Raw genomic sequence first — 69,199 nt, 5'->3', positions numbered from 1 at the left:
AAGCAATTTATAATTATTTGATGAAAGAGTTACAAAATAGTTACGAGCCTCGTTGAACCTTTGCACTTTGTGTCACAAGGTAATCACTCTTCTCTTTCTTGATAGTAGACCACAATCTTCCCTTGTATCTTCAGGATAATACTCAAACCTCTGCCCTTTCGTTGCGAGTTAAGCACCACAACTGCCAATCTAGCTCTTCTCTTATCTTTTAAAGATGGTATATATCACCTTCTCTCCCTGTTTCTCTATTATGATATCTCTTACAATATAATTCTATTCAATTTTATTGATATCCTTGTGACTATACTCCCTTCTCCTTTTATAGGAATGGGATGGTTTTGCATGTGGGCCATGTGGCGCACATGTAGAGAGGCTCTTGCATGTGTGCTATATGACATTACATGGTACTAAAAGAAGGAATTAGTACTAAAAGAAGTATTAGTACTAAGAGAGGTGAAGAACTCTCGAGAGAAGGAAAGAGTGAGTGAGAGGGAGGGAGAGAGAGATCGAGAGAGAGAGAGAGTGATGATAAGAAAAGATATATATTATGTGAAGAAAATGTACAGTAGCTAGGAGGCTTAAGACTGGCGTTGAACCGATTTGGTTCGAAATAATGCCTTGTGCCTCCTTTTATAGTGTTCTAAGGAATACTCCTGAAGTTTCTAGAATGTTCCAGAGAAATCTGGAATATACATCAATTTTCTATAATAAAACATAAATGAAAATAATATTCTACGTATTACAATGTATAGTCTAATGGTCAAGAGCTCGACCCATGTAGCATAATGACATGGGTTCGAGCCTTGCCATATCATGACACTATCCCCCCTTTAAAACGACGAGTGTAACGAGTCGTTTTGGATTGAGGACCCGGTTTGTCTGGATATTGACGATGGAAGTCTTCAAGAAGAGCACGAGCATTGGTGACATTCTCTATCGGTTCCCAAGTACGCTCGCTGGGACTATATCCTAGCCAATCGACTAGATAGTAGAGCTTGTTGCGAACAAGCTTGGAGTCAAGGATGGCGGCAACCTCGTACTCAGGTCCATCTTCAAGCTCGATCGGGGGTGGAGGCTGTGTAATACGTCCTAGGATGGTGCTCTCTTGATAGGGTTCGAGGAGAGAACTATGAAACACCGGATGTATCCGAAGTTGTGGAGGTAGATCAAGACGAAAAGCGACATCATTAATCTTTCCTATAATACGGAAAGGACCTAATCGCCGATAATCGAACTTCTCGCATGGGCGAGTGGTCTTGATGTGTCGTCGGAGTAGCCATACCCGATCTCCAATGTTAAAACTAGATGGGAGTCGATGACGATCCACATAAACCTTGTGTGTTTGTTGAGCTTGTTGGAGGTGAGTAGATACATCCGCTTGTATCTTGCGTAACCTCTCCAAACGATCTTCTGCGCAAGGATTTGTGGATACCTCTGGGGTTTCAAGTACACACCACCGAGGGTGACATCCCGTATAAGCATAAAATGGCGTAACTTTAGTGGATGCGTGGATAGAGTTGTTATAGGCAAATTCGGCGAAGTGGAGAATATCTGCCCAGTCATCCTGATGATAGCTGAGAAAGCACCGCAGAGACTGCTCCAGCGTTTGATTGGTTCGTTCAGCTTGGCCATCAGTTTGGGGGTGGTAGCCGGAGGAAAGGTTACAAGTGACCTTGAGCATGTTAAAAAGGTGCTTCCAGAATTTTGACACGAACTGGGGTCCACGGTCGCTGATGATACTATCGGGAAGTCCATGATGCCGACATACTTCACGCATGACAATTTTGGCAATGTCTTCACTGGAGATCTCCTTAGTACATGGCAAGAAATGAGCCATCTTCGTATATCGATCAACCACCGTTAGAATCGCATTGAACCCCTTAGAGACTGGAAGATCTGTGATGAAGTCTAGAGCAATAGATTGCCACGGCTTGCTTGGAATTGGTAATGGTTCTAATAAACCATATGGATGATGCCTTGGCATTTTCGCTTTGCAGCATGTATCACAAGTCCGAACAAAATCCTCGACAAATTGTCGCATATAGGGCCACCAGAATGATCGTTGTACTAAATGTAATGTTTTAGTACTACCAAAATGCCCAGCTGTATATGTGTCATGACAGTTTTGTACTACTTGAAGACGGCAAGAACCATTAGGAACATACAAAAGTTCTTTAAAGAAGAGTAATCCATCATGGTATTTGAATTGCCGATAGTCTGTACCTGGTGGTTGCGACTGTGAACACAACGCTCGAGAGGGATCAATTTGTGCTAGTATAGCTTGGGCGAACGCATCTGTCTTCAAGTCTTCGCGTATGGTATCGATAACGCGGGAATCCATGGGCATGTCAAAGATCTGTGTTGCTTGTAGTCGTGCCGGTCCCAAGATGACTTGTTTTTGGTTATCGAAAGCTGGCTCGCCGGGACGGGGTGCTAGATATGAACGCCGTGATAATGCAGCTGCTTTCCCTTGGTGCTTCCCCGGACGATATGTAATTTTGAAGTCGAAACGCGTGAGGAAGTGGGCCCACCGAGCTTGACGTCGATTCAACACACGAGCATCCTGAAAGTAGGCAAGGTTCTTGTGGTCACTAAATACAGTGACTGGATGAGAGGATCCCTCTAGAAAATGCCTCCATTGCATAAAAGAATCCACTATTGCCAATAGCTCCTTATCATGAATTTCGTAGTTGATTTCGGCGGCGTCAAACTTGCGTGAGTGAAAAGCCACAGGATGTAGCTTCTCATCATTCCCCTGTTGTGACAGAATGCTCCCCAATGCAAAATCCGATGTGTCAGCTTCGATAATGAATGGTTTTTCCGGATCGACATGAGCTAGAATTGGAGCCGATGTAAATGCCTTTTTAAGACTCTCGAAAGCCATGTCCGTTTCTTCAGACCAGATGAATGGTTGTCCCTTCCTGGTAAGTTGTGTGAGAGGTAGAACGATCTTTGAGTAATCTTGTATGAACTTTCGGTAAAAATTGGCAAAGCCTAGAAAGCATTGCACATCCCGCACTGAACGCGGAGTCTGCCATTCTACCACCGTTTTGACCTTAGTTGGGTCCATGGAGATGCCTTCTGACGAAACGATGTACCCGAGAAATTCCACTTGGTTGCACCCGAAACTACATTTTTCCAGCTTTGCATACAGACCATGTTCTCGAAGTCATTTTAGTACTAATAGTACATGAGAATCATGTTCTTCTTGGGTCTTTGAATAAACCAGTAGATCATCCAAATAGATGATCAAACAATCATCCAATAGATCTCGGAATATATCATTAGCCATGTGCTGAAAGACTGCTAGCGCATTAGTGAGGCCGAACGGCATGACCGTATACCCGAAGTGCCCATATCTGGTGCGAAACGTGGTCTTCCATTCGTCTCCTGGTCGGATCCGTACGAGGTTATATGCTCCCCGTAAGTCGATCTTCGTGAAGAACTTGGCACCATTGATCCGTTCTAAAAGACTTGAGATAAGGGGAAGAGCATACCTATTCCTGATTGTAACCTTATTCAGGCCACGGTAATCTACAACGAGACGAAGCGATCCATCCTTTTTCTTGACGAAGAAAATGGCCACGCCAACTGGAGATTTCGAATGCCGAATGAAACCATTTTCCAAATTCTCCTCTATATAGGCCCGAAGGACTTCCAGCTCGGTTGGTGACAAATTGTAGATCGGTCCCCATGGCAGTTCTTTTCCCGGTTGTAAATCGATGGGGCAATCGTACGGTCGATGATGAGGAAGTGTGTTGGCTTGTACTTTATCGAACACATCGATGTAATGACGATACTTCTCAGGAAGTTGAACGGTGGATTCTTCTTTAGTGGTGCTGGAGGGGTTTACTGGTATTGCAAAGAGGAACATTTCTTCCTTGCGCCCTTCTTTACGCAACTGACATAGCGAAATGGTTGCCATCTTCTGAGTTGACCCTTGGGTTTGTCGACACCGGATTTCTCTTGTTCTCCAATCTATGTCTGGGTTATGGAACTCGAACCACAGTAATCCTAAAACTATGGGATGTTTTGGGATACTAATAATATTAAATGATACTACACATGCTAAGTTATCTAGGACAATATTAATGGGCTCTGACTCTTCTATGATATATCCGGAAGCAATGGGACGTCCATCAATGACTACTACAGAGGCTGGACACTGGAGTTTTCTTAGAGATATCTTATTAGCTTGAGCAAATTTCTTATCCATAAAGCAAGAGTTAGCTCCGGAATCTAGGAGTGCTAGGACATGTACTGGAGGGGTACTTTTAGTACTAACTATTACTTGGGCTACGAACACATCACTAACTTGCTTAGAGGGAATGGAACCACTAATGGGCTGCACAGATCTAGGGCTGTCCAACCAAACGGCTCCTATTTTGGCTGGACTTAGTCATTTAACTCTTCTTCTAACTGACTAAGGACATCAAATCTGTTCGCTAGATCTGGGCTATTAGTACTATTAGGACTATCAGATATCCCTACTGAAATAGGCTCGGGTTTAGTACAATTAGAACTAGCGACTATTTGGTTTACCTGTCTTCTTGGCCTATGGGGGCAATTTATTGCAATATGTCTTGGTCCACCACAGTAAAGACATAGTCGATTTGTACGGCGTCGCTGCTTTTCTTCTTCGGATAATGGCCCTCGACGACGTGTAGTGTCAATCTCCATCGGAGTCGGAGTATTCGCTGGAGGCGCATTATATGACTCCCTCGGAAAAGGTCTTGATACCACTGAGGCGTAGGTGGGCTCTGATCTTGCCCTCGGCATTTGTAGCTGTCGTTCTGAACGTCGCTCAAAGAGGCAGTTGTCACATCTCACCGCGTGACTGATTGCATCTGTTAAGGACTTTGGCTCTTTGGGGAAGGTCAAGAGTAAATCCTTGATGTCGTTGCGTAAACCATAATGGAATTGCTCCATCAACGCTTGATCATCCCAAGGGATATCAACGGCGAGTAGGCGAAAATTTGCAGCGTATGCGGAGGCTGGACGGTCACCTTGGCGTAATCGCCGAATTTTGTTGATTGCGGTCCTGATGCTGTCAGTATCTCCGAAACATGCTTTAAACTCACCTAGAAACTCTTCAAAATTGTTGAGTAACGGAGATTCCTTTTCTAATAGGGAGATTCCTTTTCTAAAAGTGGAGCGAACCATGCCAACGCTGAGCCACTTAACAAAGTGCCTACTAAACCCACTCATGATGCATCGGTGGGATATCGGGAAGGATGCATTTGAATAACTAATCGTACCTGGTTAAGGAACCCTCTAAACTGCGATCGCGTTCCATCGAACTTCATGGGAAGGCCAATCTTGGGTTCTTTATGAATTCCTTGTGTTCCGGGCCCTTGTTGTTGCATCGCTACGATGGTGGCTTCAAGTTGTTGCACGTGTAACGCAAGTTCCCCATGCTGTTGTTGTGTTTGCTGCTTTTCTAAGGAGATTTGCTGAAGATCCCCCAGCAACCGTTGGTTTTCCTGTTCCAAAGCATGGAACTTCTCTTTCAAGCATTGAAATTCCGAGAAAACAGATTGATATTCTTCAGCGCTAACAGTGGCCATGGGATGAAAGAAAAGAGGAATAAGAGATTAGTAGGAAATGAGAGAGACAGAAGGTAAGAAAATCGGTTCAAACTGTCAGGAACAATACTAAGACAGAGAAGGAATTAGTACTAAAAGAAGTATTAGTACTAAGAGAGGTGAAGAACTCTCGAGAGAAGGAAAGAGTGAGTGAGAGGGAGGGAGAGAGAGATCGAGAGAGAGAGAGAGAGAGAGAGAGAGAGAGTGATGATAAGAAAAGATATATATTATGTGAAGAAAATGTACAGTAGCTAGGAGGCTTAAGACTGGCGTTGAACCGATTTGGTTCGAAATAATGCCTTGTGCCTCCTTTTATAGTGTTCTAAGGAATACTCCTGAAGTTTCTAGAATGTTCCAGAGAAATCTGGAATATACATCAATTTTCTATAATAAAACATAAATGAAAATAATTTACGTATTACAATGTATAGTCTAATGGTCAAGAGCTTGACCCATGTAGCATAAGGTCATGGGTTTGAGTCTTGCCATATCATGACACTTAAAGCCTCCTTCAATCGTTGGGCTACTAATTCTACATCTTTAGGTCGGCACTCTAATTGTTGAATTCACAAAGCAAGCAATTCTTCTCTGCTCACCTCTTCTCTCCATGGAATAGATGTCCATGATATAATTGATTCTTCTATTAGCATATGTTGGCTTAGGGATGCTACAATCCCATTGTCGTAGTGTAATTCGTACACTACGTGAAAAACATATGGAATACCCGATTAAATAAGTATGAAGAAAAAAGAAGAAAATATTACCTCCACTTTAACAATTTCAAACATACCATTGCACTAATACATCATAAATGTTAAAAGAATAGATTTTCGATGTACAAAATGTTATCCTCACGCATATTTTCTAGGAAAAAAAACTACTCGTGCACATCTAGTGTGTATGAAGTTATGAACACTAAAGTTAGAACTTAGAAAAAGCATGGATTGCTATGTGCTAAGTTACACTTAGCCTCTCCCATCACTATATAAGGATGGGAGTAAAATGTAATTGGGTATGAAAATTTGGGGGATTGATAAATTTTGGGGTAAAAATTATTGGGTATTATTAGAGTTTTAAATATGGATTAATCTAATAAACTATACTCGTGGGATTCATGAGTTTTCTATATCTCTCTCTTTCAATCTAAATTCATATTCTTATCTGTCTTAAAATTCTCCTTCTCCTAGTCCAAAACCTTGACGGTTTCCACTCGACTCATACAACGATCCGGCGCCGAAAGGCATGACACCGCACTAACACAAAATGCATAGTATTCTCTCAATTTCATAATATGCTCTCTTTCCTAACACAAAATCTCTCTCTCTCTCTCTCTCTCTCTCTCTCTGTATATACCCCTTCTTAGGAAGGAGACATATATCAAGAACACATGTATACTCTAGTCCCATAGGTCAAATTTGGCCTCTTTATGGACGATAAAAATTCTAATTCGGTGAAAACACATAATTATATTAAAAAAAGTGTGTGAAAAACACTACTTACAATGGGTGCCACAATGGAGTATGGTCACCCACTAACTACACTACATGGGTAGTGGAACATGTTGAATTGTCAATAGGCAAGACGAACACTCCATTGAGGAAAGAATTTCCACTTGCTCTAATAAAGAAAATTGCCACATTAATGCTCCCTTCAACTTTTGCAAATATGCTTTCACTCCATGCCTACCATCAAATACAAAAGCATTGCGCATATCCCAACTATGACACAATCCCCAATATTTAAGAAATAGGAAAACGATTTCCATCTCTGATTTTGGGTCATTCTTTGTAAATTGTGCAAACACCCACTATCTAGGCATCAAAGAACATTGTGATAAAATTTGTCAAATTTGAGAAATGTAACTCCAAATCTGACAAGGGATCAGACATTGTATAAAATGATGAGTATTATCTTCCATTTGAACCATGCAAAAGAAGCAATTACCCGTTCCTAGTCCACAACGCTTCAGAGCTACTCTTAAAGGTAATCCTCCAATCAAAAACTCCCCAAATGAAGACCTTTGCTACATTTGGCAATTTAGAATGCCAACTATGCTTTAAGATTTGCCACCACCCATGATTAGATTTGTGTATTTTCCCTTCTTCTTCAGCCTTAGATGATAGCCATCCAAGCTACTCAATGGAGCAATGATACAAAAGATTAGTTGTCACTTGTAACAATGGTGTCTGACCCTGTAACACCAATCAATTCATGGTTGTTCTCCTGTTTGTAGAGGTAAAGGACCTTGCATCAATGAAATATTTTGTAGTTGTTTCCACATAAACCCATAATTAGGCGGGATGTGTGATAATTGTCGCGCTTCGACAAACTCCAAAATTCTTTGAGATGGAGCGTCAACTATAACTCCCACCTCTTTGACCCCCAAAAGAAACAAACAATTAAACTGAGAACACAATCTCTCCTTTCCTGGCTAACATAATAACCAAGAAGACACAAATAACTTTTTTTGTAAAGAATTACAATGTTCTCTACTATGTGGTGGTTTCCATACACATAACAAGAGGGATTCTTGCCATGAAATAACCAAGTGTTGAACACATGAAGAGCGTGAAATCTTAAGTGAAATACATCCATTCAATAATTGCCACCATGAAGTCTTAATCGTTGTCCTCCCATGTGTTAAACCCTTGTTCTCAATGAAATATTGAACAATAGATATCCATAGTTGTGAGTCTGAACACATGTCTTGTAATAATGAAAATCTACGAGCCATCATATGCATAGGTAAGTCCAATATTCTAGCTCCCCCCAAGCGCTTAGGGGTTGCTAGATGATTGGACACGCAACCCATGTGATTCCCATCTTATTCCTCTTCTTCCACAACAGATATCGAAGAGGTTACAAAACAAAATGCAAAGTTATCTTTGTCCATGGCAACAATGACAAGTAATATAATATCATGGGTTCCATAATACATTGTACAACCTTCAAGTGTACATGAAATGGCCAATATTGTGACTTCCAATACATGAACTTATCCCTTAACTTACTAGATATCCATTCAATCAATTGACCACTTCATTCCCAATGGATACCCCAAGTGTCGAAAGATAGAGCCTTTCTTCACCACGAATCCTTGCCATCCTAAACATTCAAAATCCCTTTTAGTACATGATATGAGATTAGACTTCCTCCAAATTATTAATATGTAATCCGGAAGCCAATGCAAATTGGTTTAGTACAAGCATCCCCTTCTCAAGATTCTCTCGTGAGGCTTGTAGAAACATGAAAGAATCATCTGCCAAAGCTTGTGCTACCAGTTGCCCTCCATACGGAAGGTGTAAACCCACAATGTCACCATTTGCTACAAGCCTGATAACATCACTAACAAGGGATGAGTAACAATAGCAAACAAAAATGGGCTAAGTGGGCATCTTTGACAAACAAATCTTGTGAGGGCAATATCTAATGTAACTCTCCCATTAAGCATTACTCAAGACATCATATCTTGTCCTAATAAAAATATGAGGCGAGATATGTGTGGTCCAAAGCCCATTTTATGCATTAACCTAGAAACAAAGGACCAATTAACATGATCATAAGCTTACTCCAAAACTAATTGCACCATAATCAATTCTTGATGAGTGTTTTGTGCATAATCTATGGCCATTTGAACATTCAACACATTATGCAATATATTCCTACCTACAATAGAACCATATTGGATGGGATGTATCAACTTTGGCAAATCCTTTTGTAATCTATTTGCCAAGTCCTTTGTAAATATCTTATACAACCCCCCTATCAAAGAAATAGGTCTCCATTGATGAAATGACTCGAGAGATGCCACCTTCAGAACTACTTTAATTAGACCAACCTTCCAAGCTTGAGGCATAGAACCAGAATCCCGACAATGTTGAAACATCAAAGTTAAGGGCCCCTTTAAAATGTTTGAATATCGCTTAAAAACTTCATTTGTCAAGCCATCCCAACCAGGGCCCTTACCACTAGGAAGATGCCTTAAAACCGTGACCACCTCATCCTTAGTGAAATCCGTACCCAATTCATGACTAATGAGGTCATGCACAATACATCCAACCACATCATAAAACTCATGGCGTGCTCTACTCACCTCATTTGTCATTAACAGTTGCGGGCCAATCAGCTCTTTAAAGTAATGAACACATATCAATTATTGTAGTAGGATCCACTACAAATTCATCCCTTTGCTTCACATGTGCCACATTAGATCGAGCATAAGGAGGATATTACAATACAATGGAGACAATAGCTCTCTGATCATAGCAACCAACCTTATGAGCTAGGTTACAAAGCCCGTTATATACTAACTGCACTAGGGCAACTGCCCTTTGACATATTTACATAAATGTCCTAAATCTAGTTTTTCTAAGAGAACAATGTGAATACGGCCATTATATGCCCATATTCAACAGTGATGTTGGTAAAAAAGAATCATTGTGCATCACATACATTCTATCCAACCGACTGCATGTTTGTCTATGTTGAATGGATTGGAAGGTAAAACCTGGACGGTTCCCATGCAACCACATCCAAACATCCAACTTTAGAACCTCCATAGTCAATGAAACCCAAGCAACTTGCTCAGGATAATCCATGATTGAATGTTCAAACGTAGATTGAGATGCATCAACACACGTGTTAAAATTACCCATAATAATCTTGGACGGCCCATAGATAGGGTCTGAAGAAGTGAGCCCCATAATGCAAGACATTGAGTGGCTTGGTTAGTGGCATAAATCCCAACCAACCACACAACTTGGCCAAGAAAAGTGATTTCTATAACCAAAAACCGACCATAAGGATCATTATGCACCACCTGAGGATAATATTTATCCCGCACAATTAATACCACACTTGAATAATGATAAATAAGATGTCATGCATAGAATGATTAATATCCACGCAAATGAACTGTAGATCCTACTAACTCATGACACTTATGCTCAACTACACATAATATATCCCATTCTCTACTTAACAAAGTTTCCCATAATATATACTTCTTATGAGGAGAACATATCCCTCTCACATTCCATGTTACCACTTTCATTCAATCAACAATGTTATGGGTGCACTTGCTCCTTTAGAGCAACTAATGTCATAAAACTAGCCAAAGCATGTTCCAATTTTGCATATGGATTTTCATCCACCACATCCTTAGGGCCGTCTATCGAAATCTTTTGTTTAGGTCCTCCCGCTTGAGGAAAACCTCGAGAATTCAATGAATTTACAGCTTGTCCCAATGAACCAAAGGGGTAATCCCTTATCCCTAAATTGTCGTTGCCAGGATCTCAAGTTCCTGAATTACCTTGCCAAATAGTCTCACAAGTAGTGGGCAGACTATTACATTGCATATTCATTGATTTCCCCTTCGACTTGCCCTTTACATGATGCCAAGTACTCTCTCTCTCTCTCTCTCTCTCTCTCTCTCTCTCAATTAGTAAGTTGTTTACACTACTAGCACTACATCTTGGGTTCAACACCCAATTTTCTCACCTCTCTATTACACTATATATATATATATAGCTTATTTCATTAGATGCCACTGTGGAATGTAGGGGTTGAATCGATGACCACCTAGTTTCCATTGGGCAACCTTACCAATTGAGCTACATCCATCTGGGCTCTCTCTCTCTCTCTCTCTCTCTCTCTCATGTACAAACAAATGTGTTTTGACCAATCGCACATCTTGGAAATGCACCAAGAAACTTAGGAAAAAATGGTTTGATAAAGAATGTCGTGAAGCTCGAAAGTGCCTTATGGTTTTGGATGTAGTTAAGGATAAAGAGAATTACCAAAAGCATCTGCATGAGTATAAAAGGCTTATTCAAAGAAAGAGAAAAATATGGGAAGTTAGTCAACAATTTATCCAAACGCAAGAGAAAGCATATGCATGTGATAAATTTTGGGGAAATCTAAAGGGGAAACGTTGTCGTGCCTTTCGGCTCCGGATCGTTGCGTGAGTCGGGTGGGAACCGCCGAGGTTTTGGACTAGGAGAAAGAAGAATATGAGATGAGGCTAGTAATGAATAGATTATTAGAAAGAGAGATAGAAATTTCGTGAATCCCACGAGTGTATTGTATTCGATTAATCAATATTTAGATAAGAATATGTATTTAGATTGAAAGAAATATATAAGAAACTTGTGAATCCCACAAGTATAGATTATATTATTTTCGGTTGGTGTTTTCGGAAATATATCCAATTTCCAAATATTTCACACACCTATTACATTGTGCTCCCCATCCTTATGTAGTGATGGGAGAGACTAAGCATAGCTACATGCTTTTTTTTTCTAATATATTCATGCACACTAAATGTGCATGTGATGCTTTTCTAATCCTTGCTTTTATTTGCTAAATATAGTGCTCATGCACGCTAGATGTGCATGAGTCACTTTTTAGTTGCTTGCGTTTTTCTATAAAATATTCACGCACTCTAAAAATGCACGATTTACCTTTTAATAAAGGTAGGCGCAAATAAAGCACTTATAGTTATTAAATCTATTTATAAAACACTAAAGATAAGGTAGCATAATGGTAAGTTTGGGGTTTGTCAATGTGGAGGTGTAGAGTTCGAATCTTGCCCTATGCACGTGATAAATATCTTGATATATTATTTTATTTATTTATATGTAATTAAATCGGTTATATTATTTTTACTTTTTCACGTAGTGTACGAAATACACTACGACAACGTGTTGAGAGTTATGGTGAGTCGTGACTTAACTCTTCACGACTTGTCTATGCATTGTAAGAATTTATATGAGTTATCTCTTGTCGGAAAGATGATGTGTTATGGTCAAGGTTGTTAGGTACTTTAGGTACGGTACGGATACCATACGTATTTAACGTATTAATACCCGTATAGTACCTCCCAATTTAAAAATACGTTAAATACGTTTTCTTAATATGTTAAATACTTATAAAATACGTAAAATACGTATTTTACGTATAGTACGTTAAATACTTCTAGAATTTGAAAATTATTTACCTTTCTAAAAAATATCTATAATATTGTAAAAAACATCTATGTTTACACAATTTTATGATGTACAATAATAGTTCTACATCCTAAAATGCATATAAGACATTTGAACATTTCACATCCTAAAATACCTGTAGTAATATGGATGTTGACATTCCTTTATTCTATAAATCAGTGTAAGTGTGTATCATCACGATGTTCTACTTCAAATTGTAATTATTTACAATTATGCCTTCATAGATTGAGGAATCGTTTACGATTATCACACTCATGACAGGTTTCTCTTTTCTTCGTTTTCTTCTTCTTCTTCTTCTTCTTCTTCTATCTTCTGCAATTATCACACTCAGGACAAGTTTATGTCTTCTTTTCTCTCTTCTTCTTCATCTTCTTCATCGTCGTCTCTTCTATTCTTCTTCCTTCCTCTGGCTTCTTTTTCACTAAAATATTTTTTTTTCTTTTGCTTTTGGTTAGGGTTTTACTTACATTTTCTTTATAAATACGCATTATACCTGTTTTTTTATAAATACGTAAAATACCGTATTGGACAAATGTACATGATATTTGATTGAACAACATTGAGGTATAGTACGTACTATACCAATGATGAGGTACTATACGTATTTAAACGTTAAATACGGGTACGTAAACAACCATGGTTATGGTTCTCTTTCACATATGTCTCCCTTCTTTACAATTGAAAATATATGCATACGACTTAAGAAATTGGCCTCTCGAAAGGCAAGCGGTCTTCAATGTATAAAGGCTAAAATGCTCAAATGGATGGGAAAGGAAACACATGTATGGATAAAGGATATGTTTAATGATGCATTGCAACATGGTATGCCATATGATTGGACTACAAATTGGATCAAACCTTTACATAAAGGTGGAGATGTAAATAATGTAAACAACTATCGAACCATCATGGTTGCCTCATTAATGGCAAAACTATTTGGATGTATAATGGAATCAAAGATAAGTGTATAGGCTGAAAAAAAATGGCAAGAGAGCTTATGGACAAGCTGGCTTTCAAAAACACCATAGCATCATTGATCACCTTGTCACCCTTCGAGTATTAATGGAGGAAAGTCGGGTTAGAGGTAAAGGCTTATATTGTTGCTTTGTAGACTTCAAGAAACCTTTTGATATGGTACCTCGTGAGTATCTTTGGAGGCGAATGGAAGAACTTGAGGTGCCAAGTGAATATATGCTTGCAATTTCCCTAATTTATGAGAAGGTTATATGTTGTATGCATATGAGAGATAGCACTATTGGTGTTAAGCAATTATGCCCGCTCTCACCAACACTATTTGGTCTATGCATTGATGAATTAGAAGAAATGGTTACCAAGTTTGCAAAGGAAGAATGTGTTGAAGAAGTTGCCATTGGGAATGTTGTGATTATGCTTTTGCTATATGTAGATGATGTAGTGTTTTTTGCAAATACTTTAGGAGATGCACAAAAGCTTACGAAGGCATTGGAAAAAATTTGCATGCATACTAAATTAAGTGTCAATGGCTCTAAAACAAAGATTATGCTTGTGAAGAACCAAAAAAGAGATAAACCATGCATTATGTACAACAATGAGACACTTGAATGTGTGGAAAGCTTCAAATATCTTGGTCTTGAAGTTCCTTCAAATCATAGATGGAATGAATGTGCTACACGCCGCTTAGAGGCGGGTAAACGAGCATATTATGCATTTGAGAACACATGCAATCTTGGAGATATTAAGTGTTGGGTCCTCAAGAAATATCTTTTCGACACTTTGGTGACACCCTTTACGGGGTGGAAGTATGGGGCAGTAGCATCCCTAAATCTACGTGGAAAGAGTTTGAAAATGTCTAAAAACATTTTCTTACAAAGTTTCTACAAGTTAAGAAATAAACGCCCTACACCCTTCTCCTCGTTGAGACGGGATCACTTTCCATTGAGATCATGGCCATCGAAAGGGTTGTTGAATACATGCTTAAGGTTCAAAAAAGTCCCTCACATCAACTTCCTAGAATTGCATGGGAAGCAAGCAAAAAGATCCAAAAGACACATAAAAGCAAAATTTTGTGTTCTGATTGGATGTAAGATATAGAAAAACGGTTTGGTAGATGGGATGCAAGACACTTGCTTCATGATGCACAGCTAGATTCCTCTATAAATGAGGCCTTTTTGCAACGCCAATGTATCATGACATGGGATAAAGGTGGACGCTCATGCTTCACACATTATACTGCACATGTTGCACCTAACTACAAAACCATATTCTTTGTAGAATGGGGAAACCGTACACATCGATACATGTAAAGCCCATTCCGTTATCTACCATTCGAACCATTGCTTCCATGCGACTTAGCTCACATGCATTGTGATGTGAGATAGTGTGTTGGGGCACAAGTGATGAGAGTGGTCGGCTATGCACACTTTGCCCTAAACAAGTTTGAGAGTCTAAGTATCACACTTTGATACAATGCTCTACCTTTGATCATATTCAACCATGCTTTCCACGTCTCTTCGACCGAGCCTATCCTTGCACGAATTTCTGCCACAACCACAATGTGCACTCTCAATTGCAACATTCATTGGTAAAGTTCTTGAACATCGAGAGTCACTACTCACTTTCACACGTATCACGTGAAAATATAATATTTTTGGTCTCATAGGTCATATTTGACCTCCAAAGACGATAATATAATCTCTCTCTCTCTCTCTCTCTCTCTCTCTCTCTCTCTCTCTCGTTAAAAGCACACAATTTATATTAATTGTATGTAAAATCCACTTAGTTACAACACGTCTTAGTCTCATCTACCTATCATATGCCTATGTAGGGAGAGGGGCATCTTATGATGCCATTAAAAAACCTGAATATGCATTTGAGGAAATGATCCCCACATGCTCTAAAATCCAAAAATTCCACATGAGAATACCTTTCAGCTTCTTTTTATAGGCGTTCACCCCATGTCTATTATCAAACATGAAAGCATTATGCATATTCCAATTGTGTTATAGACCCCAATAACGCAAAAAATGGAACAATATATCCATCTCATAATTTGAACCATTTTGAATATATTAAGAAAAAACCCATTGTTGAGGTCTTAAACAACAATGGGTTAAAACTTGCAAAATGTCAAGAGTCGGAAAGATAGTAAAAAATAGGGAAATAACGAACCTTTTATTTATTATATATTTGTTTATTAAAAATAAAACAAATACTTTTAAGTTTTTCATCTATTATAAGATTATTATTAGTGTGAGGTCCCCTTTTTAATGCGAGATAAAAATATGACATTTGATGGGAACCTTTTATTTTTTATTTTCGAATACATTTAAGTTTTATATCTATTATAAAAATATTATAAGTGTGAGGTCCCCTTTTTAATGTGAGGTAAAAATATGAAATTTTATGGGAACCTTTTATTTATTTACATATTTTTATTTATTGTTTGTTTTATTAAAAAATAAAAACAATACATTTAAGTTTTATATCTATTATAAAAATATTATTACTATGAGGTCCCCTTTTTAATGTGAGATAAACATATGAAATTTTATGGGAACCTTTTATTTATTTTATTTTTTTTCATTTTTTTCATTTTTTTTGTTTTATTAAAAAATAAAAATAAAATACATTTAAGTTTTATATCTATTATAAAAATATTATTAGTGTGAGGTCCCCTTTTTAATGTGAAATAAAAATATGAAATTTGATAGGAGCCTTTTATTTATTTACATATTTTTATTTATTTTTTGTTTCATTAAAAAATAAAACAAATAAATTTAAGTTTCATATCTATTATACAATATTATTGGTGTGAGGTTCCCTTTTAATGTGAGATAAAAATGAAATTTTATGGGAATATTTTATTTATTTTTTGTTTTATTAAAAAATAAAACAAATACATTTAAGTTTTATATGTATTATAAAAATATTATTAGTGTAAGGTCCCCTTTTAATGACATAAAAATATCAATTTGTGTGGGAGAGTAAAAAGTGGGGAATTAATGAACCTTTTATTTATTATTTATTAAAAATAAAACAACTACATTTAAGTTTTCCATCTATCATATAAAAATATTATTTAGTGTACGTCTACTTATTAATGTGAAGTTAGATATCCCCTTTTTAATGTGAAAGTCTCTTTGTTATATGATATATCTAAGAAACTAAAAAGTATGAACTCTTTTTCATTTTCTTTTTTTTTAACGGATATTTTTTCATGCATTCGTATGTGTATTTGTATGCATTCGTTTGGTAACCCCCACGAATGTGAATATGTCAATCTATGATTTTGGGGAATACATAACCATCGCATGGCATCTTCAAAATCCGATAACCTTTTAGATTCATTATCAACCACATCTTCCAAATGTACAATCCCCAATCGAAATAAACGATTGAATTGAGATCTCAAGTTTCAACTTCTCTTTCCCATGCGAAAACAAGACTCGAGAAGAAACAAGCAATTCATTTTGTAATGAATTACAATATTCTTGATCACTTGATGGTCCCCATTCAAAAAGAGATAATGTATCTTGCCACGATCTTACCAAATGTTGTCCACATACAAAATGTCGAATCTTTAGATGAATACTTCCATTGAGTAATGACCACCAGGATGATTGAATCTTTGTTTTCCTGTGCACCAATCCTTCATGCTCAATAAAATATTGCATCATAAATATCCATGGTTGATCTTCTTGACATATATCTCGTAATAATGCAAATCTACAAGCCATCAAATGTCTTTCCAAATCCAATATTGCTGCACCACCTAACCTTTTAAGAGTAGCCAAATGGTCCCATGAAATCCATGTAACTCCCATCATTTCTCCCTCTTGCGACAACATGGACCGAATAGGTTGTAACATGTTTTGTAATGCCTTCTTAGTCCAAGGTAAAGACAAAAAATATAATAACATGGGTATCAAGATACATTGCACCACTTTGAGTCGTACATGAAAGGGCCATAATTGAGACTTCCAATATACATAAATTTGTCCTTCAATTTACTACCAATCCAATCAATCAATTGTCACATTTGTAACATCAACACCTAATGGATAACCCAAATGTCAATAAATTGATCCTCGTGTAATCACTAACCCTCATCATCCCAAACATTCCAAATCACTCTCCCTACAAGAAATAAGGTGACACTTCCTCCAATTTATATATAACCTTGAAGCCAAAGCAAATTGATCCCAAACTTGCATACTCGTTTTAAGATTTTCTTTTGAGGCTTGTGAAACATAAAAGAATCATCAGCCAATGCTTGTGCCACCAATTGTCCACCAGAAGGAAGATGCAAACCCACAATATCACCATTGGCCACAAGATTTGACAACATTACTAACAAAGGATGTGTAACAATAGGAAATAACAATGGGCTTAGTGGACATCCTTGTCGCACGGATCTAGTAAGAAACACTTTCGGAGTAACTCCGCATTAAGCATCACACGCGAGGTTGCATTTTACCCTAGCAAAAAGATAAGTCGACACATACGAGGACCAACCCCCATATTATACATCACACCGGAGAGGAAAGACCAATTAACATGATCATATGTTTTTTCCAAACATAATTGCACCATAACCATTTCTTGATGTGTATGTTGAGCATAATCAGTAGCCATTTGAACATTCAAAACATTATGCAATATATTTCTACCTGTAATAAAACCATATTGAGATGGGTGAATAATTTGAGGTAAGAACTTCTGAAGTGTGATGGATAATATCTTTGCAAACACTTTGTACAACCCTCCCATCAATGAAATAGGCCTCCATTGATGAAATGACTCCGAAGATGGTACCTTTGGTATCAATTTGATTAAGCCCAGCTTCCAGCTCTCAGGCATGAAACTAGAATCCCAAGATTGCTGAAACATTTGTGTGAATGGGCTCCTAAGCATGCCAGCATACTTCTTAAAAACTTCATAAGTAACACCATCCCAACGAGGGCTTTTACCATTTGGAAGGTGTAACAATACATTTTCCACCTCAGCTTCTTCAAAATCAGCATCCAATTCTTAACAAATATTTGTATTTACAACACTCCCAATTACATTATAAATCTCTTGTCATGCTTTCAACACATCCTCATTAATAATCAACTCTAGCCTAATCAAATTCTTAAAATGAGTCATACATAACTCAATAACCTTGATTGGGTCTACAACGATGTCATCCCTTATCTTAATTTGTACCACATTTGAACGAGCATATGGTGGTCTTAATCCTTGAAAAAACATATGAGATTGTGATTGATTATCGATAAATCCCTCCTTTAATTGACGCGGTCTTGTCTGTTGATAACTTTGACAAAACAAATTCTTCACAATTTCCTATACTTGAACTTGAACATCCAAAAGCTCTTCATCATGCGAATTATTCATCAATATTACATTGCATCGCGTAAGAATATATGAAAACTTATCAATCAATTTCGTACGACTTTTAGCATTAGTCATACCATACATACGATGAATATCATTGATGTTTTGTAGTGTTGTATCCCATGCATGCCATCCTTTTGAAATAATTTGTTCTGAAAACATGCCAAAAATTTGTTGCATATAGGCATCAAGTAAGGAATGTAATAATAAAGAAGAAGTAAACCTCAAAGGAACTCGATCAAGCAATGTTTTGTACATATCTACCCCATGTTTATTAAACTCAAAACGTATGGGAAAATGATCCGATGTCACAACCTCTTACATAATTGACATATTAAGCATCTCTGGCAAAAAGGACTCATCAAGCATAACATACATTCTATCTAACCTACTGCATGTTTCCTTATCTTGCATAGACTGAAATGTAAACCCAACCTCATCTTGATGCAACCATTTCCATACATCCAACTTCAAAACCTCTAATGCCAATTTGTCCCAAAATGCTTTCTTAGGAGAATCCATCAATGAGAATTGTGAAGTAGATTTTGAAGCATCAACACACATATTAACATCACCCAATAACAAACCAACACGGCCCACTAATAACCATGGATACATTGAAGACCATAACTCAATGCGTTGATTAGCATTATTGGGTGCATAGATTCCTACCGACCATATCAAATCCCCAAAATACTTGACTTCCATCACCAAAAAATGCCCCTCTCACATTCCATGATATCACTTTCATTTAACACCTTTAGGAAGAACTTGATCTTTATGAGCAAGTGTATTCATGAATGTACCAACTACTTGTTCAAGAGCTGCATAAGGATTCATGTGTACTACATCCCCTCCACCAATATTAGGTTTTGTTGTCTCGCTCCACAAGAACGAAGTCCTTGATTTAATTGAGGTCATACCACCCTTCCTGAATAATCGAATTGTAATTGGTTGGACAATCTCTAATTTGCACTTGTTTTTTCCAAGTATTTTTCTTAAACCCCTCATTCAATCTCAAATTATCTTAAATTTGTTAATGCCTTACCGTTAGTATTTTGTGTGTCCCTTTGTATGGCAACACCCTTCCCTTTTATCTTATGCTTCACTTGATGCCACTCTCCATCTTCAACATCTGGGTCGTCATTAATACATACTCCATTCTCCTCCCCAACACCTCTAACATGACCATGAACTTTAGGATCTCACTCTAACCGATGAGATGTTCCCTCATCCATGACCATATCAACCATTGAGACAATATCCTTCTCAACATCTTCCTTATTTTTCCCTTTGACATTATTTTCTGGGGATAGTTCACCATGATATTGGCATTCAACCATAAAATGCCCCAATTTACCACATTAAAAACAATGTCCTGCAAAAGTCTCCCATTGAAGCTTAAAACGAAATCGACCAAATCGAGATGTATCTATACTCAACCATCTTGGAAGTTTATAGCTTGTATCCCATAACATGCAAAATCTACATTTTTTCAACGAATTAATATAAGGAGCAATCAAAACTTTACCAATTTGAGACATCACTCCTAGTAGTAAATCTCAAAAGAATGAATTACTACAATCAACGGTCACCCAAATTGGACATTGTTGTTTTAATAAATCTTTATAATCCACCACTAGAACCCATTCCATCACATGCACTAATCTTCTATCAAAAAAGATTGGTACCTTTTCCATAAAAGCCGTACGGTGTTCTGACGATCCAAAAAACACACCATAGAAACCTCTTGGACCCATATATACATCCTCAACACAATTGTGTGTTATGAATGAATTCAACCACTGCTTAATCCATTATATCAAACAAAATTTGCTAGTGAAATACAAAATAACACCACGATCATAGAACCTGTCAAAAGTTGCTAACATAGACTTGGTCTCCATCACGGCCTCTACAACATCCTCCTCCACACAATCTTTAGCATCTTTCTCATTTTTTTCCACAAAATCAGAAAGCAAAGCCTTAACAAAATCACAACTACTCTCAATATCATAATCATCTACAATAACATCTTTCCCACCAAGAATAGCAGCATATGATGTTTTCTCATGTTTTGTAGAATCGATACACTTTTGCTTCTTGTAATTTTCACAACCATCATTACTACCACATCCATCAACAATCATCAACTCACTTCCTATTGTTGTGTCAGCCATCCTAATAGAGATTGAGAGAACTAACCTGAGATTATGACAATTTTTCTTTTAGCTTCTTGTAACGATAATGAAACTTAATGTCCAAATAATCCTTCAAAAGCTCTCTAAAGAAGCTTTGCAACGAGCCAAAAATCATAAAAAACAGAGTTCTGCATACAAAGTTACATCAGAAACATGTTTCAACACTATTCTTGGAACGTCGTCGCTTTTTTCCCCTCTTATCTCTCTCTCTCTCTCTCTCTCTCTCTCTCTCTCTCCACTGCTCAAATGAGACTTAGCTCACATGCATTGCGATGTGAGATGGGGCGTTGGGGTACAAGTGATGAGAGTGGTCGACTATGCACACTTTGCCCTAAACAAGTTTGAGAGTCTAAGTATCACACTTTGATACAATGCTCTACCTTTGATCATATTTAACCATACTTTCCACATCTTTGACCAAGCCCAATCCTTGCATGAATTTCTCTCATAACCAAAATGTGCACTCTCAATTGCAACATTCATTGGTAAAGTTCTTGAACATCGAGAGTGGCTACTCACTTTCACACATCACGTGAAATGCAATATTTTTTGTCTCATAGGTTATATTTGACCTCCAAAGACGCTAATAGAATTTATCTATCTATGTGCAACTTAACTCACATCCATTGCGATGTAAGACAGGGTGTTAGGGCACAAAAGATGAGAGTGGTCGACCACACACACTTTGCCCTAAACAAGTTCGAGAGTCTAAGTATTACACTTTTGATACAATGCTCTGCCTTTGATCATATTCGACCATGTTTTCCATACATCTTCGACCGAGCTCAATCCTTGCATGAATTTCTCTCACAACCATAATGTGCACTCTCGATTGCAACATTCATTGGTAAAGTTCTTGAACATCAAGAGTTGATACTCACTTTCACATGTATCACGTAAAATGTAACATTTTTTGTCTCATAGGTCATATTTGACCTCCAAAGACGATAATAGAATCTCTCTCTCTCTCTCTCTCTCTCTCTCTCTCTCTCTCTCTCTCTCTCTCTCTCTCTCCACCCCTTCACAACAACAAATCCAACATCTTCAACACAACCTTCAACTTTGCCATGGGGAGAAAAGTCTCATCTTAGACTGTGTGGTTTTGGGCATAAATTTTTTTTGGACTAGTTGGGTTTTCTACGAGGTGACGGGACCATTTGGAGTCAATAATTGATGACCTTATTGTGTGGAAATGCTAGAACAAGGTCCCGTGTCGAATTTTTTAGAGAGCTTGCATCTCGTCATTCATGAACTCCCATATAAGATCTCAAAACGGTTCCACAAATTTTGCTATTCTCAAATTTAAGAAGTGGGAGAAATAAAGAATTCTCTTTTTCAATAGGTTTATCTAACTCCACCTTTCCCCTTCCAAATGTTTGCATCTCCATTTCTTCTTCTTATCATCAAAACTCTTCTTTTAATCTAAATATAATGTCACCACCTCTCAAGAAAGACTTAATTGTAATATCAATTATGTTGATACATATCTCCGCTATTTTATTTTAAACCATTTTCTTTTCCCTCTTTTTTTCATTTGATGTAGATGGTTTATTTGTTTTTATGAATACAGTTACTTGATTTCAGTAAAAAAAAAAATCCTTTCTATTTTGAGTCATTGTTTCTATTTTCCTATTTTGTTTCTTTACATGAATCTGGCTTAAAGTTATTGAGATTTGTTGATTTCTTTCTTCCTATTATGTCCAAGTGTTCCTTCGCTAGAGGGATTTTTCTCAGCATATCGCGGCCCTATGTGTTTGTATGGTGTAGATTATGACCTAAGTAGAACTCTGAGTTTGCATTCAAGATGCAACAAATTGTTTAGGTCCAACAACCCTTATTTCTATCTCCTAAAATGGTTTAGTTCCTATTGCATATGCATTGCATGTCCCTTGTCCCATAACCCAAGGTTTGATGTTAATTCATAGTAGTTATAGATTTTTCAAAATGCCTTGAAAAAAACTACTACTACATAGCTTCTCTTGGTTGCAACTAGGTAGTTTCATCATTGATGCATGCCGGTTCTCCCTTTCCATTGATCAAATGTAGAGACTAACCGATATGTTCTCGAGAACCACACAAGTCCCTAGGTTCTCCTTGTTGAGGTTAAATAGTTTGTCAATTGCCACCATCAAATTGCATATGGTGGTTGGCATGATGGAAGTATAGTAGTAAGTAAAAACCTCAGAAAACTTGCCTAATTCTCGTGAACAAGAGGTTCTATTATTGAATAATTAAATACAAACCAAAGATGAAAAGTGTAGTGCATTTTGTCCCTAAACTATTCTAAATATAAAGAGAGGCTTTTGACACAATGCCACGATAATCAACTTCTCTATATTGAGAATCAATCCCATTCACACTCTCATGCTTAATTTTGCATCTATTGTTATAGCAATCACATGTGAAAATGCAAAGACAATTTGGGGTGCTTAATACAATTAAATATTACATGAATTTATAAATATGAATTATAATTAAGTCAATGTCATAGTAAGTTCTATGCTAAAATGAGAATAATTGAGTACTTCTAATCATGCAATTAGAAAGAACCCTTTAAAGGTAACCTTACTACCTAGTAAATATGTACAAACGTGCACAAGAATCAACTGAAATTCTTTTTATGCATAAGCTTGTGATTTTTTTCAATATATAATTTAGGATTGTTTTTTTCTATTTAAGAAGGTTCAATTCAAGAACTAGAAGAAAAATGGGTTTATATGTTGACATTCTAGGTTGTTTGTGAAAACATCAATGAGAAACAAATGAATTTTTTTATGTATGAGATTATGGCTTTGTTTGTAGAAAAATCAATGAGAAACAAATCAAAATCTTCCTTTCTATGCATGTTTTTGCATAAAGTTTAGGTTTTTGACTGTGTAATAAAGGTTTAAATCAAGATTAATAACAAAAATGAGCAAATAAAAGGGTCTTGAATGGGATCATATGTTCATTCAAAAAAATATGCATGCAAGGATATGCAAATATTGCAATCATGTTTAGTTGGTGGCCCTCAACATATCAAAGCACACTGATTGGGATTAAAAGTGCAAGGTGTTGAAAAATGGATGAATTTATGTGAGAGCCTTAAACAACAAATTAGAAGAGTGGTTTCTTGTTGCAAATACTGATGGAAACTCAAATCAAAAGTTATCGTTGACGGTTTCTTGTTGCAAGTGAAAATCCATTTGAGTGTGTCAATGATATTGTGGATGTAATTGTTTGTATTTGTACGTGGATTTTAGCCAATGACATGTATAATCTATCTAAAAGGTACTTCCAGAAATAGAAAGACAAAGTTGCACTCAAGTGGGACTTTACAAATATCTTGGGAAAAATGCAAAAAAAACCATTTCAAGGTTTTTCTATGCAATAGATATTCCACATGCAAAGGTGGAAAGCCCTTTTTTCCATGATATACTTTGAGTTGTTAGCATTATGGGTCCTTCTTTTAAACCACCATCTACTCACTGATTACGTAAGGACTTAAATGAACAAGTCAAATATGTTGAGTTTGAGCCTTTACGATTCAATGAGTCTTTGAACACATAGGGGTGTACTATTGCAAATGATGGTTGGTTAAACACTATGAATAGACAAATAATTAATGTTTTGGCTTCATTTATCCATATTACAATGTTTTTGAAATCAAGAGATACAAGTGGTCAAATTACGACAAGAGACTACATGTTTACCATTCTAAAAGATGTTATTCAAGTAAGGCAATCAAATGTAGTGCAAGATTATATGGTGCAATACATGATTGAAAATACATTCTAAAAGATGATGCACAAGCCATTGCTCTAAGTTAATATATTGAAAATGTTGCAAATGTACATGGATTGATGTTGTTTTGCGATCAACTTTGAAGATGAGTACTTTCATAACTCAAAAGCGATATGCTTTGGTAATGTTTGACAAATTTAGTAAGAACGATTTGTTCAAACCTTTTAGCATTAGGTTTGCATATAGTTTTATTATTCTTTCTTTCATTGTACGAAGTTTGAACCATACGTACAATTTGTGCATTCGTGCCCAAGAATGATTCAATCATCCGAGAATGGTAAACACCCTCGAAGAATGATAAATACCATACTTTTGGATAAATTATTTACTATAAGATAAATATTTTTTCAAGGTAAAAAATTGCAAAAAAAAAAACACATTACCTTCTTAATACATAATAATATGCTTTTTTCGTAAATTCTAATAACAAAGAAATTACAGAAATGATAGAAATTACAAAGAAATTACAGAAATTACAAAACAATTACAAAAATTACAAAAAAATTACAAAACAATTACAAAAATTACAAAAAAGGTACAAAAATTATTACAAAACAATTACAAAATTTATTGAAAAATTACAGAAATTTTTGTACTACATAGTACATACTATGACCTAAAGTTTAAACAACTTTAAACCCTATTATTAACCCTAAACATACATGAATCTCGTTGGTATGCAGAAATTAATGGCCCGGAGAAGATGTGTAGTCACTGACTCACTAATGACTAGTATGCACGATGCAAGCTCAAGGTTCAAGCAACAGATCGTTCAAGGCTAGATGGGAGAGGAGAGGAGAGGAGAGTGTTGATGTGCAGAGCAAATGGGGGAAAAGGGGGAAAAAGAGGGAAAAAGAGGGAAAAAACAAAAAAAGAAGAAAAAAACACACACGAATATTTGAATATAATTCGTGTTCGTTTTCCAATGTAGGAAAACGAATGATATAGTTGACGAACACGAATTTTACGTACTATGCTTTCAAATATGCAAGATGACAAAGTGCATGGTGGTTAAAGAAGAATTGTAGTTAATGAATAATAGTGCCAAAGAAAGGAATCTAAAATAAAGAAAGTAGATCATCATAAGTCGGAGTAATTCGACCCACGTTGTAGTGTCACTTTTGGCGTTGTTGTGTGACTTGTAGGTTTCGAGAGCTTGCTTGTCGAAGGAGAGGTAGCAGTTGTTGGAGATAGAGCCCCCAAATGGCACCATCCATGTTGGTAGGTTTGGAATGGACGTCAATGGACGGTTCTGGTGGGAGCCGAGGGCCACGCCCATAGAGTGCTCGAAAAGGGTTGATTCGCGTTGACGCTTGAACGGATGTATTGTAGGCGTGGGTGACGAAAGGCAAGATTTGATCCCAGGTTTTGTGGCCTGGATCGATGTAAGCGGCAATCTCCTGCTTGAGGGTCTTGTTGAGGCGTTTCGGTGAGGCCGTTTGTTTGCGGATGGTATGGGGATGTAAACACCTGTTGGACACCTAGTTGAGTTGCAACTGCGTTGAGGACGTCCCCATGGAACTGGCGGCCCTGATCAAATAAGAGTTGGACAGGGCAACCATGTTGAAAAATTACCTTGTGCAAAAGTTGGGATGCGATTGTTGGCGTAGTGACGTCAGGGATGGCAACCGTTTCAACCCATCTGGTGAGGTATTCTGTTATGACCAGGATATACTTGTTGCCACTGGGGGTTTCAGGAAAAGGTCCCATGAAATCCCATCCGACGAGCTCGAAAGGCGATGTGACGGTGATGGGTTGGAGCGTTCCGGCGGGCCTGCTCGCGGGTTTGATGTGTTGACACAAAGCACATTGGTTGATGTAGGTAGAGACAGAGTGTCACATGTTGGGCCAATAATACTTGAGACGTAATTTTTCAAGAACCTTGTGGAAACCCAGATGACCCGACAATGGGTGGTCGTGATAAAATTGGAGATACGTTTGTTGTAGGGCATGAGGGATGTAGAGACGCGGCTCGTGATGTGCCTGAATGAAGAACACCAAGTTATCGCGGAGCATGAACCGTCGTTGTGAGGGAAATGGTTGGAGGGAGCGCAATTGATGGGTTATCTCTCAGATGGCAGGGTCGTGTTGCTGAAGTTTAGCGAGTTGTGGTAGTGGCAGTGGAAGGTCAGATGTCGCGGGTAGAAATTGGACAGCTTGGAAATCGGCGCGAGAGAGACTATCGGCGACCAAATTGGTTACACCTTTTCGATAGGAGAGGGTAAACTGATAATCTTGAAGTGCCAATGTCCATCGCAACAAGCGGCCGAGGGGGTGAGGTCGATGAATCAGAGAAAGTAAGGGCTGGTGGTCAGTCTCAACCGTAACCTACCCGCCATGAAGGTATGGGTGAAGACGCTGGAAAGACCAGACGATCGCAAGTAGTTCCTTCTCAGTGGTTGAGTAGTTCCGTTCAGCCGGCGTGAGAGTTTGGCTAATGAAGGCGACTGCCTTCTCTTGCCAGTGGCAATCGGTTTGCAGGAGGACGGCTCCTAACCCATGGTTAGAGGCATTTGTCTACAACGTAAACGACTGGTCAAAGTTAGGATGGGCGCGTAAACCTAATTCTTGGACTATTGTTTTGAGGCGACGAAAGCTGTCTTCGCAAGCAGGATCCCAAACGAATGACACACCTTTCTTCAAGAGATGACGGAGGGGGAAAGTGACCAAGGCGAGGTTCGGGATGAAGCGAAGGGAAAAGGTGATCATGCCCAAAAAACGTTGCAATGTTTTTATTGAGGTGGGGCGGGGGTAGTCGGTGATGGCAACTACCTTTGTAGGGTTCATACGGATTCCATCGCCAGAGATGATGAAGCCAAGAAAACGGAGGCTAGTGCTTCCCCATGGAATGTGTTGCCGACGTCAGACAGGCCAAACGACATGCGGGTGAACTGGAACAGGCCACGTCGTGTGCGGAATGCGGTCTTGTGGTCGTCAGACGACTTTAAGGGGATCTGCCAATATCCCGAGGCTAAGTCGAGGGAGGTGAAATAACGGGAGCCCTCGAGCTGGTCCAAGAGGTCGTCCACGCGAGGGAGCGGGTAGCGGTCATGGATCGTCACTTAAATGGAATCCAAAACCAGCTCCCTTAGCTTCTTACTTCCTATTCAATTTATAGTCGTACAAAGGTACCCATTTTGGTTGGTTCTACTTAGCTACATGCATCCTAACAAAGGGTATGCTAAAAGGGGCACAAAGGAACACATGCACACCCAACATGAAGGCATGCACTTGCATCCAAGGGACACCACAATATGACTGAAATTGATTTATCAAGCTAGATGAAATTAAAGTATATTGCATGAATAGGTGGGATATGCTACAATCTTCATTACATGCAATAGGATTTGTTTTACATGTAGTATGGGATATAAATGGTCAAGAAAGAAATATTGAGGTATATAGTGGTTGGATAACAACTACTTAGAAGTATGGCCGCATATGGCCGCATCGTGACAATGCGAAAAAGGTCGCCTCATGGAGTAGAAGCACGAAGCAAGTGAAATTGAGCTCAATCCTACTACATAAGAGCATGCAAATCGATGCTTCATTGGCATCAATATTGAATAGGATGATGGCCTGTAATCGTTCACGATGTTGGAACGTCTGACCACCAACAATCGGCAATGAACCAAACCGAATTGGGAAACTACAGCTTAATAGGTAAATAGTTCGGTTCGATTTAAATGGTTTGATGGTTCAAGGTTGTTAGTTGATTATTATATTTAATATTTTTTTAAACAACCTTTTCAATTTAAAGCCTAGTTCTTACATTTGACGAAAAATCATTAAAATTTTGAAATATTAAAAATTGAAATAATGAAAAATTTTAAAAACTTAAAATTGAAAATTGAAAATTTGAGTTTTGACCAAACTTGAAAACCGAAGCTGAGTCATGAAACCGCGGTTTTAATGGTTTAATGATTTGGCTTGATTGTAATGGTTTGGTTTAAACGGTTACGTGGTTCGGCTCGGTTCAAGTTTCAAAATTTTAAAACGGTTCAGTTTAAAACCGGTTTGGTTTTGACACACTTGAAGTGAACTGAACCGAACCGAACCGCTCTCGTATATTTTTGGCTTAGTTAGGCCTGTCTGTGGAGCCATGGATATGGAAGCTTAAGGTTGTTTGGTGGGGCTCACAGGGACTCATGGCTCTGAGCATCGTTGCAGCCTGCTCCATCCCCTCTTCCTTGCGATTTCTGTCTCCCATACATCATCGCACGGAACCTCGGAAAACCTTTCCTTTGTCAGGGATGAAGGCGATTGTTAGACGAAAGAGCAAAGGTTTTGCTCTTTGCTCCATTGAAGAGAGCTCATCTCCACAGCGTGGAAAGGAAGGAGGTTAGTGTTTTCTACTTTCTTCTCTGTTTTCTCAGAATACACTAACAGCTTGCAAAGAAGCCATTGTGACGGAGCTTCCTCTTTGGATTCAGTAATCCCGAATTGTTTTAAAAGCTTCTTGTTCACTCCAGTAACAAGTTAGCAATGTTACTGCAAATCACCTTTAAATTTTGACCCTGAAGGTAACATACATACATTTATACACACATACACACACACATGTGTGTGTGTGTGTCTATGTATGCATATACCAAGTTTTGGTGTCATTCCTGCTTTGTAAACATCTGAAAACCACCTTAAAACTTTCAGAAGCAAAACGAAGATACACATATCAAGTATAGCATAATTTGCACTCAAATTATCCCCTTTAGGTTTGGAGTAGATTGAATGCAAGTAATGAAACAGATACATTTTAACAGATGTAGTAGATGAGGTTTACTATATTTCTTTTTGTGCCTTCAAAGGTATTAGACATTGCTTTTGGGTAAAGGTTTTAGAATCAACCTGTGAAAATTCAAAACTTGGGATGTTTTGCCAAACAAAACCTTAAAATATTGGAATATATCTGTTGTTAAATAATTCCATCATGAATTTTTAGATGAAGTTTCATTACAATTTGGTAGATTTTTATCTCTTGAGCAATGATAAAATCATTATTATTCTTTTGTTTAGGAAATCTGCTCCAAACAGCTGGCTCTATTGGAGCAATGACTGCTTTCAGCAAAGGTCTTGTAAGTTTGTGATTGATGTATAGAGAGGATTAATAAAGGTCTTAATTATCCATGAATGATGTTCTTCATTATTTATTACCACAGGGATTACTTAGAGAAACTTTGCTAGCTGCAGTCTTCGGAGTGGGCCCAATGATTACTGCATTCAAGTACTTCCATTAATTCCTTTATTGACTTTTTGAGAATCGTAATACAAATGGTTATTCTATACACTCTATAGTCATGGCTTTACTCTTTACATATATACAATACACATAGCTCAAGATCTTTAAGATTTGGATTCAAACCTTGTTTTCTAAGTTAGGGAATTGATTCATGCCTTTTTTGACTTAGGACATGTTTGTTTTAGTGCCAGGGGGCTTTGTTGGTGGTGTTATTATTGGCTAAACGCTATTTGATTTTGCTACTGTTTCACCTCAATCAAATATGCAGGTTGAACTTATGATACATGAACTAGACCACACACAAAGTATTTCTTGCCTTCCATTTAATATGTAGCCAGGAAGATTGTAGATATGGACCGTATACAATAGGGTACTAAAAGCAATGCTAATGCTGAGAACAATCAGCAACACTGCTATGGCATACCTGGCTGTTATCTAGAAATATCCCTCACAAATGAAAATGCCCTCAAAGCCAGTAACCACTGAGCAACAATTGTCTGTATCCTGAAGGCAATTAACCAATGAAAGCAGATGGGGAAGTTGAAGAAAGAGATTCTGAGCATGAGTGGAAACGAGAAGGGAAAATATGAAGAATCGACAGGCATGAAGGTGGGTTCGAATCTGTAAAGAACAGCAGCAAGATGACCAATCTTGGTCCTGGCAAAGCCGGTTGGTGATTACGCCATCCTTCAACCAGCTTTTCTTTTTCTCAGTGGCAAAGTTATATTCAAAGGCTTTTTCTTTAATTCCCTTCCGAGTTGCACCTCTTGTTAATGCTAGTTTTTTGCAGTTTTCTGTAGCCCACTGTAGGGTTTGTATATCCTTTGAACTCCAGAATTAGTTCACCCAGCAATTCCGTGTGATTCTTTGCACAGTTAATATAAGCTCCCTTTTAGTGCAGAACACAAATATGACTGATCTTGAAAACCCCAAAATTACAGAAACCATAAAATGAAACAGAAAACTGCTAAATGTAGCAACTTCAGAAACTATGGACTGAAGAGCATCCTGAATACGAAGGTTCTGATACCATCTGTAGAGAATGAAGATCCTTAACATGTTGAGACTGTGATATGGCGTCAAATGTGCATCAAAAGAGATAGACTGGCCAAAATCAGTTTATGCATATCACCACCCTATATAGCAAATGGAGCTATGCATACTGAACGGGGAACTGCAAGAATCCAAAGAAGTATAGGCCTCTTTAAATTCTCTAGAACCATAGCCATAAATGGATACAAAAGGTAGGGCATCAAAACATGGAAGATAGAACTGATAGACCGGCTAGAAACGGTAAAAAATGTCAAACTTCCAAAATGATGTTAGAGGTAGCAAGATTGGCCAACAAAACCAAGGGCCTCTTGTAAGAGACAGTTGGAGGTGCACACTGATGAAAGCGCTTCACTTTTCCAATCTCACGACCTAGCTTCTTTAGTTTATTTTTCTTATTAACTATTGTTTATATGTTTATTAAAACTTGATTAAGGGAAGTAGTTGTAAACAATTATAAACAATTTTGATGCAATCATCTCTTACGTTTTTAAGCTTCTATCAAACTTTATCGATAAAGATATTTTGAGTTCACAAGGTTGTTTGATATAATCATTGATCAACCCCAAGTTGTCGAATTATCCCCATATGTATTCTTAGAGTGCACATTTTGTGATAGCACCCCAAATGAGGAGTAGCTATTGTGCTACTTGACCATATGGGTCGATGAGGTGTCAATTTAGGAAACTGTAGGCGAGTAGGACAAAATGTATTTAGGAAAGAGGGAAGTAGGGTAATAGGATTGAGTAGTCAGGTTGACTAGAAGAACATTCTCTATTGGTAGGTTAAGATGTACTTAGTCTTGAGGTATGTGTTATTTACTTTAAGATAAGTACTATCAAGCACTAGCTTGTATCTAGGGAGTTGGGTCATTTTAAATGACAAGTCAATTGATAGAAAAGGAATATCAACACTACTATCATCTGACTTGCACATTTAATGTGACATTGAGATCAAACAAAGAATATAAATATTCACTCTTTCTCTTACATAGTGGTTGTGACTATTATCTGTGCCCACTAATTTCGTAGTGGGGACAGATAATAGTCTAGATCTCGTCTAACCTCTAAGGTGTGAGTGCATGGGTGGACTACCATTGTGAGCTACTCTCATATGTAATAGAAGGTTTATTTTCAGATATAGATCTCTGTGAGTGTAACTCTATATACCTATCTAGTCAATTCACAATGTTTCTAACAAAGGTCATAAACAAAGAGAGTAGACGTAAGTGCGGCGAATTCCTGATTGCTTATATCCTGTAATTAGCTCCAATTTATAATTTGGGAGGAACCCTAAAAATACTACAAACCACTGTTCTATATGTGGGATAACTTTTGACTCCTAGCATATGGACCCTTATTCCAAAAGCTTCCTATGTAAAGAAAAGAAATAGATCCACCAATCGGCTAAGCCATATTGCTTATTTATAGTTATCTGTTGCGAGCATATATCTTGCTTTAGTAGTCGAGAGAGTGCCACTCATTTCTGCATTTGGGTTATCCAGTAAATTGCTTTACTAATTAGTGGGAAGACATAGCTAGGTGTAGATTTGCTGTAATTGAAATTTCATATTCTAAATTCAAGACACGACAAAATTTCAATATTTAGAATATTGATAAGCCTAAAACATGGCATGCCCATTTTGCCATATTCATTCAAAGGAGCTCCATGTCTTCATGTCCAAACCAATGTTCAAACCCTTGTCAAATAACAATTATAAGAACCCACATACAAGGATTGATTGTACACAATTATAATATTAAAGACACTTACAAAATCTGAAGATCCCAAGCTTTGTACGAACTCCTCCACTAACATTCGAATAGTTTGCATCACATAATATCCATAGTTAGTCCCATTGGCCTGAGTTCCCAAGCTTTGTACGAACTCCGCCACTAACATTCGAATAGTTTGCATCATATAATATCCATAGTCAGTCCCATTGGGCTGAGTTGGGATGTGGAGTTTGTGATGTTAGTTCTGTGGGTATGATGCAATGGTTTTTAGGTGTGGTTGAGACCATCTTTATAGTCATCTCTACCAACCTCTACAATGCATGGGTTGACACATTATTCAATGGATTGCAAAATACCTTGGTTGGTCATCTTCTGTGCAACCAAACTGTTTGGACTATTGTGCGTCTTCATCCAAAGCACCCATTGGCCAACATGCATTGTGGGTATGAATGTAAAATCTCGCTCTTGCACATGTCCTAGGATATTGTTAACCTTGTTGCTTTGAATGTCAAGTTGCACCCAAAGTGGATCAACAATCCAATACTGGCTAGAGACCTCTTGTGGATTCGTATATTCCATCCATGTGTTGAAGATGTTCATGGTTCATGTGGAGACCATCTCCCCCGCTTTGCTCAATCATTGCAAATTAGTGTCGCTGACATAGACCGATAGATCCAATCTCTAACAAGCAAGTTGGAACCTGTTTTCAGGACGAAAATACAAGTAGAACAAACCTTTAACACTTGCCATACTTGATGAACAAAATGAACAAACCCTTAAGTCTTTGGCATACCTAGTGAACTTATTACCACCTATCATGTTCATTGATCTTGAGGCTATCTCATGTGCAATGTGAATGGTTCCAACATCCTTAGGTTCTTCATCTGAATTAGATGGAATCTCCTCACACAAGGCCAGGTCCATCTTTGGTCGTTGGACGTTGTTTTTACCTCTTTTGGGTTGATTTGGTGTGGAATTAGATTGTGGGTTCTGTCCACTCCTAATTGAGATGTCAATGGTTGGACATTTTGGAGTTCACAAAACATTGGAATTAGTTTCTAGAAATTATTGGTGGCCGCATCTTCGTAATTATGTTGAGAATTACATTTGTAGTTGTGATGCATATTGTTGGTCCAAGTGTCCTCGTCATTGACCATATGGGTTTCTCCAACCCTTATTAGTTCTTGATGGTCCGTGGAAGTCGATATCTGTGGATTTCATTATTGATCTTCCATCTTCCAAAGGTTTTGATGTCATCCTTACTGTTATAGCTCGGTTCTCTAAGATGGCACAATTTCTACCATGCACGAAGACTATTAATAGTTTAGAGACAACTGATTTGGTTATGCGTGAAGTGTTTCAGTGTCTGGTATTCTTGATGACACCATTAGTGATCAGGGCCCACAATTCATCTCGAAATTTTTGGAAACATTTGCTTGGGCTCTTCCATATTGATTGTAAACTCTCTTCAAGCTATCACCTAGAGACTGATGATCAAACCGAACGTTGTCGTGAGAAAACCAAGTGGGATGGATAAAATGGGGATGTGCAACATTGCACATGCACTTAGAAGATTTGTAAAAGAAACAAATATTAAAAAAGGAAGGGTAAATGTAAGGCGTTAAAAGTGCACTACGAAAATCCATAAAGTGTAAATGTGATGTGCACATGCACATGTAAACTAAAGGGAGAGTACATGAAGTATGGGTGTAGTGAGTGGTGGGCATAGTGTGTGTGTGAGGAGAGGGAGTTAAGGCTCCATCAATCTCTCCTCCTAAGATAAAGGCCAAATATTCCCCCCTTAAAAGAACAGGGGGTTGACCTCTTCTTTATGTAATGTGCCTCACCCATTACTACTATAAAAGGGAGTGAGGGGCCATTTTTGAGGGGCTTCCACTTTTGGGGTTTCTTTGGGTTGCCATTTGGGTTTCGGAATTTTGGGTTTTAGGATCTCGTTTTAAGGGTTTCATTCGTCTTCTTCTTCTTCTTCTTCTTTTCCCCTATCCGGTTAGGGTTTCATCTACAGGGTTTACATTCGGCCTACATGGCCACGGTTGTAATTGGTGTGGTGCTTTCCATAATGTATCTTGTCTTGTTTAGATCTTATTCTCTTGAATCTTAATCTGTTGAATCTTAATCTTTCTCTTCCTTCTCGGTTGAACTCGCAAGCTTCTCTCCCTCCTCTTACTCCCTAGTCCAAGACCCCCGTGGTCAAGTCCTATCCGACACGCACGCGCGGATTTCCGCGACATTTGGTGAACCCGACGTGAAGGGCACAAATGGAGGACGAGGATGGAAGCTTCATTGGAGGCATATGGGTACAAGAAACTGGAGGGGAGAAGTCAGGATGAGTTCGATCCATGGGTGGCGTCGGTGAAGGCCCATCGAAGCGTGATGGAAGCATTCCAAGAGTTCGAGCGTCGTTTTGCTCAACTCTTGGAGTGGGATCGGAGATCAGTGGGGGCGGACAAAGCCCTCCTATTTTTGAAGACGGTCCATCGGGAGGAAAGGATCGACATTTTATTCGAGCTCGAAGATGATCATGGAGCACACAGCCTCACCGATGATTGGTCCGAAGTGGAGTGGGTATGCCGGCAACACGATGAGAAGCGGTCGGCCACAACACGGCCTACGAGCGGCGGAGAAGAGAGGGTGGTGAGTGACTATGCATTGTCGCTGGAAGAGAGCTCAATGCGTAATGGTTCGGAGGAGTTCGACCAAGAAGCATTGATACGGGAGGCGTACGAGATCGTGAAGTCAAAGATCGAAGCCGAAGAGGGGTTTATTAAGGAGTTGGGTCCGAGAGGATCGGAGGACGCGGAGGAAGATGCCTCCCTACGCACGGAGGATGGGGCCTATGTGGAGGCCGAAAGAGCGTACGACGGCGACATGGGAGAGGGTGCGGAGCGAGCGATCCTCTCGTCTTGCAAAAAAGGGACGGCCATGGAGAAGGCAGGAGACTACGGAGCAGGGAGCACCACTTCGAGAGTGGGCGGAAGTTTTGGGACACGGTTGCTCGAAACATCGAGCGGGGAGGAAGCAAGCGTAATCGAGGCTTGTGCGATCGGGGACGGGGTAGCCACAGACAATGACGTCCGGATGGAGGTGGCTACGGACATGACGAGCGGTGGTGCCGGGACCTTGCCTCACACCGGTTCTTGAGACTTTGGCAGTTGGCCACGAGGGCCCACGTGAGACCGGAGAGACGGACGGTGACGGCGGCAAGGCGGGCGACCAAGATGTTGACAAGGCGAAGGAGGAAGATTGAACTGAACGGAGATGAGGTCCCTCGACACCGGTGCCGGAGGCTATGACGGTTGCGCCCGAGTGCCAACATAAGACGGGTGGCGGCGAGGAGTTGGAGATCGAAGCGGATGACGATGCCGAAGCATGCATCCTGTGCGGAATGACGACAATGAAGGGGGGAGAGTTCGATGCGGAGGTCGGGACTACGACGAGTGAAGGGCGAAAAATGAAGCATGCACTACGGCCGCTCGAGGGCCAAGAAACAAGCATGCACCCGGAGGAGCCGCAACGAGTGACCGATGATAGCGGTCAGGTCGAGCCTTTGAGAGGCAAGTACGGGAAGAAAGCACCCTACTGTGAGAGAGCACCACGGTCAAGGGTGAAATGAGGAACGCGTAATGTGGTCACATGAGGACCTAAGAAGGAGCGCATATTCGGAGGTCAACATCGATGCGTGGGTAAAGCCTATGGAAGGCAAGCACGGAACGGAGGGAGACGGCATGCTTAGGTGCTTGGGATGACGATCGGGCCGAAGGAGGAACATACGAGGTGTGTGAGGGATGGTATCCGACATGCGGTCGGAGTGGTCGGGAGTCTAATCGGAGAATACACGCGGCGGACAAAGGAAGAGCGATCGGATCGGCGACATCGTTCGGGAGGTCTGCTACGACCGGCCGGGGAGGAAGATGTGAGCATCATATATGGTGGATCGGATGGAGCCGATGGTTCGGGAACATGTGGCGGACACGATGGATCGGGAGGCTATGTTGGTTCGTATGGGAAGGATGGGCATGCTCGAAATGGAAGACGAAGTCGGGCAAGGCTAACGAGGAAGCGACGGAACTTGGTTAATCACCATTGCCGAAAATCTCACCTCTTTCCCTTTCTTGGCTCATACCGGTGGATGTGCGGTTTGGTGGGGCTGGATGTCATAAGGATTTTCGACCATGGTGAGAAAACCTAGTGGGATGGATAAAATGGAGATGTGCAACATTGCACATGCACTTGGAAGATTTGTAAAAGAAACAAATGTAAAAAAGGAAGGGTAAATGTAAGGTGTTAAAAGTGCACTACGAAGATTCATAAAGTGTAAATGTGATGTGCACTTATGTGCACATGCACATGTAGACTAAAGGGAGAGTACATGAAGTACGAGTGTAGTGAGTAGTGGGCATAGTGTGTGTGTGAGGAGAGGGAGTTAAGGCTCTATCAATCTCTCCTCCTAAGATAAAGGCCAAATATTCCCCCATTGAAGGAAGGGGGGGTTGACCTCTTCTTTATGTAATGTGCCTCACCCCTTACTACTATAAAAGGGAGTGAGGGGCCATTTTTGAGGGGCACATTACATAAAGAAGAGGTCAACCCCCCGTTCTTTCAATGGGGGAATATTTGGCCTTTATCTTAGGAGGAGAGATTGATGGAGCTTTAACTCCCTCTCCTCACACACACTATGCCCACTAGTCACTACACCTGTACTTCAGGTACTCTCCCTTTAGTCTACATGTGCATGTGCACATAAGTGCACATCACATTTACACTTTATGAATCTTCGTAGTGCACTTTTAACACCTTACATGTACCCTTCCTGTTTTACATTTGTTTCTTTTACAAATCTTCCAAGTGCATGTGCAATGTTGCACATCCCCATTTTATCCATCCCACTTGGTTTTCTCACTATAGCCGAAAATCCTCACGACAACATACCAAGCAAACCTTTCAACAGTATCCTCATCTTTTTATCAACTATCAACAGGATGATTAGGTTGACTATTTGCATTTTGTGGAGTTTGCTTACAATAATTCAATTCATTCTTCTACCAAATTTACTCCAAGAAGGCTCAAGATGGCAGTTCCATCATTTGCTTCCTATAATGTGGATGGTATGTTGATAGCTAGTCCTAAGAAAGGTGAAATTGAAGCTTTAAGGGCTAAGTTAAGTGTTGCTAGTCACAGCAAGGGAATTATTTAACATCTTTCTTTTTCAATTTTTTTTTACTTAAATGTTTAATATCCATGAATATCTGTTTATAGGATCTCAATTAAAATAAATATGAATTCATTTCCTTCTCATATCATCGTTTCAAATGTCTTTTTTGCAGCTATTCATCAGTTCTACCTGGATTTTTCATGGCGATATTTGGTGGTATTAACCAAAGAAAAGAGTCTCAGCTAAATTATCAAGTGCACATGCCAATATTCTGACTTAAATCGCCTGGTTCACTTTTATTGCAGGTATAAATGGTCCATTGCAAATTACAACTATGTCTTTTTTGAGGTAAAGCTAGAGCTGAGTTAGCTGTGCAGAAAATGGCAGTTTACTGCCTAGAAATGAGCTAATTTTTTCTTGAAGAATTTCTCAAAGTTCTAGGGAATGGTCAGATCTTGTCTAGGAAATTAGCCTCTCTATTCCATTTTTCTCTATTTTTTATGGGTTTAGACTTTGTCCTCAGCCCACTACCTTAAAGACATAGAGCTACTTGTCTTATCTTGCATACCTTTCATATATTGTATGTCCTTTTACATACAGCTATTTGTCTTATCTCCTTTTGCATATTCTATCTTGCATTTAGTACAATTGGAATCCATTTTGGACTAGCTGAATCTTAATTCACACCTAACTTGCTTTGGAAAAGAAATGTATTTGTTTCCTAGTTTTGGAACTGATGAAACATGTCCTTTTTGTTTCTTGTTTCACATCTCTTGCTACCTATCATACTTGCAACTATGAATGTGAGAAATGCAATGTAGTCGAGAGTCAACTGATGATTAGAATTTCCCTTTAGAAAATAGAAAGAAAGATATATTAATGTCTTTTAAGAGGCAAAAATGGCTTGTAAGGCCAAACTACATCTTAAAATATTGTCTTTTCTTTGATAACAACAAACCAAAATAAACGTAACTAAAACTAAAGGTATATAAAAATAAATGTGACTAAAGGATCCTATTATCTATACATATAACATTATCAACTCATATAGATTAATATTGATCCTCATAAGATCTTTAGCATAGGTCGATCCAGAATGTAGAGATCTCCAAAACGAGGGAAGCACCTACAACAACAATAAATGATGGCGTTTATCTGTTGATGACAAAGGTGGTGAGATTGTACTCCACGAGGCCGGGGACTACTTTCATGAAAAATTTCTATTGTCCAATTTGTCATGGTCGGGAGTCAACTTGTGTAGCCCTTCATTAACTTGTGGCATGAGGAGTGATTGGACTAAAGAAAGTTGTGATTGTATTATTGTCCTTCAACAATGTCTCTTATGTCTCTTGAGTTCTAGGAAGAACAACACCCACAAACCAATCACCATGAGACCTGCTGAAACATGCATGGGATTAGGCAAAGGATCTCCAGAGTATTGGGTATCCGTAGTCAAGCCAGGCCGAATAATCTATGAATTGGGTGGAGTGTTAGAAGAGATAGCAAGAGCTGCTATGGAAATTTCTGCTCACAAGATGCCTATATCGACCCGAATAGTGACTACGGTTGGATTTTGATACTAAGTCGATTAATTTAAGAAGAATACCCTAATCTGATAACTACTATCGATATTCGCTATTAAAGTAAAAAAAAATGCTAGAACAAGGAGAATTCGACAACTAAATAATGAAAGTAACGGTTGTTTTTGCGACCGACACTGCCTGTGATCGGTGTTAGATCAACAATCGATCTCATTGTCACTATAAAAAAAAAAGCAAATTTTTTAGATGTACATGACAGCATCAAAAAGTTTTGACCATTCGATTTGACCTTTGGAAGGTCAGATTCGAAAGCACCCTTTGCTTAAAAGGATGTGCAGAAGCATTGGAGGAAAATAAATCAGAATCAGTTAGTATGGATGATGCTACTTAGAAACTACTCGATCATAAGGCTGTTGTCCATACTTACATGGCAGTATGAGATGAAGTTTTAGGAAATATTAAGGGGCTGACTTGTGGTTACGAGATATAAAGCAAACTGAAGTCAATGTACAAGTCAACCATTGTAGTGAATCAAGTTCACTTGATTAGAAGGCTCATGGTTGAACAACTTGAAGATGCCTAGTCTACAATTGAATACATTTCAACATTCAATTGTCTACTCAATCAGCTTCAAGATTTGGGACTGCAAATCTTTGATGACAAAATGAAGGTAATATTCTTACTAATGACGTTTCTTAAAACATGGGAGGCTCTTGTAGCCACACTCTTAAGTAGTGCAAGTCTTTCATTTGATGGAGTTACTGAAGAAATTTGGCAAAAAGCAAGTGGGGAGTCTTCTGGTTCTACCAACATAACAAGAGGCAAAGTTGCAACAAAGAATGCATCAATGCAAAGGTCCAGAAGCAATAGCATGTAGTTTGATGTTGTATTCCTTGATCTGAGAGGTATGCCCTAAATGTCATGTTAACTGTTCCATTATCAGACCTCAACACTTTTACTACTGCACCATATTGAGTTTGAACTGCTCTATGAAAATCTTTAAAACAAGCAAATACTTCATTCTTTTTCCTCATCAAATATAACCAAGTCAGACGAGAGAAGTAGTCAATGAAAGAGACAAAACTTGTGGAACATGGTCCCCAAACATCGGAGTGTATTACATCAAATGCATGGGAACTCCTATGACCTGAACTAGCATATGAGCTTTTAGTAAGCTTACCAAATTCACATGCATCACAAACAAGTTTTGTTTTATCAGCCTTTTCAAAAAGGTGTGGATACACCCGACTCAAAACGCCATAAGAGGTATGTCCCATACGTTGGTGGTAAAGTATCAACAACTCCTCATAACTCATTTTAGATCCCCTTACATCTGTTCCTTCTACCATAGATGCTAATGCTGAATCCAGCCCTTCACGATCCAAATACCATAGTCCACTATGCCATGTGCTAGTCCCAAGTCTCCGACCTGTCCCTTTCTCCTGGAATATCACTTTGGGAATATCAAAAGAAACAACACAATTTAGTTGGTGTATGATAGAACTTATGGATAATAAGATTACTGGGAAAGAAGGAACATGCAACACATTAGACAATGTCACAGAGTCGGTACATTTTACTATACCTATACCCACTACAGGTTGTGTTGTACCGTCAGCAATTTGAATGCTTTCTGGCATTGATAAGTCAGTATATGAGGAGAATTCACTAGTATTACTTGTCACATACCTAGATGCACCAGAATGAATTATCCATTCTGGTGTAGAGGCAAGAGTATTTGTGTTGCTAGTACTTGTGGCTGAATAAGCATAGGTGGCAATGTTACCTCTTGACATGAATGAAGTATCATCTGTGGCTCTTTGCTTCCTCCTAAGTATTTCTAAGAGAGCTTGATCCTCTTCGGTGAACACCACCTTAGTTCCTTCCTCTTCTTTTGTTACCATCAAGTTTGCTTGGTGACCTCCTCTTGCACGTCTTCGGCCCCCTCGACCACGACCTCTAGTTTGTCCACATCCTCCATATTCTCTCTCCTTCGATGGTTTAGGGCAAGCATTCTTTAAATGACCAGCTTCACCACAATTGTAGCATTTTCGATTTTCACTTCCGCTTGAATTTGACACCATTAGTGCTGATCGTACCCTTGGAAGTCCGGTAGTGTCAGAGAGCAGCTTCATTCTACTCTCCTCTTGTATCATAGTCGCAATTGCCTCATCAAGTGTGGGAATTTCAGCCTTGGCTAGAAGAACTGCCCTTCTTTGATCAAACGACGGGTTGAGATGTTTCAAAAATTGCACGGTTCTTCTTTGAGCAGAAATTTCCTTGCTCTTACGTTGAGGATTATTGCACACTGTCACAGACGAGAAATGATCGTATTCTGCCCATAGACGCTCCAGCTCTATGGCATATTCCTGAATCATCCTATCTCCCTGCCAAACAACATCTATCTCTTGCTTGATTTGAAATACTCTCATGTTGTTTCCCCTCCCAGCATACGTCTTTTGCAATTTCTCCCATATCTCCTTCACACTTAAAATTCCATCAACTGTTGTGGCGATTGATGGAATCATGGAGTTGAGAAGCCACGTGTACAAAGACATGTGGGTAGCTCTCCATGCTTTCCATTCATTGCTCGTAATGACAAGAGGTTCTTTCTCTTCTCCTGTTAGGTAGACGTCAAGGCTTCTCCTTGCCAAGGCACCTATAATCCGACGCGACCAGCTCAAGTATGTGGCAGGTCCATCGAGTTTGAACTCAACTGGGAGGAATTCAAGTTGGGGAGGTGGTTGTGTTCATGTCACACCTCCAGATGCCACAATCTCAGCCTGCTTCATGGTTGTGTTTTCACCTCATCCTCGTTCAATTTTAAGAACACCTCATCCATCTTCTCAACTTGGCCTATCTCTGCACTCCTCTTTTGACTTCTTTTCTCAAGTCACCTCTCAATCACATAGCAATGTCATCCCAAATGGAAAAAAAATCCCCCTTTCCTCTCTTGGATGCTAGGACAGTGCCATTCCAATCGCTGTCATACCAGCAGAAGGGTTGATCTAGGGTTTTACAGAGGGGCGGATCTATGCTCTGATACCATAAAGAAAAATGAGAAGGCACATCTATTCAGTAATATACATTGGTATGTCACAACTGGAGGGAGAAAATACAGAGATCGCTTATTTTTACATGAGGAGAAAGTTCCTCTTTATAAAGGCCAAGATATGGCCGTTGGGCTAGCCGTTATAACTTTTAAACATTCTCAACAGATACGGTGCAAAAGATGAGATGGGTTATAGAATTTGGTTATTGCAACTCCGAAAGCTAATTAGAAGTTTTGATGTTATATTCAATGAAGCAAAGCTGCCTAAATGCAATTGTACCTCAACAAAATAAAAAAGGGTGAAAATTCAGCAACAGCCAACCATTGACTCAAAAATAACCTCTTTGGGTGATTAACAAGTAGAGATTTTCAAAGCAGTTTTATTGCCAGAAAAAAATAGACAACAAAGCAGAAAGAAAGAAAGAAAGAAGAAAGATATATTAACGTCTTTTAAGAGTCCAAAATGGCCTATAAAACCAAACAAGAGATTACATCTGAAGTGTTGTCTCGTCTTTGAGAACAAATCAAAATAAAATAAATATTACACAGTAAATATAAAAGTAAATAAGATGAAAAGAAAGGAAATGAGGGAATCTGGTTTTTGGCACATGTGAGATTCTCAAGTTAGGTATATTGTAGCTTTTGTCTTTGAAAGATCTCTAGCATAGGTCGACCCAGAATGGAAATGTCTTTGAAGCAAGGGGAGCACCTACGATGGTGGGAGATAATGGCTTTTATGTGTTGATGACAAGGGTGCCGAGGTCGTGGTCCATGGGGCCGGGGCCTACGTGCATGGCAAATTACCATTGCCTGATCAATTGTAACCCCTTTGTTATGTCCTGATTTGGAGCCCATTTGTGTAAACCCAAGTATAAGGTTTGTCTTGAAGCCAAAGAGTACAAACAAATACAAGAATCAATTTTTAGGAGGTTTTTGCTCTAGTAGTGAAAATGACTACACTTAGAAACTTTTTGCTATTTCAGCGTTTTTGGATTTGGAGCTATATCAAATGAATGTAAAGATGCTTTTCCTTCATGGAAGCCTCGATGGGGAGCTTTATATGTTGCAGCTTGAAGGGTTCACAATTCTAGGAAAGCGCATCTAGTTTGCAAACTTCGATACCCCACACCTACGCTATAAGCAATTGGTCTCTATACTCTCATATGGCGTCACCTATATAGAAAAGGAAACTAATGAAAATCCTATTATTTTGGTTTTGTATGTTGATGACATGCTCATTGCAGGAATTAAAATGTAAACTCAAATCTGCATTTTCCATGAAAGGTCTTGATAAATCTGAGCACGCTCTTGGGATAAGAATCAAACGGGACAGACAAAAGAAGTTACAATTTGTGTCTCAAGAGAAGTGTGGATCATTGCAGTATACAATGGTATCAACATGACCTGCTATTGCATATGTAGGAGTAGTTAGTAGATTTGAGTCAACCTAGACAAAACCATTGGTCTATTATCAAGTTTATCCTTATATATATCAAAGGCACTAAGGAAAAATGCATTTTTTATGGAAAAAGGGGCATGATACTTCACGGCTATTGTGATTCTGATATGCTCAAGATCTAGACGCAAGAAAGTCTACTTACAGTTACATCTATACTGTCAAAGGGGGAGCTATTTTTGTGGTCTTCACGTGGCAACAATTTTTTGCACTCTACTATAGAAGCTGAGTATATCTCAGTTGCAGATGCTTCTAAGGAGGCTATTTGGTTAGTTTTTTGTGTAGTGAGTTTTGCCTCCCAAAGCTAATTCAAGTCTGACATTGTATTGTGATAACCAAAATGCCATATGTTTGGCAAAGAACCCTGTTTACCACGCAAGGACTAAACATATCGATATTCTCTATCGCTTTATTAGAGAGGTGATAGAGGATGGAGTAATGCTAGTAAAGGTTGATACTATTGAGAATCTAGCAGATTGTTTAAAACACTGCCTTGAGCGAGTGGGAGTTATCTAGTGGAGTAACCTAGCTCCTTTTAAGTAGGAGGATGTTGGGATTATACATTGGCTAATGACTTACATAAGGGTTCTCAGATTTAAGCTCTTACTTGTGAGACTGGTCGATGCAATCCTCTAAATCTATATTGTCCAGTCTCTATCCACAGGTGATAAGAGGATGTCTGGACCTGCCTCATCTCTGTGTGAAGGGCATTTGCCATGTGTGTATCCATTTACTCCACTTGAATAATGTAACCATCCCGGGACACAGAAGAGTAGTTTATGATTGGCCATCTGCACTTTTTGTATTGATTCATGTTTGTGACAAGTTCACTTTAATGATAACTTGGAAAAAGCTTGAGTGCAGGAAGTTTACTCTTGCGCAGAAGGGCCACATGTCAATTTTGATGGCTTTATGTTCAGTTAATACAGGTCATGTTTTTGTGCAAAAAAGCAGCATACTCATAAATGTGTGTGTGGTTAGATACAGGGAAAGAAAGAAAGATATATTAAACTCCTTTAAGAGGCCCAAATGGCCTGTAAGATGAAACAATTGATTACATCATAAGTGCTGTCTCGTCTTTGAGAACAAATCAAAATAAATAAATGTTACTGAGGAAAAAAAAGTAAATAAGATAAAATGAGACTAAAGAATCTTGTTATCAGTACATGCAAGATTTCCAATTCAGGTATATTATAATTTTTGTGTTCGAAAGATCACTAGCATAGGTCGACCTAGAGTGGAGAGGTCTCCAAAGCAAGGGTCGATTCCTGTTTAGTAGGTAGTTCTATCACGTTCCCTAGTTCTATAATTGTTTTTGTCCCCTTTCTTTGGGTATAGCCGCAAGGGATGGGGGGCTGCTGCCTTTTCTTTGCCTCCTCCAGGACAGGAACAGGAGAGAAGAATGAAAAAAATTATTTATGTATAATGAAGAAGCATAACCTGCATGACTTGGAAAATGTGTAGAGAATGATGATAGAGTGTATTGTAGTAGAGTATAAAAGTATGATCTCTATTGTATTTCCTCATGGTAAATGGTTATTGACATATAGCTAATTATTAAAGTGGAAATTGTAGTATAATGTTTTAGTGCAATGTAAAATAGTTTTATGTTGAATTCTTATGTTGATTTCTTTCGTTTTTAGCAAATATGGAAGGAAGAGAGGGCAAGTCTTAGTGGGAAAGATTTCAACATTTATTGCTTTGGTCAGAACTTATCCCTTATTTCATATATGTCTTTTTATTCGGATGAGATATCTTCTGAAATTTATATAAAGAAATATGCGACTGTACTCAGGTTACTGGTGCCATCACTCTTGTACTTTCAATCTTCCCAAGCAATATCATTGATGTTGTAGCTCCAGGGTATTTATGCTCTCTTGAACGAAAACGATAAGAATATAGGACATGTTTATCTTTACAATGAACACACCAGTAAAGGCAAAGAATCTGTATGCTACACTCTCATGATTACATTTTGGGTTTGCTATGCGGTTGATTTTATGCAGACTTTTGAAGGAATACTCACAAAATGGTTCTATCACTAGGACTCTAGCTATTATTCAGGTAATGTTGATGCATTGTATAATGGAGTTAAGTTTTCCATTGATCAGTTGCTTTGCCCTTTTATTTTGTCCACCACAAATTATATGGTTCATGTAGCTGTTTCTTGTTGACAATTCCTATTCAGTTGAGAATAATGGCTCCATGCGCATTAATGGCTGGTCTTATAGGCGTGGGCTTTGGCAGCTTAAGGTCAGCCTAAATAAATCTTAAAAAACTGTAATTTCCCATATCTTCTAATATAACTAGAGCAGTTTTGTGGAAAATTCTTTTGCATGAATGAGATTTGATTTTGCCCCATTATATTGATTCACTTGTGATACTGTGCATTGAGTGAACTTTTCTTTGCTTCTATAATTTCATAGGTGACTGAAATTTATAGTCTACCATAGTTCATTTTTGTAAGATTTACAACATTACTAAGACCTCCACATATGACACCCAGGACCCATCCTGCATAAGTTATGGTGTGGATACCTCATTGAAGAGGTACAGTATCATCTTGAAGTATACATAGGGAGTGAGGGCTTCATGTAGTGTTATATGGACAAACAAGAAATATGGCAAATACTTCTGTCCATTACACAATTTACCCCTAATTCATCACATGTTATGCCATACCTTCTATTTGTGCAGTTCACAGTGGAACATTACACACTAAACTTGTTTCAAACGTGGAGTTTATATACTTAATTCATGCATACATGCATGACGAAGGATGTGTTTTTCAAATATATACTGGGTACAATCTTCCTTTATTCACAGAACTTAGCTAAAATACTCTATAAGAATTAAAATGATATGTACTATGATTTATACATTCAACATATGAGGCATAACACACTACATTGCTGCCAAAAGAACCATTTATTGTGGATGTAATACATGTTTCAAGAAGAAATAGAGGCTGCTGATTGAGATATGCTCCATTTATGTAAGCTCATGAGCACTGCCATATTTGTTTTGTTGTTTTTTGTGATCCTTCATGTTCCATCATCTATTTGTGGAGATATTTTGTGGTAATTTCTCTTTGATTTTTTCCTTAAAATATTCAGATTGTTGGTTTGTGTCCTTACATATTTACTAATTCATCTTAGCTATCAAAACATTACATACTTAAATGTCTCGTTGCTTTCATGATAGTGCTGCTGGCGTTTATGAAGTGTTGGCCTTAAGTCCAAGCCTCTCCAGCCTGTCCATAATTGTTGTGGTATATATACTCTTCTCCATAATTCAGGTTATAATGTTTTCGCCAATAATTGTCGATAGCTTTATAGTACCAGACATGATTATTTATGTGAAAAGGATGGTAGCATTGAACAAAATGAAATAAGGACATATTGACGTCTTTAAGAGGTCAAAATGTCGTATAAGACCAACAAAGAGATTACATCTTAAAATGTTTTCTCTTCTTTGAGAACAAGAAACAGAAATAAATGTAACTAACTAAAAAAGTAAATAAAAATAAATATGGCTAAAGAATCCTGTTATCTATACATGCAAGATTCTCAAGTCAGATAGATTTTAGTCTTCGAAAGATGTGCAACATGGGTTGATCTAGAATGAAGAGATCTCTGAAGCGAGAGAATCACTTACGAGGGCAGGAGATTATGGCTTATATCTGTCGACATGGCACACGAAATTGATATTGACCCTTTGCAGTGTCCTAGTTGAAAGCCCACTTATTTAGCCCTTGATTGGCTTGTAAACTAAGAATGGTGGGGCTAAAGAAAGTTATGATTGTTCTTTGTTCATGCCCTTGTATGGTTGTATTGTTGTCCTTTAACAACTTCTCCTTGTGTCCCTTGACTACTAGCAAGAACCCCAAGCACTGTTGGTCCTCATATGCCAATACCTTGCATAGTGAGCCAAGGTCTTGGTTAAAGAGCAATGGCATATCCCTCTTATTTCATAAAAAAAGTACATGGCAAACATAGAGTTCTTCAGATTCCACTCCTTGACAACACAATTGGCAGATTCTTTCTTCTAGAGGTGTGCATGCATATCAGCCGACGTCAATCTCTTAATTAATCTGAAGGGGTCGGTAGCTGCCATATGACATTGCCCAACGCATGCGATAGATGTATGTCCATTTAAGAGGATGTGGTGATGAATCCAACCTTCAACGTGTGTAAAAAGTGTGGCATATAGTGGGTCATCTTCCTATCCAGAGATGTAGGGCTGATCTGTTTTCTTCCAATATCCAATTGAATAATATTAGTTCAGGTTACTATATTCTTTTCCAGTGTGGTCATGTTCAAAGGCAAAAATAGACATGGAAGATGTATATATTTCCCTAGCAGACCAAATTGGTATATGAGACTCAACAAGATATTATAACTAGACATATTGTCTATTATATGATAACATTAAGGGAAACTATAAGAATGTGCCTAAGTATGCTTTGAAAATATATACTGATGCATGATAAATTTTATTTTCTAACTGTGTTTTTTTCGTGTATATCAAATTTGTTTATTATTTTGGTCTCATTATATCTTTGTTTCTATGGTGAAGGTTATTGTGTACATAGCTTTTCTTGGTATTTATAACCATTCCTTAGGAAATCCTATTACAGGCGAGTTTTCGACACTTTATCTCAATGATTCTCTTACTTTAGATATTTGGAGTCTGAACAAAATTGACATGCTATTTTCTGTAGGAGCTATCTCTCTTGCATTAGGAGTATCGATTGGGGCATTTTGTCAATTACTTTGGCAGGTACTTCAGTTTTTATCAGCGTGTCTAGATGAAGCTTAATATTACCTTGTATTTCTCATCCACAGGTGCCTTTGTACTTGACATGCTTAGAAGATCTGAGGTTCTCTGATATTAAAAACTCTGCCTAAAGAGCCCTTTTACACTACAGGTCAGGGCACATTATGCTTTGGGTTTTCCTTTTTTGCAATTTCATCCAGTCAATCCATTTACAGACAAGGATATCTATGAGGTTAGCGCTTCTGAAACTCAATCAAGAATGTAATGAAAATCTCAGTGTTCATAAGATATCTATCTACTTCATGAAAACAATTTCAAAACCAAGCAAGCTTATACTTTTAGTTTCAATTCCACACCTGATCATGTGTGATTGTCCTGTCCGATCTCTTTGCTGTGACCTTCATTTTCTATGTTCCTCTCTCTCAGGCATCTGCTTTTGTTGAACAATCTGGATTCACTCTGGAATGAGGATGCTTCCCTGAACTTGGAGAGGGCTACATTGGTGATTGTCGTGTCCGACCTCTTTGCTGTGACCTTCCTTTTCTATGTTTTTTGTTCTCATGCTTCTGCTTCTGTTCAACAGTCTGGACCTATCCAGCAATGAGGGTGCTTCACTGGCCTTGGAGAGGCCCACATTGTAGATTTTTTGAAGGCGGAAGTTCAGAATTGTAGGTTCTTAGATAACTAGATTCTTTAGTACTGTATATTTTTAAGTTCTTCTCAAAGATGATACAACATTTGAAGATGTAATTTTGCTTGTTTAGTGTTATAGACCATTTTGCCTTCGTAAAAAACGTTTATATATCTTTCTTTTCACTCCGTTATGTTAATTTGGCTGCACCTGCATTTCTTCCATTATATCATTCCCTTCCTCTGTGGCTTTCCGCATCCACTGACCCCATTCTTTTGGTTGTGCTCGCATTTGTTGCATCACTCCTCTTATCCTTCATGAAAAGAAAGAACTATGTACAAACGTCTAGTAAAGGCCAAAATGAGCTATGAGAGCAAAACATATATCTTAAAGATATTTTCAAGAAGTGCATTTCCTTATCAAGCAATTCTATCCGGTGCTTCCAATTTATGGAACCTTATTCTTCAAAAACCACATATCTAGCCTTGACCATGATGATAAACTGCATTGCATATTACCTTGAATAATGGTGCATTGACTCAAAAACCACTCTGCCATTCCTGCTCTTAAGTAAAACCCATACTGGCAGGTCCTCCATCTTCCTCAAACTGATCTGTAGTTTAAGTATTTACAGAAGCAATTTCGTGTTGTAATAGCTAAATGGGATTATGGAAAGGCCGTCTGGAGAATGGGAATTTCTGAAACATTCTTCACAAGTATAGTTAGTGTATGTAGATCCCAACGGAGTTCTGTTATCATAGGCAGTTTTTTAGGAGAGGCCTTCCTTCAATTAGGTCAATTGAGCTGGATTTTTGTCTTGTTTGTTTTCTATTGGATAAGGCTATCTTCTTACCTTGAAATGCTGCCTGTCTATAACCATTCCTTGATGCCTAGGTATTAGGTGCTGAATACATTGTACTAAGTAACTCCTTTTATGAAGGGTCCTTGAATAAAATTCCAATGACACCTTATTTGCATAGAGAGTGATGCCAAGATTGATAGGTGCATGCCATATGGCTATTTACTGAATGCAAGTTCTTTTAGATTGGGTTTGTCAGAGTAGTCTCACTTATCTGCAGCTTGGAAGGCCTTGCGTATAATTTGTCTTTCAAGTTTATATTTACAGGTGAAAACTCTAAAATACCCCTTAGCTCATATTTTATTCTCTCAAATGCCCTTGGTCAAGTCCAATTGTGTATGCGATTTAAGCCATTATCTGGTCAATATATTCCTGTTACTCTTTTTAGGGTTCCCATGGTGTTTTGTGGAAGAAAAAAAATCTTGATTATAATGGACTTCTCTTATTAATATCATATTTTAGTAGCACGTGTGCTAATCTTGTGTGCAGACAACCTAATTCTGAAATGCATGTCTTTATTTCTGGGGCTTGTTGGTTACATCACCTAACATTTAATTATTTTTGTTTCATAATATACACATGCTTGTGTTTTCTAATATGCAGATTGCAACGGTGCTTTTTCCGGCAATTCTTGGATCTAGCATGCTACAATTTGCAACATTAACAGATTTGTATTTTGCGTCATTTATTCCAGAAGCAGCGGCAGGACTTGGCTGTGAGTAATACAACACTGGTGACCCCATTTATCTCTTAAGTTTTTCATTGAAGGCTATCAAAGCTTTAAGTATTGTAATCATACATTTTTTACTACGATCAAACTTCCTATTTGATATCTTGTCTCTCTAAACTTGATTTACATATATTGCTTTCTTCTTTCTTACGTTTCTTGATTATTTCTTTATTGGGTATCTTGTCTTTTAAATCTTGATTTACATATATTGCTTTTTTCTTTCTTATGTTTCTTGAGGATTCATGCAACGCATACACAGATTCGCCATGCTTTAGCAAAACAGTAGGTGTGGATGCTAATACCAAACTAAAAGTAACTGATCAAATGCATGTTTATTACTGTTCTTATCTGCCTTCTAACTAATCGCAAAAAGATTGTTAATGCATTGACGATATGCAAATAACTTATGGACACATCTGAACAGTGGGTTGTCTCACTAAGGACCAAAACACATGGATACTTGAGGCTCCTATTTTTATTCGTAAATTTGAATTGAGAGCATTTCTTCTATTAGTAAGTGTTGGGAAACCGGTCTCTCCAGATGGGATCCGGAAGATATCCGGAAACCAGACCGGATGGATCCGGTGTAAACCGGAAGCAGGGACAGACTTGTAAATAGGTTTCATGTCTCCGAAGTGAGGGAAGCACCTACGATGGCGGGAGATAATGGCTTTTATCTATCGATGACAAGGGTGTCGAGGTCGTGGTCCATGTGGCCGGGGTCTACGTGCACGTGTTATGTCCTGGTTTGGAGCCCATTTGTGTATCCCCTGATGGACTTGTAGGATTAGTAGGAGTGATGGGGCTAAAGAAAGTTGTGATTGTTCTTTGTGGATGAGCTTGTGTGGTTGTATTCTTCAACAACTTTTCCCGATGTCTCTTGAGCCTAGCAAGAAAAGTCCTAGCCATCGTTGGTCCTCATATTCCATTACCTTGTATAGTAGGCCAAAGCCTTGTTTAAAGAGGCAATGGTATCTCTCTCTGATTTCATAAAAGACACGACAATGACAAACATAGTGTTCCTCAGATTCCACTCGATGACACAATTGGTAAATTCTCTCTTCTAGAGGTAGTCGTGTATATTTGCCTACCTCAATATGTAGCTAATGTGATGAAGTTCTGTTATAACCGCCGGTTGGTGAAGACAGAGCTCGGGGTTGTTGCCTCTGAGTCTCACTTTGTAGTACCTCTGCCCTATAGTCATCTTGTTCGAAGTCTGCGAACTCCCGTGGTTTTACCTCTTGAGGTTTTCCACGTAAACATAATGTGTCGTCTCATTTTGTGTAAGTGCATTAATCTTTATTTCAATTCTTTTGTTTTTATTGAGACTCGGTTGTGGCCGAGTGCTATTTCGCATAATTTGGTATCAGAGCATGGAAGATCCATTCGGCGGCATGTTCAAGCTCACCGGCTCCTACTACCCAATGTGGAAGTCGAAGATGATGGACATGTTGGCAATTAAAGATCTCTGGTTGCCGGTATAGTTTAGAGACAAAAGACCGGACAAGACCGACACCGCCACCTGGGAGGTGATGCACATAAAGACGACGGCTTACATTCGGTGCTTCATCGATATGAGCCTGTACAACAACTTCAACGAAGAAAGTAAGGCTCATGTGCTTTGGGAGAAGTATCATGCTAGAGAGCAAAAATGCTGTGAATCGGGTCTTAGTATTCTGGAAGTTAGTGAGACTCCAATACCAAGACGAATCCAGTATGGCTGAGCACATGAATGCCTTCCAAGGCTTCATAAACCAAACAACCTCGTTGGAAGTACCTCTAGCCGATGAGGTACTTGCATTGTTGTTGCTCGGTTCCCTCCCGGATATTTGGGAGACGCTAGTTGTGACTTGGGCAATACCGGGCCGGAAGGGAAACACCTATCCCTAACAAGGGTAAAATCAAGCTTGCTGGACGAAGAAGCTCGCCGGAAGGACCGGGAGTTTGGAACCGATCCGAAGGCCTTGGTTATGGATGATGACAATAACCGGGGAAGAGGCTGGAATCGGAGTCCCCAGAACCAAGACAAATCGGGGACGAGGTCGAAGTCAAGGGGGAGGCACTTTTAGAAGAATTACCGACACTTCCGGAAGGAGAAAGGAACCGACAATGTCGACTCAAAGAAGGGTCCGGATTAGAGAAGATTGGATCGAAAAGGAACGTCGGCAATCGCGACAAGCGAGGAAGAACTGTTGCTCATCACCGAAGTGAGCGAGCTACATATTGTCTGCGACGAGACGGCATGGGTGGTCGACTTCGGAGCGTCGTTCCACTTGACCCCTGACCGGAAATGCTTCTCATCCTATAGAGTCGTAGATCACGGTTGTGTCCGGATGGAAAATGAAGGGGCATGCTGAATTGTCAGCATAGGAGATGTGTGTTTGACGACATCAACCAGGTGCAAGTTGTTGCTGAAGGATGTCCAACATGTTCTAGAGGTTCGGTTAAACTTGCTATCAACTGGTCAGCGGATGATGAAGGCTACACGGGTAGCATTTGGAACGGAGTCATGAAGTTTTGCAAAGGAGGCTTGATCGTGGCTCGAGCCTGGAAGATCAACACACTGTACCTGATGGATGCCCGGATATGCCGGGAAGAAGTGAATGTGGCATCCGACAATGCGGGGAATGCGGAGACTTGTCAAAGATAACCTCATTCCGGAGGTGAAAGACGTGCAGCTGGAGAAATGCACCAACTGTTTGGCTAGCAAGCAGAACCAAACCTCTTTCCGATCGAGACCACCAAGAGACGGAATGCACTGTCGGAACTTGTGCATACCGATGTATGCCAAGTGGACACGAAGTCACATGCTAGATCCAAGTACTTCGTGACGTTCATAGACGACCACAACTGGAAGCTGTGGGTCTCACCGCTGAAGACGAAGGACTAGGTATTATCTATTTTCAAGGAATTCCATGCGAGGGTGGAAAGGGAAATTGGCTGGAAGCTAAAGGCGGTTCGAGCGGACAAAGGAGGCGAATACCGGGGATAGTTCGAGGAGTACTGCCGATTGAAGGGAATCCGGCTCAAATTTACCATGCTAAAGACACCGGAGCTAAACGGATTGGCCGAAAGGATGAAACGGACTGTGATGGAGAGAGTCTGAAGCATGTTGGCACATGCCAACCTATCCAAGACGTTTTGGGCTGAGGCACTGATGATACCAACGTATGTGATAAACAGATCACCCTCAGCGCCCTTAGATAGAGACACACCACAAAGAGTATGGACCGGTAAAGACGTGTCTTACCGACATCTGAAGGTATTCGGTTGTCTCGCTCACGTGCATGTAGCAAAGGGCAAGAGAGAAAAATTGGATTTGAAGTCTCGGCCATGCATATTCCTTGGATACGGTGATGATAAGTTCGGCTATCGAGTGTGGGACTTGGTCGACAAGAAGGTCTTCCGGAGTCGAGACATAGTCTTCATGGAAGACAAGAACATTGCCGATTCCGGGCCAACCGACAAAGATCGGTTGAAGGGTATAAGAACCCATCCAGCCGGAAGCCGATTGACACTCGAAGAACCAGCCAAATTCGGACAAAGAACCGAACTGACCGAAGAAGAATCGGACACCGGAACCGGACAAGACCCCAAATCGGATTCGGATGAAGAACAAACGGAGGAGCCGGTGGTCAGAAACCAAGGACGGAGATACCCTCTTAGAGAGAGAAAGGCCCCCCGAAGATTTTCGGATGCAGAGCACGTTTTACTAACCGATGAGGGGGAGCCAGAAAGCTTCGAAGAAGCAAAGAAAGACACCCACAACCGCAAGTGGTTAAGTTCCATGTAGGATGAGATGGATTCCCTGCATGAGAACCACACATATGAACTGATGGAGCTGCTGAAAGGAAAAAGAGTGCTTCGGAACAAGTGAGTGTACAAATTGAAACCGGGAGATGCCGGAAATCCACCAAGGTATAAGGCCCGCATTGTGGTGAAGGGCTTCCAATAGAAGAAAGGAGTAGATTTCAATGAGATCGTTGCCCCGGTAGTAAAGATGACATCCATCCGGACTGTGTTGAGCATTGTGGCAAGCATGGACCTCGAGGTCGAGTAGGTAGACGTCAAGACGGCGTTCTTGCACGGTGACCTCGAAGAAGAGATCTACATGCTACAGCCGGAGGGATTTGTCAAGAAAGGGAAGGAGCACCTCGTGTGTTGGTTACAGAAGAGCTTATACGGACTAAAGCAAGCTCCGCGGCAATGGTACCGGAAGTTCGACTCCTTCATAACCAACTAAGGATACCAGAAGATGCAGGCCGACAACTGCGTATTTGTGAAGAAGTTCGACGGAGGTGACTTCCTGATACTACTGTTGTATGTGGACGACATGCTGATCGTCGGACCAGACTGAACCAATATCGGGAATTTGAAGAAGGCCTTGAACCGGACCTTCTCAATGAAAGATCTGGGTCCGGCGAGACAGATATTGGGGATGCACATAGTCCGGGACCGGACAAAGAAGCAATTGTGGCTGTCAAAGGAAAAGTATGTGACAAAGGTGCTTCAAAGTTTCAGCATGTTGGATGCGAAGCTGATCAGATTGACACTTTTGGCAAATTGCAAACTGTCCGGAAGATAGAGTCCGAAGACAAAGTCAGAGAAGTCAGAAATGATGAAGATACATATGCAATCCGGGAGAACAGTTGGCCGCGGTCAAGTGGATACTCCGATACCTGAAAGGCTCCGGAAAACCCTGTTGGGAATCGACGCTTCGATTCACCTTCTTCTCTCGGCCACAACCGAGTAATCGCGGATCAATGCAGTAGAAAATAGGAACCACACGGAGAAACAAAAAAAAACGCGCGAGTACACAGGAATTAACGTGGAAAACCCAGACGGGAAAAACCACGGGAGCACAAGACTCCAACCCAACACTATACAGAGAAGTATACAATGACGAGCTGCAAGGCGACGACCTTGAGCTCGCTGTCCTCGCCACAGGCGGCGGAAATACACAGAGGCGTCTACCTCTTCCTCTCTCGCGCTCTATCTCTCTCACGGCTGCTCTCTCTTCACTCCTCTAAAAGTGAAAAACCAGAAAAATAAGAAGCAACACACAAACTATTTGCCCTAAGTCATATTTATACTTATATGACTTTGGGCTATTTACAACTGTAGCCTCAGGGGCCCATAGCGAACATATTCACGGATATGTCCCTGCATCCGGATCGCTCACCGGGTACATTCGTCATCCGGTACCGAAGCCGGGGTCTTCGTCATCCGGATCCGAAACCGAAACCGGGCTTGTCGGCATCCATCCCAGATATCCGACCATCCCATCCGAAAGGGACCGAAATCCCAACAAACTCCCCCTTCACTTCGGCATGGGATGTCTCTCCAATCCGATCCTCTTCCGGCATGCTTCCAGCTTGTCGGGTGTGAGCACCTTGGTCAGCATATCCGACCCGTTCTCGTCCGTGTGGATCTTCGTCAGCACGAACTCCTTGTCTTCTATCCTTTCCCGGATCCAGTGATATCTTCGCTGGATGTGCTTCGTCCGGGAGTGATAGGCCGCGTTCTTCGCAAGGTGGATTGCACTCTGACTATCGCAGTAGAGTCGGTACTCCTCCTGTTGGATACCGAGCTCTCTAATGAAGTCCTTCATCCATATTATTTCCTTGCCGGCTTCAACAGCCGCCATGTACTCCGCCTCCGTGGTTGACAACGCAACCGTCTTCTGCAGCCTCGACTGCCAGGAAACAGCTCCCCCTGCATACGTCATCACATACCCTGATGTGGACCGGCTGGTATCTGCATCAGCCGACATATCTGAATCTGTGAAGCCGTCGAGTTCGGGCTTACCGGAGCCGAATCGGAGGCACACGTTCGCCGTGCCCTTCAGGTATCGGAGTATCCACTTGGCCGCGTTCCAATGCTCTTTGCCGGGATTGCTCATGTACCGGCTCACCACTCCTACTGCATATCCGATGTCCGGTCTCGTACACACCATGGCGTACATCAAGCTCCCGACGGCTGAGGCATACGGCACTTTCATCATATCCTCCTTTTCAGCCTTTGTCTTGGGACTTTGCTTGCTGGACAGCTTGCAGTTTGCCGGGAGGGTCGATCCGACCGGTCTTGCTTCCGACATGTTGAACCGGTGAAGCACCTTCGTCACGTACTTCTCCTGTGACAGCCACAACTGCTTCTTCTTCCGGTCCCGGATGATGTGCATCCCTAGTATTTGCCTCGCCGGACCCAGGTCCTTCATTGAGAAGGTTCGGTGAAGAGCCTTCTTCAGCATCCGTATCTTGACCTGGTCCCGTCCGACGATCAACATGTCGTCCACGTACAGGAGGAGTATTAGAAAGTCTCCTCCTTCGAACTTCTTCACAAACACACAGTGGTCGGACTGCGTTTTGAGGTACCCTTCGTCGGTCATGAAGGAGTCGAACTTCCGGTACCATTGCCGGGGAGCCTGCTTCAGTCCGTAAAGGCTCTTCTTCAGCCGGCATACCAGGTGCTCCTTCCCTTTCTTCTCGAATCCTTCCGGTTGCTGCATGTAGATCTCTTCTTCGAGGTCACCGTGAAGGAATGCCGTCTTCACGTCCATCTGTTCTACCTCGAGGTCCATGCTTGCCGCTATGCTCAGCACCGTCCGGATGGAGGTCATCTTCACTACCGGGGCAAATATCTCGTCGAAGTCGACGCCCTTCTTCTGCTGAAACCCCTTCACCACGATCCTGGCTTTGTATCTCGGGGGGTTTCCGGCATCTCCCGGTTTCAGCTTGAACACCCACTTGTTTCGAAGTGCCCGCTTTTCTTTCGGCAACTCCACAAGTTCATATGTGTGGTTCTCATGCAGGGAATCCATCTCGTCCTGCATGGCACTCAACCACCTGCGGCTCTGAGTGTCATGTTTTGCTTCTTCAAAGCTCTCCGGCTCCCCCTCGTCGGTTAGCAGCACGTGCTCTGGTTCCGGAAATCTCCGGGGGGCCCTTCTCTCTCTTAGAGGATATCTCCGTTCCGGAGCTTCGGTAATCGGTTCTTCCGATTCTTCTTCATCCGAATCCATTTCGGGATCGGGGCCGGTTCCGGTATCATTTTCATCTTCTTCGGTCGGTTCGGTTTCTTCACCGTCTTCGGCCGGATCCTCGAGTGCTAACCGGTCCCTTGCCGGTCGGGACTGCTCCTCGTAGAGGTGATCCTCACCAGTCGACTTGGAGCTCTTCATCTTCTTCTCCGACTCCCAGTCGGCGAGTGTCTTGTCCTCCATGAAGATGATATCTCGACTCCTGAATATCTTCTTGTCGACCGGGTCCCATACTCGGTAGCCGAACTCGTCATCGCCGTAACCGAGGAATATGCATGGCCGGGTCTTTGGATCTAGCTTTCCTCTCCGGTCCTTTGCCACATGCATGTATGCGAGACACCCGAACACCTTCAGATGCCGGTAGGATACTTCCCTACCGGTCCACACTCTCTGCGGCGTGTCTCCGCCCAAAGGTACTGAGGGTGATCTGTTTATCACGTATGTCGCCGTCGACATCGCCTCAGCCCAAAAACCCTTGGGTAATTCCGCATGCGCCAGCATACTCCGGACCCTCTCCATTATGGTCCGATTCATCCTCTCGGCCAGCCCGTTCAGTTCCGGCGTCTTCGGCACAGTAAACTCGAGCCGGATTCCCTTCGAGCGACAGTACTCCTGGAACTGTCCCCGGTATTCCCCTCCGTTATCCGCTCGTATCGCTTTCAGCTTCTTGCCGGATTCTCTTTCCACTCTCGCGTGGAGTTCTTTGAAGACGGACAACACTTGGTCCTTTGTCTTCATCGGTGCCGTCCACAGTCTTCGGCTATGATCATCTATGAAAGTTACGAAGTACTGGGCTCCGCCATGTGACTTCGTTTCTACCTGACACACATCGGTGTGCACCAACTCCAATGGTGCGCTACGTCTCGTCGGTGGCCTTGAGTGGAAGGAGGTTCGGTTCTGCTTACCGGCCAGGCAATCGGTGCACTTCTCCAGGTGCACGTGCTTCACTGGAATAAGGTTGTCTTCTGCAAGCCTCTTCATCCCCTTCTCACTCATGTGGCACAGTCTTTTGTGCCACAGCTCACCGGCAGTGTCGGCTGCCACATTCAGCTCTTCCGGACATAACCAGGCATACATCAGGTACAGTGTGTTGACCTTCCGGGCCCGAGCCACTATCAAGCTCCCCTTGCTGAACTTCATGACACCGTTCCGGATGCTACCCGTGTAGCCTTCATCATCTAGCCTCCCGGCCGAAATCAGGTTCAGTCGGACCTCCGGAACGTGTCGGACATTCTTCAGCAGCATTTTGCATCCGGTCGGGGTTGTCAACCACACGTCTCCTATGCCGGCAATCCGGCACGTACCTTCGTTTCCCATCCGAACACAGCCATGCTCGCCGGCTGTGTAGGATGAGAAGTATCTTCTCTCCGGGGTCAGGTGGAACGATGCTCCGGAATCGACCACCCAGGTCGTCTCATCGCCGGCAATGTTTAGTTCACCTTCTTCGGTGATGAGCATGATCTCCTCTTCACTTGCCGCGAGTGCCGTCGTTCCTTTCCGGTCCTGTCCTCGCCGATCCGAACCATTTCGGTCCGTGGCTCCCCGGTATGCACCGTTTCTCTCCGGTGACTTCTTCGAATCGGTGTTGTCGGTTCCATTGTCCTTTCGGTAATGCCGACAATTCTTTCGGAAGTGCCCGGGCTTCCCACAGTGGAAGCATGTGGGCCTTCCTCTTGACTGCGACCGGGTCCCCGACTTCTCCCGTCTTTGCGGACTCCGGTTCCATTGTCTTCCCCGATCCGATTCGGTAAACAACATCTTCGGGTCGGAGGCCGGTTCCTTATCTCTCCGACGCGCTTCTTCATTCAAAATACTTGTCTTTACCGTTTGTAAGGACAAGTTATCTTCGGTGCAGGAGGTGCTGAGAGTCACCACCAAGTTCTCCCAGCTTTCCGGCAATGTACACATCAGGATGATGGCTTGCATTGCATCCTCCAATGGGAACTTGATCGCCGCAAGCTGATTCACGAATCCCATGAACGTGCTTACGTGTTCCACCATACTCTCGCCGTCCCGGTACTTAAGATTCACAATCTTCCTCATCAGGGAGGTCCGGTTCAGCGCATTCTTCCTCTCGTAGATGCCCGACAGCTTCCGCCACATCTCATATGCGTTGGTGTCGTTCGCCACATGTTGTAGGACGCTAACATCGACATATTGTCGGATCGTCGCTACGGCTTTCCGGTTCAGGAGCTTCCACTCCGACTCAAGTACCCCCTTCGGTATTTCCGACCTGTCAATCGGTTCGTACAGGTCCCGAACAATCAGAAGATCCTCCATCTTGATCTTCCAGTCGGCGTAATTCTGTGCATTCAGCACCATCATCATCGGCTGCCCGCTGCCGCCGCCTTCCATTTTCTGCAACAGTCGCTCTGATACCAGTTTGTTGGGAATCGACGCTTCGATTCACCTTCTTCTCTCGGCCACAACCGAGTAATCGCGGATCAATGCAGTAGAAAATAGGAACCACACGGAGAAACAAAAAAAAACGCGCGAGTACACAGGAATTAACGTGGAAAACCCAGACGGGAAAAACCACGGGAGCACAAGACTCCAACCCAACACTATACAGAGAAGTATACAATGACGAGCTGCAAGGCGACGACCTTGAGCTCGCTGTCCTCGCCACAGGCGGCGGAAATACACAGAGGCGTCTACCTCTTCCTCTCTCGCGCTCTATCTCTCTCACGACTGCTCTCTCTTCACTCCTCTAAAAGTGAAAAACCAGAAAAATAAGAAGCAACACACAAACTATTTGCCCTAAGTCATATTTATACTTATATGACTTTGGGCTATTTACAACTGTAGCCTCAGGGGCCCATAGCGAACATATTCACGGATATGTCCCTGCATCCGGATCGCTCACCGGGTACATTCGTCATCCGGTACCGAAGCTGGGGTCTTCGTCATCCGGATCCGAAACCGAAACCGGGCTTGTCGGCATCCATCCCAGATATCCGACCATCCCATCCGAAAGGGACCGAAATCCCAACAAACCCCTATTTGAAGGCTTCACCGATTCGGACATGTCGGCTGATGCAGATACAGCCGGTATACATCCGGATACGTTATGACATATGCGGGGGGAGCCGTATCATGGTAGTCGAGGTTGAAGAAGTCCGTTGCACCGTATCGTGGCAATTGTGGAAGCTGGCAAGGAAGTGCCATCCACCTTGTAAAGAATGCGGTGTACCACTCCAGGACAAAGCACATCCAGCGTAGATACCATTGGCTCCGGGAGAGAGTAGAAGAGCAAGACTTTGCGCTGTATCTACTGGCTCCGGGAGAGAGTTGAAGAGCAAGACTTTGCGCTGTATCTACTGGCTCCGGGAGAGAGTTGAAGAGCAAGACTTTGCGTTGGTAAAGATCCACACGGAGGAAAACGGATCAGACATGCTGACCAAGGTACTGTCAGTCGACAAGCTGGACGAGTGTAGAAAACGGATCGGATTGACAAAACATCCCATGCCGGAAGGGGAGATTGTTGGGAAACCGGTCTCTACGGATGGGATCCGGAAGATATCCGGAAACCAGACCGGATGGATCCGGTGTAAACCGGAAGCAGGGACAGACTTGTAAATAGGTTTCATGGGAGCCATTGAGGCTACATTTGTAAATAGTCTAAAGTTATATAAGTGTAAATATAACTTAGGGCAATCATCTTAGATGTAGATGAGAAAAAACATTGTTATTGTTGTACAGAGAGAGGGAGAAAGAAAGAAAGAAAGATATATTAACGTCTTTTAAGAGGCCAAAATGGCTTATAAGACCAAATAAGAGATTACATCTTGAGTGTTGTCTCGTCTTTGAGAACAAATCAAAATAAAATAAATACTACACAGCAAATATAAAAGTAAATAAGATGAAAAGAGAAGAAACGAGGGAATCTGGTTTTTGGCACATGTGAGATTCTCGAGCTTTGTCTTCGCCAACCGGCGGTTACAACAGAAAATCTTTTTGTATATCTCTCTCTCTCTTTCGAAGATAAAAGCTACAATATACCTAACTTGACAATCTCACATGTGCCAAAAACCAGATTCCCTCGTTTCTTCTTTTTTCATCTTATTTACTTTTGTATTTACTGTGTAGTATTTATTTTATTTTGATTTGTTCTCAAAGACGAGACAGCACTCAAGATGTAATCTCTTATTTGGTCTTATAGGCCATTTTGGCCTCTTAAAAGACGTTAATATATCTTTCTTTACATGCATGTTCCCATTTGCTTAGAGATTCCATGTATTTTGTGCATTCATGTACCATGAATTTGTTTCTCTATTTGAATGTGCATTGAGATTGTGTATATATCATAATAATAATGTGTGGTCTTGCATGCAGATGCAAATCTTCTTGTCATGGCACCACTTGGTATCCTGTCAAGCTCGATTATATTGCCAATGATATCTTTATTTGCGGAGTTCATAGAGGTACAGTGTTAAAGCAAAACCTTTTGATAAAATTCAGCATTACTGTCAGCACATTACTTCAAGTGATTAGATAGAACTACTTATAGTCTTATATGATATAGAAGAGTTGCAAACACAATGTTAACATGCAGTGTGACGAACTGAATAAATAAGTGCTTCAAATAAGTGCTTCCTACATATCCCTGCGAATGTGACATTACTGACGATAGTGATGGTATGCAGCATTAAGACTACATTTTGAGAGTTTTTTTATTCTTTATTTTTCAATGTTTTATTACTAATAGAATCTCTTAGTCTACAAATGAAGTAAAGTGAAGCAAAAGTGACAGTGAGGAAATACTGAGGCAAGAGTGAAGATTCAAGTAATTCCGAACTCATCCATTATGAACCCATGTTGCATTTAGCTTAGGAAGTAAAATGGCTTCGTTTTGACTACCAATCGTAAGGAAATAGGAGGAGCTTTGACATATCTCATATGCTTTTACTGGGGTGGAAAATAACTCCTTATTGGAGGCTGCAATGATATTTTAATTGCATTTTCTACATATAAATAAATGATAGGAGGAATTAATTGAGAATAAATGGATTAATGTGCCCATTGAGCTTAATGGATTAATGCTGTACTATGAATGTGCCATGATGGATAGTCCAGGCTAAGGTTATGGGTAAAGTGCACTTACAGGATGGAAGCAATATTTGGCGTTGAGAATACATGAACTAGTGCCTTGATATACAGAATACACGCTCAACCCATATTTTTCTGTGTTTCCTATGCTCAAGATAAAAAAAAATCTGTTTACTAGCATAATCTGTATTTCAGACACTCGATGCTAGTAAATGCATTCATTGTGTTTTTAAATATGTATTTTCCTAGCTCAGATGATGGTCCATATTGTGGAGTCAAACTTCTGTGAATGGCTCTGTTAAATCTATTAAATACATTTTCATCAATAACTTAACCACTACCATCAAAGTGATATCTCCAATCTGATAGCAATTTATTGGAGATGAATATGAATGAAAATTTATATGTAGGTGTATATAAATTTGTGTTTAAAAATCTCTGATATCAACATAAACTAGTTTGTTTTTATCAAAGAAAACTAACTTGGATTGTTAGTTGCTACAGCCTCCAGATTTTGCTGAATTGAAAGATAGAATCAGTGAAGCAATTCTCCTAGTTCTGGTACACATTGTATACAAAAAGGAAATTTCCTGTCTTTCCTTTTTTATTCATAGTTTCATAGTTAAAAGTTGTACAGGTGACAAGTCTATCAATGACAGCAATAGTACTTCCCCTCTCAAGACCATTAGTGGAAGTTGTATTGCAACGTTTGTCTTTTGGTGCATCAGCATCCACAATGGTCTCTTCTATACTATCATATTGTAAGCATACACACATCATCCTTCTTTGTTCTTGTTCTCTTTCAGAGGAAGTAATTGAATGGTTTACTAACATTGTAGATATTGCTGGCTCATCAATTTATCTCATGCGAGAGGTCTTTATTCAACTGTTTTACATTCTTGGTGATGGAAAGACGCCCTTTTGCATAAGCATTGCTGCAATTGGCATAAATGCTCTGCTAGACTGGGTTTTAGTAAGAGCGTTTTCCTTTGGTCCTGAAGGTTTGGTAGGTTCAGTGGGTGGTTCTGGAGGATTACTAGTCTTAACCATCCAATAAAATAACAAATTTGTTTTATGTTTTAGGTGCTTGCAACCACACTTGTACATACTCTATCTATTGTGGCATTGATTGCAATTCTTTATCCTAAACTAAATGGTAATTATTTCAATATGTTGAGTTTATGAATAAACTAGGAGAATTATTTTTAAATTGATTTCTTTTTAACTGTATTATCAGGATTACCACTCCGAAAATGGCTATACTTTTGTGGTTTAATCTTTGGAGCTTCAATCCTAGCAGGTGGTGCAACGAAAACATCATACAAATGGGGTTTTGGTGTTTTACTGAAATTAAGGTATGCCAACCTAATAGAATTATTCTTGTTTATAATCTTGAACCACAATGTAATGTAAGGCAACATTGAAGGATAGCAATTAAGCTCACTTAGTTGAATACTCATTATTACATAAACTGTGGTGCATCTCATTCCTCTTGTTATTTGAGTGTTTAATTTTATATCTGTACATATAGAAGTATCATTGCTATTTCCTGGCTTGGGCACAGAAGTTAAACTATGACATGTGGGCAGCAGGTTCTTTTGTACATGGACCAGAGACTTGCACGAACTGTCTAGTCTAACCAAACACTGTAAATTGAATGTACACACTTCAAACAAAAGGAAGTGAGAAAACCACTATTCAGTTATCAAGCTATAGCATTCAATTGATTCACTGTCTTTATCATGCATGCCAGTATGTGCCAAATCCAATTAAAAATGCAGGCCTCTATTCAATGAAGAGAAATATCTTCTTAGAAGGACAATTTAAATAAGAATAAATATTTCAGTGTTAATTATGGTGGATTTCGCCTTCAGCTCACATGGCCATCCGTTTTCCAATGCAGGCTATTATGGGTGGTTAAAATTTGCTCAATGGTCTTTGCAAGCTGTGTTGGCCTAACAACTTTCTGTCTGGTTATATGCATATTTGGGCAAACTGAAATTCAAATCTTGAAAAGGTTATTCTATCGCCGATTGAAGAAACAAATATAACCTTTGTTAGCATGATACACAGGAATCATTGCTCAATGTGAAGAAAACTTCAGTGGGTTCCACAAGGATCATCAGTCAATGCTCTGGAAACTTATATTCTCTGGGAGGGATGATCTTTGTCCATGTTAAATCATGATTACATGGTAGACACGTATCCTTGGTCAACATATAAACTTCGTATTTTGCTTCTCGAGTATGGTGTATGAGCAATGCCCAACCACCACTTTGTAACCACAACTAACATGCATGCAAAATATTAAGTATATCGATAAGATAGGACTTGGACATGAGGTCAGTGATTCCTTCACAAATGTAAATATTTCTAAAATTTCTTCCTATATAATGTGTTTACTATAAGATGTTATGTTATTGGGAATAATTGATGGTATTATTATTATTATTGAATGCTTTTACTTGATTAAAATTGGACCCATGAAGGACAATGTTGTATAGGGTTCCCTTGACCAAAAGGCCTCATAAGACAAATTTCTACCTTCAATAGTATGCCTAAACTAGGAAGCTCATGGATTTTTCACCTCAAGGCCTAAAATATAAATTGACCCGACTTTTAGAATGGCATGGGAACGAGCAAAAAGATCCAAAAGAGAGTGTAGAAACAATTATACTTCACATTTGATTAGAAAACCATATTCTTTGTAGAATGAAGAAACCACACGCACCAGTACATGTTAGAGTTCATCCTATTGTTTACCATCCAAATCATTGCTTCCATCTAACTTAGCTCACACGCACTAAGATGTGAGACATGGTGTTGGGGCACAAGTGATGGGAGTAATTGATGTTATCCTCTCAATAACACAGGTCAAATATCTTATATTACAAAATATCTTTCACCAAAGATCATGGTCGAAGAAATGGTAATTAATTGAACCGTAATGGGTAGATGGTCGAATGGTCGAATTAATTATAGCTAAATCGGCTATTAACACAACACTTAACTTATGAACTCAGAATATAACATAGACACATAAATACACAGACACAGACAATGTATAACCAAAAAGATATCTCTTTGTTAAGCATAAACAATGACATTTTTCCCAAAAATATCTCTCTTTTAAGTACTCCTATACAGGTAATGATACAATACACATGCTCCCTTTATATAGGAAAGACACGGGAGTTACAATGCCATTTGGTACACCGTTTCAAATCTACAAGTTACAATGACATACCATTGAATATACCTTTTCGGATCTGAATTACAATACATGGTTTCAGATTTACTATTATCTATTTACATTCTCGGCAATATCTAACTCGGCTTCGCATATAATACTTTCGGCTTCGACTCCATATTACTTTACGGTCATTCGTTCCTTTAGCCCTTTCACATTGCTTTTGACCCTTCGGCTCTAATCCCCTATGCATAACACATGGCATACCCATGGGACAATGATTTGCATGTTCGAACCCAGAATGCCCTTCAATTGTCTTCCAAAATATCAAGGATACTTTATTCCTTCTAAGTTGAATCCTCGCTATCTTTGTCCTTCGTCTGCTATGCTTGCTCCTCGTCCTCTTCGGCATCACTGAGATTCACTTGTTCAACTTGGTCTCCCTCCTACTCAAATTAATTGAGTTTGTTCCTTTTCATAAGCTTCCAACTCTATCATGAGTTGCATTTATTCATCTTCATGTTGAATGGATTTGAACCAAAACTTAAAAATCTTCTCTAAGATCCTCCCCAACTTTGTTCATACTGCTCTCATCTATTTTGTAGAAGCCTTTTCATATTATGTCAAATCTCCATCTGGCACAACCCACCATTGCTGAGTCGGATATCCTATCGTGGTCGCCAAAATATTTTATCCTCTCAATAACACGGGTCAGATATCTTATCACAAAATATCTTTCACCAAAGATCATGGTCGAAGAAATGGTAATGAATTGAATCGTAACCGGTAGATGGCCGAATCGACTATAGCCGAATCGGCTATAAACACACAACACAACTTATGAACTCGGAATATAACATAGAAACATAAAAACACAGACACGGACAATGTATAACCAAAAAGATATCTCTTTGTTAAGCATCAACAATGACACCGTATACCAAAAATATTTCTCTATTAAGTACTCTTATATAGGTAATGATACAATACACATGCCCCCTTTATATAGGAAAGACATGTGAGTTACAATGCCATTCGGCATACTGTTTCAAATCTACAGTTACAATCGTTGGATATAACTTTTCGGATCTAAATTACAATAAATCGTTTTGGATCTACTATGATCTATTTACACTCAGTCGATTATGCACACTTTCCTCTATCACATTCAACTATGCTATCCACACATCTTCAACTTCTAAAACCTAATTATCACACTTTAATACAGTTCTCAGTCTCTTATCACATTCAACTATGCTATCCACACATCTTCAACTTCTAAAACCTAATTATCACACCTTAATACAGTTCTCAGTCTCTTATCACATTCAACTATGCTATCCACACATCTTCAACTTCTAAAACCTAATTATCACACCTTAATACAGTTCTCAGTCTCTTATCACATTCAACTATGCTATCCACACATCTTCAACTTCTAAAACCTAATTATCACACCTTAATACAGTTCTCAGTCTCTTATCACATTCAACTATGCTATCCACACATCTTCAACCAAACTCAATCCTTAAATGACTTCCTCTGAAGCCAACTTGGCAAAAAAGATCAAAGAAGAAAAATCCCCGAAGAAAGAAAATGAGTTCTCTACGTCATGTTGATAAATATTGAAACTTTGCACCTACTATATTAAGTTAATGGCTCTAACCCCTAGGCCATATACTTTTATTGATTATATATTTATTCTATTATTTACATATAAAAAATTTCTTCTTACCCTACATTTGCCCTTTTCCATGTTTTCCACCTTCGGGCATGCCACATCACAACATCTAGCCCCAACAAACCACACATCCACAAGTATATATGAAGAATGGGGAGCCCAAGGTAGTCAACCTCCATCTGCATCATCTTCATCTGAATACTCCTCATCCTCATGATGCAATTCTTGCTCTTTTTCATGCTCGTCTTCCCTAAGGTCATCGACGATTTAGCTCATCTTCATGTTGCTTCTTTAAGATGTTAACTTGTTTACCTACTATCAATACCCTACCATTAATCCGTCGAGTTTGGCGAGGTGGTTGGTGGTGTTGTCATTTGCACTTGTCACCACAACACCTTCTCGCAAAATTCCTCATCGAGTATTATTGATTGTCGAGGTTGTTGTCGTACATGATCACCCAATCAGTTGCCTTCTTTAGGCGTAGTTGATGATCTTCTTTAGGTGTAGTCGATGCGTTTTGTCGAATTTGCCCCTGTTCTTGAGCCTAGTTGCTTCTAACCTTCACAGTGTCAACTCCAAGTTTTCTAGTCTTCTCTAAAGTTGTCTTATATCCTTGTTTCCAAAAGCTCTTCTCGGTTCATCTCATTCCTCCACAACATCCCTACTCACGACATGATCGTCTCTTTGATGGGCATCACTGGCTTTTGTCCGTACACGAACTCGACTAGCATGAACCATGTCACTGAATTATGGGTGGTTCTATCGGGCCACAAGGCATAAGGCAATAATTGGGTATGAAGATTAGCGTGCGATAGCAAGAACAGACAAAACCGGCTCAACCGGATAACAACAGAGAACACAGAGAATCAATAGAGAACACACAAAGAATCCAGAGTACTCGAGAGAGACAAAGAGAGAGAGAGAGAGAGCAGAACACAGTAAAACTAGATTTCAAAATAATGCTTTATACATACACATGTGCTCAATGAGCACTTTTATATAAGTCGATAAAGGACGGACCAAAATACTGACAAGTACTTCAATGC

General features: G+C 40.0%; 1 protein-coding gene across 4 annotated transcripts; it reads left to right on the top strand.

Moving 5' to 3' along the window:
- The first annotated feature begins 29,068 nt into the window (after positions 1–29,068).
- Positions 29,069–65,666, top strand: LOC147854704 (uncharacterized). Of its 4 annotated transcripts, none has more exons than XM_087331265.1 (21): positions 29,069–29,292; positions 29,965–30,023; positions 30,108–30,172; positions 38,319–38,362; positions 38,452–38,494; positions 45,839–45,899; positions 45,991–46,058; positions 46,202–46,259; positions 46,384–46,448; positions 47,400–47,466; positions 48,774–48,834; positions 48,919–48,977; positions 49,126–49,206; positions 51,068–51,179; positions 62,569–62,657; positions 63,778–63,843; positions 63,920–64,043; positions 64,122–64,288; positions 64,366–64,438; positions 64,520–64,637; positions 64,847–65,321. In XM_087331265.1, exons 1-21 carry the CDS (start codon positions 29,100–29,102, stop codon positions 64,851–64,853), a joined length of 1,680 nt encoding a protein of 559 aa, XP_087187391.1. In that variant the 5' UTR covers positions 29,069–29,099; the 3' UTR covers positions 64,854–65,321. The 4 variants fall into 4 exon arrangements, with proteins under 4 accessions (XP_087187391.1, XP_087187389.1, XP_087187390.1 ...); XM_087331263.1 differs by having other exon boundaries at positions 29,072–29,292; positions 65,186–65,666; XM_087331264.1 differs by having other exon boundaries at positions 29,073–29,292; positions 63,787–63,843; positions 65,186–65,666.
- Positions 65,667–69,199: the final 3,533 nt, after the last annotated feature.

The sequence above is a fragment of the Azolla caroliniana genome, unplaced genomic scaffold, assembly GCF_043228905.1.
Source record: "Azolla caroliniana isolate FFs.n. ecotype wild unplaced genomic scaffold, voAzoCaro1.0.p SCAF_15, whole genome shotgun sequence".
NCBI lineage: Eukaryota > Viridiplantae > Streptophyta > Polypodiopsida > Salviniales > Salviniaceae > Azolla > Azolla caroliniana.
This window is presented reverse-complemented; position numbering and strand designations above follow the sequence as displayed.

Excerpts from the sequence above, each read along its gene's own strand:
- LOC147854704 (XM_087331263.1), top strand. The coding sequence starts at position 29,100 with ATGGCTCTGAGCATCGTTGCAGCCTGCTCCATCCCCTCTTCCTTGCGA. Across the intron at positions 46,260-46,383 it reads GGACTCTAGCTATTATTCAG|TTGAGAATAATGGCTCCATG; the intron begins GTAATGTTGATG and ends ATTCCTATTCAG. Across the intron at positions 51,180-62,568 it reads AGCAGCGGCAGGACTTGGCT|ATGCAAATCTTCTTGTCATG; the intron begins GTGAGTAATACA and ends TCTTGCATGCAG.